Raw genomic sequence first — 56,647 nt, forward strand, 5'->3', positions numbered from 1 at the left:
GCGTAAAAATGGCAAAAAACGTCATAGTATAGTATAGCAAAAAATGGCAAAAAAGGTCATGATATATTATGGCATGAAATTGTCAAAATACGTCATACTATAGTATGGCATAAAGCATCAAAAAACGACATAGTATAGTATATGAAATTGTCAAAAGACGTCATAGTATAGTATGGCATAAAACATAAAAAAACGTGATAGTATAGAATGGCATAAAGCATCAAAAAACATCATAGTATAGTATATGAAATTGTCAAAAGACGTCATAATATAGTATGGCATAGAACGTCAAATAATGTCATAGTATAGTATGGCATAAAATCGTCTAAAATGTCATGGTATAGTAAGGCATAAAACGTCATAGTATAGTAAGGCATAAAATTTTCTGAAATGTCATAGTATAGTACGAGAAAATATGTCATAGTATAGTAAGGCATAAAATTCTCAAAAAAAGTCATAATATATTATGGCATGAAATTGTCAAAAAACGTCATAGTATAGTATGGCAACATATGTCATAATATAGTAAGGCATAAAACCTCAAAAAACATCACATTACAGTAAGGCATAGAACGTCATAGTATAGTAAGGCATGAAATTTTCTGAAATGTCATAGTATAGTACGAGAAAATATGTCATATTATGGTAAGGCATAAAATTCTCAAAAAAACCTCATAGTATATTATGGCATAAAATTGTCAAAAAAGGTCATGGTATAGTATGGCAAAAAATTCATAGTATAGTAAGGCATAAAATTCTCAAAAAAACATCATAATATATTATGGCATGAAATTGTCAAAAAACGTCATAGTATAGTATGACAATGAATGTCATAGTATAGCAAGGCATAAAACCTCAAAAAATGTCATAGTATAGTAAGGCAAAAAATTGTCAAAAAAGGTCATAGTATAGTATGGCATAAAAATTGTCAAATAATGTCCTAGTATAGTATGGCAAAAAAAATTCCTATTATAGTAAGGCATAAAACCTCAAACAATCATATTACAGTAAAGCATAAAAATTGTCAAGAAACGTCATAATTTAGTATGGCATGAAATTTTCAAAAAACGTCATAGTATAGTATGGCACAAAATTGTCAAAAAGCGTCATAGTATAGTATTGCATGAAATTGTCAAAAAACGTCGTAGTGTAGTATGGCAACATATGTCATAGTATAGTAAGGCATAAAATTGTCAAAAAATGTCATAATGTAGTATGGCATGAAATTTTCAAAAAAACGTCATAGTATAGTATGGCATGAAATTGTCACAAAACGGCATAGTATAGTAAGGCATAAAATTGTCAAAAAACGTCATAGTATAGTATGGCATGAAATTGTCAAAAAATGTCATAGTATTGTATGGCATAAAACCTCAAAAAATGTCATAGTATAGTATGGCAAAAAATGTCATAATATAGTATGGCATAAAATTCTCAAAAAGATTTCATAGTATAGTATGGTATATAATTGTCAAACAACGTCATAGTATAGTATGGCATAAAAATTGTCAAATAATGTCATAGTATAGTATGGCAAAAAATTTCATAGTATAGTAAGGCATAAAACTTCAAAAAACATCATATTATAGTAAGGCATAAAACCTCAAAAAACGTCACATTACAGTAAGGCATAAAAATTGTCAAAAAACGTCATAGTATAGTATAGCAAAAAATGGCAAAAAAGGTCATGATATATTATGGCATGAAATTGTCAAAATACGTCATACTATAGTATGGCATAAAGCATCAAAAAACGACATAGTATAGTATATGAAATTGTCAAAAGACGTCATAGTATAGTATGGCATAAAACATAAAAAAACGTGATAGTATAGAATGGCATAAAGCATCAAAAAACATCATAGTATAGTATATGAAATTGTCAAAAGACGTCATAATATAGTATGGCATAAAACATCAAATAATGTCATAGTATAGTATGGCATAAAATCGTCTAAAATGTCATGGTATAGTAAGGCATAAAACGTCATAGTATAGTAAGGCATAAAATTCTCAAAAAAAGTCATAATATATTATGGCATGAAATTGTCAAAAAACGTCATAGTATAGTATGGCAACATATGTCATAATATAGTAAGGCATAAAACCTCAAAAAAACATCACATTACAGTAAGGCATAAAACGTCATAGTATAGTAAGGCATGAAATTTTCTGAAATGTCATAGTATAGTACGAGAAAATATGTCATATTATAGTAAGGCATAAAATTCTCAAAAAAACCTCATAGTATATTATGGCATAAAATTGTCAAAAAAGGTCATGGTATAGTATGGCAAAAAATTTCATAGTATAGTAAGGCATAAAATTCTCAAAAAAACATCATAATATATTATGGCATGAAATTGTCAAAAAACGTCATAGTATAGTATGGCATAAAAATTGTCAAATAATGTCCTAGTATAGTATGGCAAAAAAAATTCCTATTATAGTAAGGCATAAAACCTCAAACAATCATATTACAGTAAAGCATAAAAATTGTCAAGAAACGTCATAATTTAGTATGGCACAAAATTGTCAAAAAGCGTCATAGTATAGTATTGCATGAAATTGTCAAAAAACGTCGTAGTGTAGTATGGCAACATATGTCATAGTATAGTAAGGCATAAAATTGTCAAAAAATGTCATAATGTAGTATGGCATGAAATTTTCAAAAAACGTCATAGTATAGTATGGCAAAAAATGTCATAATATAGTATGGCATAAAATTCTCAAAAAGATTTCATAGTATAGTATGGTATATAATTGTCAAACAACGTCATAGTATAGTATGGCATAAAAATTGTCAAATAATGTCATAGTATAGTATGGCAAAAAATTTCATAGTATAGTAAGGCATAAAACCTCAAACAATCATATTACAGTAAAGCATAAAAATTGTCAAAAAACGTCATAATATGGTATGGCATAAAATTGTCAAAAAACGTCATAGTATAGTATGGCATAAAATTGTCACAAAACGGCATAGTATAGTAAGGCATAAGATTGTCAAATAATGTCATAGTATGGTATGGCAAAAAATTTCCTATTATAGTAAGGCATAAAACCTCAAAAAACGTCATATTACAATAAGGCATAAAATTGTTAAAAATCGTCACAGTATAGTATGGAATAAAAATTGTCAAATAATGTTATAGTATAGTATGGCATAAAAATTGCAAAAAATGTCATAGTATAGTATGGCAAAAAATGTCATAATATAGTATGGCATGAAATTTTCAAAAAACGTCATAGTATAGTATGGCATGAAATTGTCAAAAAACGTCGTAGTGTTGTATGGCATAAAAATTGCAAAAAATGTCATAGTATAGTATGGCAACATATGTCATAGTATAGTAAGGCATAAAATTGTCAAAAAACGACATAGTATAGTATGGCATCATATGTCATAGTATAGTAAGGAATGAAATTGTCAAATAATGTCATAGTATAGTATGGCATGAAATTGTCAAAAAACGTCATAGTATAGTATGGCATAAAATTGTCAAAAAACGTCATAGTATAGTATGTCATGAAATTGTCAAAAAACGTCATAGTATAGTATGGCATAAAACCTCAAAAAATGTCATAGTATAGTATGGCAAAAAATATCATAATATAGTATGGCATAAAATTCTCAAAAAGATTTCATAGTATAGTATGGTATATAATTGTCAAACAACGTCATAGTATAGTATGGCATAAAAATTGTCAAATAATGTCATAGTATAGTATGGCAAAAAATTTCATAGTATAGTAAGGCATAAAACCTCAAACAATCATATTACAGTAAAGCATAAAAATTGTCAAAAAACGTCATAATATGGTATGGCATGAAATTTTCAAAAAACGTCATAGTATAGTATGGCATGAAATTTTCAAAAAACGTCATGGTATAGTATGGCATGAAATTGTCAAAAAACGTTGTAGTGTTGTATGGCAACATATGTCATAGTATAGTAAGGCATAAAATTGTCAAAAAACGTCATAGTATAGTATGGCATGAAATTGTCAAAAAACGTCATAGTATAGTATGGCATAAAATTGTCACAAAACGGCATAGTATAGTAAGGCATAAGATTGTCAAATAATGTCATAGTATGGTATGGCAAAAAATTTCCTATTATAGTAAGGCATAAAATTGTCAAAAAACGTCATAGTATAGTATGACAAAAAATGGCATAGTATAGTAAAGCATAAAACCTCAAAAAACGTCATATTACAATAAGGCATAAAATTGTTAAAAATCGTCACAGTATAGTATGACAAAAAATGTCATAGTATTGTATGGCATAAAACCTCAAAAAATGTCATAGTATAGTATGGCAAAAAATATCATAATATAGTATGGCATAAAATTCTCAAAAAGATTTCATAGTATAGTATGGTATATAATTGTCAAACAACGTCATAGTATAGTATGGCATAAAAATTGTCAAATAATGTCATAGTATAGTATGGCAAAAAATTTCATAGTATAGTAAGGCATAAAACCTCAAACAATCATATTACAGTAAAGCATAAAAATTGTCAAAAAACATCATAATATGGTATGGCATGAAATTTTCAAAAAACGTCATAGTATAGTATGGCATGAAATTTTCAAAAAACGTCATGGTATAGTATGGCATGAAATTGTCAAAAAACGTTGTAGTGTTGTATGGCAACATATGTCATAGTATAGTAAGGCATAAAATTGTCAAAAAACGTCATAGTATAGTATGGCATGAAATTGTCAAAAAACGTCATAGTATAGTATGGCATAAAATTGTCACAAAACGGCATAGTATAGTAAGGCATAAGATTGTCAAATAATGTCATAGTATGGTATGGCAAAAAATTTCCTATTATAGTAAGGCATAAAATTGTCAAAAAACGTCATAGTATAGTATGACAAAAAATGGCATAGTATAGTAAAGCATAAAACCTCAAAAAACGTCATATTACAATAAGGCATAAAATTGTTAAAAATCGTCACAGTATAGTATGGAATAAAAATTGTCAAATAATGTTATAGTATAGTATGGCATAAAAATTGCAAAAAATGTCATAGTATAGTATGGCAACATATGTCATAGTATAGTAAGGCATAAAATTGTCAAAAAACGACATAGTATAGTATGGCATCATATGTCATAGTATAGTAAGGCATAAAATTGTCAAAAAACGTCATAGTATAGTATGGCATCATATGTCCTAATGTAGTAAGGTATAAAATTGTCAAAAACCGTTATAGTATAGTATGACAAAAATTGTCATAGTATAGTAAGGCATAAAACCTCAAAAAACGTCATATTACCGTAAGGCACAAAATTGTAAAAAAAACGTCACAGTATAGTATGGCAAAATATGTCATATTATAGTAAAGCATTAAATTCTCAAAAAATGTCATAGTATAGTAAGGCAAAAAATTGTCAAAAAAGGTCATAGTATAGTATGGCATAAAACGTCAAAAAATGTCATAGTATAGTAAGGAAAAAAATTGTCAAAAAAGGTCATAGTATAGTATGGCATAAAAATTGTCAAATAATGTCATAGTATAGTATGGAAAAAAATTTCATAGTATAGTAAGGCATAAAACCTCAAAAAACGTCAAAGTATAGTATTGCATAAAAATGTTGAAAAATGTCACAGTATAGTAAGGCATAAAATTGTCAAAAAACGTCATAATATAGTATGGCATGAAATTGTCAAAAAACGTCATAGTATAATATGGTATAAAATTGTCACAAAACGGCATAGTATAGTATTGTCAAAAAACGTCATAGTATAGTATGACAAAAAATGTCATAGTATTGTAAGGCATAAAACCTCAAAAAATGTCATAGTATAGTAAGGCATAAAACCTCAAAAAATGTCATATTACAGTAAGGCACAAAATTGTAAAAAAACGTCACAGTATAGTATGGCAAAATATGTCATATTATAGTAAGGCATAAAATTCTCAAAAAATGTCATAGTATAGTAAGGCAAAAAATTGTCAAAAAAGGTCATAGTATAGTAAGGCATAAAATTGTCAAAAAACGTCATAGTATAGTAAGGCATAAAATTGTCAAAAAACATCATGGTATAGTATGGCATAAACATTTTGAAAAATGTCACAGTATAGTATGGCTTAAAACGTCAGAAAAACATCATAGTATAGCATGGCATTAGATGTAAAAAAATATCATAGTATTGTAAGGCATAAAATTGTAAAAAAAAAAAAAACATCATTGTATAGTAAATCATAAAACGTCATACTAAAGTAAGGCATTACAGTCGGCAATAAACCTAACATGCATGTTAAAAGACTGTGAGAGGAAGCCAGATTGCCCTAAGAGTATCCATGCAGACACAAGAAGAACATGCAAAACCCTAACAGAATGGCCTGAGACTGGGCTTGAACTTTTAACCTTCTCATTGGTATAAAAAATTCAAAGAATAGTAAGGCATAAAATTGTCTAAAAATGTCATAGTAGGGTATGGTATAAAATTGTCAACAAAAGTCATGGTACAGTTTAGCATAAAATTGTCAAAAAAAAATCATAGTATAGTAAGGCATAAAACGTCATACTATAGTAAGGCATAAAACATCTTAGAATAGTAAGGCATAAAAATGTCAAAAAAACGTGATAGTATAGTAAGGCATAAATCGTCATAGTATAGTATGGATTAAAACCTCATAGTATAGTATGGATTAAAACCTCATAGTATAGTATGGATTAAAACCTCATAGTATAGTATAGTAAGGTACAAAACCTCAATAAACGTCATATTACAATAAGGCATAAAATTGTTAAAAAACGTCACAGTATAGTATGGCAACATATGTCACAGTATAGTAAGGCATAAAATTGTCAAAAAACGTCATAATATAGTATGGCATGAAATTTTCAAAAAACGTCATAGTATGGTATGGCATGAAATTTTCAAAAAACGTCATAGTATAGTATGGCATGAAATTTTCAAAAAACGTCATGGTATAGTAAGGCATAAAATTGTCAAAAAACGTCATAGTATAGTATGGCATAAAATTATCAAAAAACGTCATAGTGTAGTATGGCATAAAACATCATAGTATAGTAGGGCATAGAGATGTCAACAAACATCTATGGGTCCATGGCTCTATCTATCTATGGCCCTACACATGGCCTATGGGTCCTAGAATGCTGGTGTTCCTAAGTAATATCACACAAGAGGGAGTGAAGTTGTACTGATTCGATCATGAAGACAATCACAGCCGATTGTTGTTGACAAGTAAACCTTTTCCTGACATTTTCCTGTGCACACTAGCTATATATACATAAGCAGCTGCTTAGTTCGCTTATGCCTTGGGCCGGTCTTGAGGAGAGCTCCAGATAGCCCCTGCCACTCTTTTTAATAGATAAACTGTTATCTCCTGTAACCACATGGATTCCCTTCATGTCAACTGCACCATAACTGTGCAGTGTTATTGGTGCGCTCCTCACACTGATGCGTTTTTCTATTGGGTGTACTGGGAGTTTAGTAACACGACAGTTACAAAACAGGGACACCGTGAGGTCAGGAGAGAACATATGCTTAAGCTCTAAAGCAACATTGGACAAGAGCAGTGAATACATAATGACATTTTGAAGATGACTGGCAGCACAAGTCAAAACATCCAAGTTGGCTTCACTCTAAAAGGTTCGGGCTTCTTTTTGTTTTCTGTCTGTTGTTGATTTCACTTCCACTTTGTCATTTGTCCAACAACATTTCATTCAGGTCTCATTCCATGGACCATTTCTGTTTATTGCTTAATGTTAATCTTGTCCTTATATACAGCTTAATGTACAAGTGCAATATAACAATTTGCTGAGTGTTGCACTGTAAGCATTCTCTGAAGCATCCTCACTGTTTTGTAATAATTTCCCATTATTATGCAAACTGGAAATTACAATACAAATAATGAATAACATTTTCCTGATCCTGCAGGATGCTCCCTGGTTTGAGCTTAGCTGTCTTCCTCCTCTTGGCCACAGCAAGTGCACATACTTTTGGTCAACCGCGCCTATGTTCACTCCTGCTGTCTACTGGTCTGAAAATGAACTGCAGCTCCTTAAGCCTCATGGAGCTGCCCTTAAACACCATAGAGCTTCATGTAGAGGACAGTCAGCTCACCTCAGTGTCTCCAGGCCTGTTTGACAGACTGGTTGGTCTGAAAAAGGTCTCACTATATGGGAACCCCTTCCACTGTGACTGCAGGATCCAATACCTGAGGAACTGGTTGCTGAAGAACAGAGATATTGTTTTAAAGAAGCCCATGTGTGCCAGTCCGAGCTCCGTGGCTCAGAGAGCCATCACTGAACTCAGCGATGACTACTTCTCTTCCTGTGTCCTGACAAGGTGCACTGGTGGGACTTACAACACATTGGTGGGACTGATACTATGCTGCATCATCGCTCTGCTTCTGTGGAGCCTGACACTAGCAAAAACGTCCACCTACACTCTGTCAATAGATAAGAGACACACAGGATTCGAGGCCAACTCTTTACGCTCGCTGAAGCCCAAACACAGGAGGAGGCTGAACACTAATCTGTCACTGCACAGTTCCACAGAGGATCTAGAAAGGCCACTTATAAACATGGAGTTACTGCCGCAAGTTCTGGATGTGTTGAACAAGAAGCACAATATAAAGATAAAGGCTACCTGAGGGACCTCTTTAGCTTAAAAAAGCACTACAAGTGACAACAAGAGGTGAGAGCTGTAACAAGACAGCACAATGGATTTTCTGTTTTCTTTATTTCTAATAAAGTTGATTTACTGTTAAACCTCCAGGGCTCTGTCTCCTAACACTTCCTCCAGGTAACTTTTTCCCTAAAATTTAACCTGATTTTGTTCATTTAGGCATGAAATGCTCTAGATGATATCCATTTATAAAATATTTTGGCTTCTTATTGTGTTGAAAATGGATGAGACCTAATTGGAAATGTCTAGATAGTATGGATCAGTCTATGCATTACATTTGTCCTACATATGATCTATCAGACCTTTAATTGTGCTCTTATGAAAAGAATGAGCTAATTGAACATTTATGTTGAATTTCACATAGACACTGCATATCATGTCCATTTTCAATAAGCTGTTGATATTTTCTGTTTGAAAAAAAACACACACACACACACACAAACGATTTACAACAGTTGTGCAACTGTTCTTTATATTTTCTTAAGTTAAAGTATTTACAATGTGTGAATTACTACAAATGATCAAACATGGGTCAGTAAAAGCTTTTGATTGGCATTGAACTTTTATCTAAATAAATTCTTAGTTCGCTTTTACTTCATTATAATGAACAGGTTACGGCAGGAAGATAATGAGAACATTTAACAAAGATGAAAATCTCTGATTTGTGCAAATACTGGTCAAGGCGCTCACAACTAGACATAATGCAGACAGACAGTACTATTAGAGGACAATATTGCACATCAGTTGTTTTTTTACAGTACAAGTATTACTCATATATTCATGCATAGATTTTCCAGGATAAATGGTAAGGTAAACAAATGACTAAAAATGCAATAATAAAAAGTCACCTTGAGAATAAAGGTCAAATGTTATTTGAATATGCTTCTTAAAAACACTGGTAAAATCTTGTAATAAATATAGGATGATTTCAGGATTTGTAATAATCTAAAACATTACTATCATCTACAAAAATACTTAGTAGGGTCAAATAAGGCAGATCTTACACTTTTCCTTAATGAAAGACAGGAAAGTAAAGACTATCACAAAAACAATATAAAAGAGCAGTTGACTGTTACATGATTAATTTTCTCGAACGTTTGTCTCAGTGTTGAAAGTTAAGAAGATGACCCATATTCTGTCAATGCCCTGTCAGGTGATTAAACAATGTCCACAGTGTTAGGCTCCCACAGGTTTATGCATTAAATGTTATTACCCGGTTTAACACCCCACACCTCCTTCACTGGTGCCTCCATCATCACATAAAACCTGTAACCTCAAAAACTCTACTGAGGCACAAACTTCTCCTGCTCAAAGATCAGGTCGACAGCTTCAGCCACATCCTGCACGATGTGGCCCGGCTCCACTAGCGCGGGGTCAAATCTGAAGTCCCGGTGCCCGTGAAACACAGTCTCTTTGATGCAGTGGTTTGCATCACACGGCACCTCTGCTTTGGGGTTGTAGACGCCTGTGCAGACCAGGACAGACTTACAGGATGTTGCAGAGGGCAGCGCTAGCTCGCTCTCCCACAGGTTGTCGACCTCCTCCTCCTGGGGCACTGCAGTGGTGGATCCTGTGGCAGCCACCATCTTGGCAATGGCTTTGGGGTTCTTCCTAGCAACTCTCTCGTCCAGGTAGCGGTTGTACAGATTGGCGCCGTAGATGTCAGTCATAAGGTTATCCCTGAGAGCGAAGAAGGGAAGACACTACTCAGATATTGATACAGCATGTGTAAGAATGCTTTTATTCAATTGTTCAATTAGAACAATAACACACAAAGCCAACACACAAACATAGAGCACAACTGGGATAAAAACTTGAAGTGAAACATGCAACTTCTGACACGCTTCTGTTTTTCACATATATTTTCTCACCAAATTATTGAGTAACATTTCAATAAGGTTACCTCCATGTTAGTCTGCAGCACTCGTTCCTGCTCTCTGCCTCTTTACATTACTTACACGCATTGTAATTGCACTGCATAAAAGTGGATTGTGATCATGGTGCAAGACTTATCGTTTCCTTAGTGTTTCCCATAAGCTGTTAAGTACATTTATGAGACAGAGAGAAACTTTGCTGTCTTACCCTATGGCATAAAGGGAAGTGATGGGAAGTTTCCATTGCCGCTGCATGGCCTGGCTTCTGATGAGGTATTCTGCAAAATGGTAGGTCAGCTCACTGGGTTTTCCCATGAGCGCCTCGTACTTCAGGTCTTTGCCTGTTATCTTCTTATAGATGTTCTCTAGGCACACAAGAAAGGTCCCGTGGCCAAACCTGAGACAAAATGAGATGGTCGAAGACGGAAAAATACATTGACTCCTTCATTTGGCAGCTTTCAAGACTGTGCTTTAGTTGCTAATGTTAATAAATGAAATTCTTTAAAAATTTTCTGTGACACTGCTTGTTTTTAAAGGTTACCGTGGAGAATGTGCCTCAGCCATCCACATGAGGTCCATGTTGCAGGCAAGCAGGGGGAGGTGAGGCATCTTTTGGGTTTGGTGAACACTGCTGAGGTTACCATTGGTCAACAAGACATCAACTATTAGCTGCAGGTTGGTCTCCCATCGAATCGGCTCCCCGAACAGTACCACAGCTGTGTGTTGAATTATGCAGGGAAGAGTTGAATCAATGACATATTAACATAACTTAATAACTTATTGCCTCACAGTTGTATGAAATATGGTCACAATATCCTCCTCCTCAGTTACAGTGTTGAATAATGACGTTGCAGAACGTTATGATGTCACAGTGAATTTAACCATTGACCATTTGGATATAAAATGTCATCACTTCATCATTTTATCCTATCAGACATTGAGTAAAATTGTGTTATAATTAGAATATGAATTCATTAGTTATGCCCAAAACTGTGTTTTTTGAGGCCACAGTGACCTTTGACCACCAAAATCTAATCAGTTTATCCTTGAGTCCAAGTGACTGTTTGTACCTAATTTGAAGAAATTCCCTTAAGGTTTTACTGAGATATTGTGTTGACAAGAATGGGATGGACATATGGACGGGTGGACAACCCTGAAAACATAATGCCTCTGGCCCTGGCTGCCATGGGTGCAGAGACATAAAACTCTGACAAAGCAGATGTCGGTGAGTAACTAAGAGACCGACAGCTATAAAACCTGTGAGATGAAATAAGAGGTACATGTTCTTACCTTCAACCTTTGGGAGGTTGCCAACAGGATTGGACTGAAATAACAGAAGGAAAACTGAACATGTGCTGCTGAATATGACTAAACACTTGATTAAGTTAATATTTCTACAATCAACACCTAAATTGACATGTAAATATCTCACCGGCAGTTTGGGTCTCCTGTTGTGATCCACCATGTCCAGCAATGGGTACGATTCCCTCAGTATATCAATACTGACAACATTCTTGAAGCCCACACTAGAGACAGAGTGTTAAGGAGAAATGTAGAGTATTATTCAAGTACAGCTTGAAATAAATCATGCATAGAAAACATAACAAATCAGGATTCCAGGATACTTTTTAGCAATTTCCAGGACTGGTCCTTGTCCTGACACCAGCACACACTTATCATGGAACTTCTTGAACATCCTCAGGGGACTATGGGACATGATGACTTGATCTTGTGTGATCTGCAAACAGATCAAGTGTTAGGAGCAGTTCGAAGCAGAGGTGACAGGGTACACCAGATTAATCCAAAAACAGAGGTGCATGTTTTATTCAAGCTGCATTCAGCAATCATAAATCCTCTATAGTGCTCTCAACAGTTTGACAACTCACAGGTACACCCAGGATGTGAGAGAGCTGGTCTGCTTTAGTTTGTCGGAGGCAATTCCCTGCATTTGTGACAAAAACAAGTGGCACCACAAACTGTCCCTGAGAGTCGACCAACTTCTCAAATGCCTTTTTTGCTGCAGGGATTGGCATCCTTCCCCGGACAAGTACGCCATCAATGTCAAACAACAGCCCAAAGCTTGGCTGTTGCTGTGCCTGTGGCTGTGGCTGTAGAAGGGAAGGGCAGGACACCAGTTAGTCAGCTAAACTGCAAACAAGAAAATGAAAGAGCACAGCTTTCTTTTTACATGGAGAAACATATTCAGAAAGGATGAAAACTGATTTGAAACATGCCTGGGTAAAATGACCAAAATTAGTGTGAAATGATGAATCATTAAATAACTAATGGGCTTTTATGTGGCACATTATGAAAGGGGAGCAAATAGAACTTGTGACCATGCACAGTATCAAAGGCTCCATTTTTACACTGGAGGAATTACAATGACAATGCAAAGGATCAATTGTCATGTGAATTGACTTAAGTTCATTTTACAGTATGTGTGTAGTCTGTTTATATTGTTTCCATACATGACAGTGTATTTCTAATAACATTAATGACTGGGTTGACTCTACAGTATAAAATAATATGGGCCCTTCTTTATATTTGCAACATAAAGAGTAGCTAAAGAGAATCAATAGTGGGAGTCCTGTGGTGACACAGCAGTACAGAGGGGTATTTGGTTACATTGTTGGTATAATACAAATAATCTGACAGCTATCCAAACAGATATGTACAAGATCTTCTTTGTGCTTTTTCCTCAATGTTTTCCTATAACTGGGGCTGAGAAAAAAAACTGGGAACACATTGTATCAGAGACTGTTTTTCTCATCAGGGAAAACACAGTAGCCTATAAGCTACATCTGGTGCTGTCCCTGATGTCAGATCCCCTGCAGTTTCATCCCCGCCAGCGCATCGACATCTGACAAAGTTGCATGCAACATTGTATGCAACGTCGATCTGATACAGTCTAACAAAAAATCTGGACAAAGTATCGCCGTGCCAACAACGTAGTGTTCGCCTGAGCCGAGGCACAGCAACAGCTCCAACCGTACCTTGCTATTAGACTGAGTTCCGCAAAACCCGCACCGAGAACCGACAGTCCCAGCTTTTCGTCTGGCTTGACGGTTACTCAGGATGTACAAGCCCCGGTAAAACGGCACGAGTCCCCTCATCTCCTCTAGTTATCACCGGGTTAAAAAGGTTTTAAAAAATACGGATCACAATGAACCCCCCGCATAAAGCATGAGCCGGCTCACTCCGGCCGCGCTGGCTGCTGTGCTCGGCTTGTTTTTTCCGATATTTTCTCGCCTACAATTTGACTGGGCTAGACCCGATGACGACATATGAGGAGTAGGAGGGTCTCTTTCTGCATCTCAGCTGGGAGGAGCCGCAAAGCTGCATCTGCACCGCAACCCCCGCTGCCATTTTAGACACCGAGGTGGAGCTTACCCTTGTCTTGCAGGCACAAGCACCTCTGCGGACCACAGGCCGCCGCTGCGTGAAATACACCAGCTCGGTGATCCCCGTTACCCTGATCCACACCGCAGGTTTCTATGAATATATACATATATATATATGTATATATTCCATGGTGGGTCACTTATTTGCTGTATGAGTCACAACATGGATACTGATGGACCTTGAGACTTTGTTCTCCATTTTATTCCTCGGCTTTCATCTTTGGGACGCTGAACTAATTTGGTCCACCCTCATATCCTGGACTGGCCTCAGTGTGGCTAAATTTTGCTGCAAGAAACCAGAAGGAATGTGACAAGGAAATCTGATCCTTCCTGTTAAAAGACTGCACAGTCCCCCTTCCAGTTTTACCAGACATACTTTGTATATGAAAGCACCCACTTTTAAAGCTTGCACAGAAAAGTGTGGCTGCACAAAGATGCACATTTCAGGTCAAATGTGGCTGCATTGTATAGATGTATTGAAACAAAGCATAGACATCAGAAAACAAAACTTATGTGAACCAAAGAAAGCAAGAATCACTGTGTATGCTGTTAAGCTGCAGCTCACTTTAGGTGTATAGCTGTCAGATTTATCTTGGATTTGGGCTTCTTTGAAGCTTTTTCATTCAGTAAAGATGGATCACACACCTGCAAAGGAAAGGCATTTTTAAACAAATCAGACACAAGCTCTTCCCCGTGCTCCTCCAGCTTTATTGATAGTTTAAAATTACATTTCTATTTTCTAGGACTTCAGTTGCACTTTCCTTCCGACTTAAAAACTGAGTACAAGCAAATGGTATTTATACAGTAGTCTAAGTGATATTGTACAAAAATAACATTTTGATTTCTGTGAAAACATTTTTCATTCCCAAATAACTCCTAATTCTGCTGTTCTGACAACTGTTCTTGATGTTAAATTTTGCCAAGGTAAAAAAAAAAAATTCCAAAGCCATTTTAAAAGGAAAAGTCTACCTTGGACTACCAAGTGATATTTAAATTGTAAACAGATTTCTATAAAAGAACATGTTTCTTTTAATACCTCCAAAATTTTTATATCTTAGCAATATAACATGTAGTTAGTTATCGCCCTCATTGCTGCTTGTAGGGCTGAAATGCATCATGTTATGAACTTTTTCCATGTCATACTCTCTTGGCCAACTCAGATCCCACTAAAACAAACCAAAATAACCATACATGGAAGTTCGGTTTCTATTTACTCCCTTCTTCTATCTCATTTTACTGAGACTCACTTCCACAAGCTCAGAGGTCCTATAGATTCCCATATGTTTAGTCCCATTTATTCATCTCTGATCACCAGTGGCTTGGAAAGGGGGGTTCTTTAACAAAGCATTATACATAACACCGCTACCAAACTAAAACATTTTTGTATTGAATGCAGAAAGATATTTTTTTCACCCCTTTCATTGTATTACATGTCGAGAGGCTCACTGGCCTGGGACTAGCCTCTGTTAGCCAACCTTTGGCCAGTGAAGAGGATTCAGAGAAAATAATACAACCAACCATCAATCTGAAAAAAGGAGGGGCAACAGAGGGCACTGATTATGCGGTGGCTTCAATGGTGCACTCTTTTGCCAGGTGGCCTGCCTTTCCGCAGTTGTAGCAGTTAGTCTCGCTGGCTTTACTGCAGTGCACAGCAACGTGACCAATCTCACCACACCTAGGGGAGACACAAGATTAAGACCGACTTACTCAAAAGTGAGAGTTAAATTAAGCAACACAAACCTACGTTAGGATTATGAACAATTGTCTAATATAATTTTGTACACAATTTAAGACATTTTCAATAATTACAACACTGAGGTGGCAAAGCAGGAATCCAAGTCAACACTCACCTGTAACATTTCACCTTGTCGCAAAGTTTCTGGATGTGTCCAAACCCACCGCAGGAGTAGCACTTCTGCTCGTTGGCATGATCACAGTCACGGGCCATGTGACCAGCTTTGCCGCAGGTGTAGCAGAGCTGCTCCCTCTCCTTTTTGGGCTCCTTGCAGTCCCGGGAAATATGGCCACTCCTGTGGCAGTTGTAGCACGCTACAAAGTAAAAACAAAATGTTGTTGTAATTACTTCTGTAACTGTGCTGTAATCAAATATCACTTCACAGCAACTAAGCAAGAATGAACTGGAATGCGCACCATCCTCAGTTTGGTCACAGTCCCTGGCCATGTGTCCTTGATCTCCACAACGATAGCAGAACAGCTCTGTAATGACAAAGACAGATTGGTGTTAAAAGATGAAAAAAAAAAAGACATGGTTTTAATTCATGGCTTTAACTCCCAAGTGATTCTCCTCAAAATGACTATGTTCCACCAGGGATGATGTGCTGAGACCCATCTACAGTCCCAAAACTCCAGCTACAAGTGAACATCATATGTAAAGTGCAGTTAAAATAGAACACTGTGCACCCTAGGTATTTTGTAATAATTATCTTGTACTGGTGCAGCCTGCATAGTATATAGTACCCTTGCCTCGTCCCCGACCCCTGCCGCGTCCACGTGCACCACTGGCATTAGGGCAATGCTTGATCCAATGGCCAGAGCGGCCACATCCAAAACACTCACTGTTGCTGCTCATCTCCATTACCTAAACAAAAAAATAACATATCAGTAAACAGAATTCAATGTAAAATAAACTCTTTCCAAGTTGGTATGAACACAGCGTGTACACTGGACACATTTCAGCTGCCCATCTTACCGGGATTTCACACCAAGCACACAAAGGAAGTCAATTCTTTTCAAATAAAAGGTGGGTATTAATTTGCCATGTACCATCTTCATTTCTCAAAATTTAGCTTTGACCCTCTTCGAGGCATGAGGTGTGTTCATGGGCATTGTTGCAGACAAAAAAATGATATTTTATTGATGGCAAATTTAACTGCACAATCATACCTGTCACAAGGAATCGCAGAGGGATACCATTTAACCTTGTTTTCATATTCTACATTTTGGTTCAAATGAAGCTTAGCAAGTGGCCTCTCAAACAATTAAGCTGCTTACAATGACATTAAAACCTGAAAACATTAACATAGCACATTACTCTTGTCACTGGCAGCCAAATCTGTTTAAACTACTTACACACTTATTGACATAATGCGCTTTGGCTCTGCCACAGACATATTATACCAATTGTCATATTTGGTGTGAAAGCCTGTTGATCAACTCATCTGGGACTTAAAGAGATGCAGCTTTTTACACCAGTGCTAACTGGTAGGTGAACAACTGATGCCCTGATGATCTGAGGTTTTTTTTTTTTTTCTTAATGGTGCAGCCAGTGTACACAAGGTGTCATGTCTACTGTGTCATCAGGTATGATTTGATCATGAATATAATCAAATAACCATGTCTGTGCAGGGCTACCAAATGGTCTTAAAAACCATTTTAGAAAATATTCTATTAAGGATTTTAACAGTTTCTCCATGTCTGAGCCAACTTACAGCGCACAACTCACATCAGAACTGCAGGAGTCAGTCTAGCATAATGACTACCAAGGGGATCTAATCTACAACCAAACAAAGGGGTAAATTTGCAGCTGTGGAGTCTATCATAATCGGCCATCGGACTACAACTAACTACTAAACTAACTTACACGATTTCCTCAATGGAATCATGTTGTGATCGGCCAAACTTCAGTTTGCTGACTGCTGCTAAAGACATCAAGTCAGGAAGAATGTGAGTTAATGAGTAATCAAGGTCCTCGCTATGAATGCCCAAAAGACGTGTGGGATGACAAAAAGAGGCAGCTATTACAATTAGCTAACTTGTTGCTTATAATTCTTGTAATGGTCATCCTAATGTCCGCCGGGCCTCAAATTGTATCTTATATAATTGTATTTCGCTAATTACAAAAATAACGTTTCTATTGTAGCCACACAAACGCTCGTTTCAACCGGAGTCTTAGTTTATCTTCCGTAACTCAGTCTAATATAATGCTACACGTTGTTAACTACTACAGAAACGGCTATGAAAGCATGCCGTGGATTGTATGCTAACTTGGAAAGCTAACTCCAAAGGGCAGTCACACATCGCGTCGTGTTATGTTGATATTAACATCTGCTAAAACAGCACGCCCGAAGTCTAACCAAGATTAAGATAACTCGACGCGATTTAAGAAGGGCCTATGAGCCATCTAAGCTAAGTAAATAACGAAACGACGTGATTCCGACCCGTTTTTGGACTTGCAAACAGAATCAAATGCCAAAGGTTGAAGCTACGCTAACGTTGGCCTAGTCACGTTGATTTTACTGCGTGCTCGCGAGACACTGGTGCTGCTGGCTAGCACATGCTAGCACAGCACCACACGATCACGACCAAGAAGCACGGTTCAGTCGACGATCATTTTTCTTTCTCTATTAAGAAAGTGAGGATCGAACACTTTTAGCGATAAAGGTTTGCCGTAGATTATTCTTGACGGGTATTCACGCGAATATACCATAAAAACATAATTTCCCGCGCAGGGCGCACATACCAAAGTCGTTGTGACGAGCTAACGTTAGCAGGCCAGACTGAGAACCCGATGCTCCATCAGTGAGACCAAACCAAACCAGCGCGTTTTCACAAAAGAAAACCGACTAAACGTCCAATTTTCCGCTGTAATAAATTTTAACACTTCATAGTTTCAAAGTTTACAGATACACAATATCTACTGACCAAATACATTTTAGTGCCGTTTTATTGCTTACCTTTCTGGCTACCTAGCTATGTCAGTGTTTACGCCTCCTTCTTTGCGCTACATGCGGTGTGAGCAGGAGTTCCTGAATTGTCATTCAGTAAAAACCTGCACAGTCATTGGCCACATACTCTGCAAACAGCCAATCAGACACGTGAATGTCTGGACACCGCCTCTATGAATTAGCCAATCATAGTCATGGAATGACCCTTTTCCCTAAATCGACTAACCTTATTTTACCTCCTTACTTTTGAACAGGAAACAATTCGAAAAATTGCAAATATGGGGAAATGTTATTGCCTCATTATTAGCAATATACTTACATTACAACTAGTGACATTTCTACCTCTACAAACATTAAACGTTACACAATACTATTAATAATAGCAATTCATACAATGCTTTCCAAAAACTATGAAAATGGGATAGCCATTTATAACGAGCTGCAAGATAAAGTAAATAAAATGCTATTGCTCACATTTTTATCATGAAATATGGAATGTTTTAATGTGATCATTGTTGTTGGCTAGTCACAATTTAGCAATGGAAACTGCTTCAGATACAGTAAATCTAAAGGTAAAGGTTTTTATGAGTAATATGATGTGTGTAGTAACCCCTCTGATCTCTCCAATAACTACTGTCAGATAGTTTAATTAATTTTAATTCATTGAATTAATAACAGTGCCTGAGATGTATCAGAAGCACCTTTCGAATCATGACCTGTATAGAGATCTCGGTAACTGCTTCTCAGTAAATGGTAATTAAACACACCTTAAGTGTCATATTATAAGCTATGCACTTTGTTTGTGAACCCCCCCCCCCCCCCCCCCCCCCCCCCACGAAGCTAAACTAATACAATAAACCTTCAGAAATGTTTCTGCAAACTTTATGCTAAATTTTGAAGACCATTTGGAATGAGAATGAGAATGTAAAGAGGTCTAAAACAATTTGTGGTCAAAACAATCAAACAGTGGTGTGTTTGTGGTTCAAAATGATGATTTTATAAACATATTATTGTATAACCCTGATGCAGACTCTTCTTGTTTAATGAGCCCTGACTGCATCATATTTTGAATACAAGAAGACTGATGAGGAAACAATCCATGGGAGCTGCAAGCATCTCAGCTAACTGGCCTGAGTGCTCAGTCAGATCAATAAGTGGGAAAGAAGCATTCATTTCAGTCTTAAGGTGGCTTTGGTTATAGAGCTCTGGGATAGCAATTTCTGTTTCCCATGGTCTCCATTTTGCATCTCACAACCTTTAACACAAAGCAGGGAAAAATATAACAACCTGTGGTACATGATTTTGAATTGATTATGAGATTTATTATCATAATATTCCAAGCTCACTGAAATACAGTGGTACTGTTGCATGTAGGGTGGAGTACCTTAAAACGCTCCACAATGACAAAGCCCTGCCCTCATCTTCACAGAAACAGTATTTGGTGTTTCTGCTATTTGTTAGATAGGATATCTGTTAGAAAATGCCATTTTCAGAAAAGCAGACTAAATTGTAAAGTTACACGGCTAGATTGAAAGTAGACCTACAGTATTTTGTTAAATAGGGAAAGAACATGGCTTTATGAACCAGATTTCTGCTGCTTTTTTTTAATGGAAACAATGTGTGCTGAACCAATCAAGACATATTGACCGGGGTGTTTATGAGGCTGTTTTATTCTCAAATGGTGTCAACTCCAGCTTGTTGAGAGGACCTATGAGCCATCTGTGATTAGGGGGACCTCAGGGGACCCAGGCTGGGATGCTACAGAAATGGTGAACACATGGTGAGTGTAAGAGGCTACCGTTTCACAATGGCAGTGTTTCAGGGCCAATTTGGAAAACAAGAAGCTTATGTTTAAGCCTGTTTGACGTTTGGAAACATTTCAAACACATGTAAATTTAACAATGATGCAATTCTGTCAATTTTAAAAATCGTGATTTTTATATGAAACTTTTTTTCTGACTGTTGCGTACTGTCATAGCCTTCCTCAAGCTGAATCTTTATTCTCTTGTTGACTAGATGTGTTAAATGTAAAATTGCTGTCATGAATATCGGGAAGTCTTCAAAATGATTCCAAGGTTTCAGTGTTGCACTGTCCCGATGTCTCCAGATGATGGTGCACTTGGAGTTAATACTGGGTTACTCCTTTACTCCAAACCGGTAGTGGGCCTATTTTTGCTTTTCAAAAGATACTGTTGCAATTTAATACTTTAACGAATGCGCATTAAAAACATATATGAATGTTTCATATGCATCAGCCTTTGCGAAAAGATAAATCTCGGCAGTATGAACTCCTCGGTCTGCAGTCGTTAAGGTGACATAGATAACAGAAATAGACCTTATATGTCGTATACATGGAAGATGTTAGCATATATTAAGAGCCTAACATTTAAAAAAATCTACCGTAGATTTTTTTATGAGCAAAAACAACAGTAACACCGGAGTGGGAGGGCTTAAGTTTGTGCTATAGTTGCGCAGTGTGAGTGATGCTTGCAACTCTTGTTATGACTGCAAGGTCCTGTTTCAATCACTGGCGTCAGACGGACGCACGACACCAACTCAAACCTTTTCACCTTCTCCTGAACAAAGTAAATATTGATTTGAAAAGCGAGGCATTGCCGAACAATTTATGGGAGTTTTAATTTGAAAGTGCTCCACGGGACTTAAAGAATATCCCTCGTCGTGTCACTTTGAGGGTCCGACGGATTTTTTCCTATTTACCGCGACTGGGAGATAAAACTTTTCCTCTATTATTTTAGGTGGCTCGTAAAAGAGACCCGCCTATGACCTCGACGTTTGTGCAGTGTTGCTACATTTACCGGATACAAGTTTATTTGATACGGTTTCAGGGTTTTTAGCAACTTCGACTTTTTCCTCTTTTCTTTGAATGCGTTGCAAATATGATGATGTCACCGACGCCACTTTTTCCTGAAGTTATGGCGGAGCACAACTTTTCTAACTTCTCTTGGTAAGCATATAGGCTACAGGCTCCTAGCATTGCTACTCTTTGAGTTATGTTTGAAATGCTAACTACAACTGTTAAATCGCGTCTCCTTAAGGCAAACGACCAAGAAAATGTACCGTTTGAATTAGTGAAATTTGAATGGAAGGTGAAGAGAGCTATGCATTGAAGTTTAACGATATAGTTGGCCTCTGAGGGGCCTACAGGCAATTTCACAGTTATATCTGGATCTACCAGGCCTTAATAAAACATACGTGGTTAGTAGTAGCTTCTATAATTGTGCAGATTGTGCACACGTTTCAGTTGTAGTCGTGTCGTGTTGTCATTTTAGTAAGAACTTTGATTTAATTGCGAAGGCGTTCAGTCAGTCCAGTGAGCCTCTCAACCTAACTCTGCCAAAATATGCTAACCTGCTGACATTGATCTCACCTACATTTCTGACTTTGAAGACTTCAGTCAAGTCACAGAAACTCTTATGTGGATGCAGCACTTGCCGTGGGTTTGTAAAACTGAGTGTGGTATGTAGACTGACTACTAACAGATCTAAGCTGACGAAGTCTAATTATTCTGGACTTCACATTCTTTCTGTTGATACCCTTTCCTGGATGGATCATAGCTCTTGTTTTGAACACAATTCCTGCAGCATGGTGGGAAGGGTGGAAGACCCACAGTCCTCTAAGTTCCTGCTTTTCTGTACTAGTGACATACCGGTATGTCTGCCGTGACAGCTAACCACTAACTGCAGTAATGGTCAGTGTTAGCAGCTCTTTGTATGAGACACGCCAGAGATAATTAAAGAGTTTTGCAGGGTGAGAGTATACACACCGAATATGAAGACCAAGAATTAGAGAAACTTTTCTCTCTCTGTATGTGTGTGTGTGTGTGTGTGTGTATATAATATATATATATATATATATATATATATATATAGCCCTACAGTTTGTATTGAAAACAAAGCAGAAGAGGGAAGGTACAACTTGAATTGCAACAACTGAAGTGTTTTTCTTCAGGCCACTGACAAATGTCAAATGTCCTCTCAAGCAGATCATTTTTTTGTTTACCAGTATTTTTTTTTCCAAAGTCATTCTTTTCCATTTCTGTATTTAATTAGACCTTGTTTGTGAATTTTGTGATCCTCTGCTGTATGTACAGGTGAGTTTTAGTTGTCTTTTGTCTGACCATGCAGAAGAAAGAGTCTGCTGAAAGCATATACTGTAAATAACACGACTGACCTCTATGTTGGCCTGAGATTCTCTTTGTCTGAGTGGATTAGTTTGTCTACATTGCTCTGCTGCTGACTCTCAATGGAAAAGAAAGTTGCCACAGATGCCACTTTTATTTCAAAAACCCTTTATCAAAAAAAACCCCTCACATGTGGTATTTCATTTAATAAGCACATGAGACCACTAAATAGGTTGCAACGTACATGTCGTCTTTAGTGGAAATGGCCCTAATCACACCATCATCCAAGAGGGTTGTAGCTGGTGAGATTATGTTTGGAGATTACATCCAATAAATCCTCAATGCCTTAAACCAGTTCTGTCTTTGTTTTGTTACTTTTTCCCTGCTGTGAGAACTTGACACTATTAAAATCTGTTGTATCTGATAGGAACGTGAAAAGGTTTTAAAGCCACTTTTCAAAACTACAGGGCATAGTGTTTAATACTCCAGACAATCCACTTAAATCTGAATACCATCTAAAAGATTAATGGTGGAGTGGACTTGAAAAGATTTACATACTGTCTCATTTACACTTGCTGAGTCTGCACACCACCAATATCCTTACAAAGAGAGCTTATGTAATATTAATTAAGAAGTCAATTGGTGATGAGTGCCATCAAACATTCTAAGTACTAATACTGTTTGTGTATGTGTGTGTTTTGCTTTTCTTTTTTTCCAGACCATTGAGAGCACTTGGCTTTACTAATGGAGCACCTCCAGGGAGCGTGGAAGACTCTGAGCAACGGCTTCGGAATGAAGGACTCTGCGTTCGAGGGCCCATGCCTTTCACCAACCATGGTGCAGGGCTTTCCCTGCCAGCGTCGCTCCTCAGATGACAGCAAGATGCCCGACTCCAAGACTAGCAGCACTATCCGAGTCTACCTCCCAAACCAGCAACGCACTGTGGTCAGTTCAGTTGCACTGCAGTTAGGAGATTTTCGTACTTTCAATAAGGCCTCAGAAATACTGCATTGGTACACAGTTGTGTAAAGGCATATGAAGCAGCTTACATCCTGGAAGGTTATTGATGAATTGATTTTTGTTTTTGTTCCTCAGGTGAACGTGCGACCAGGTATGACTCTGCACAATTGCCTGATCAAAGCATTAAAGGTGCGAGGTCTGCAGCCTCAGTGCTGTGCTGTGTTCAGGCTGCATCCAGGACAGAGGAGGTGAGCTGTGGACTGTTGTGGGTTTGAAACCAGGGAAATAAGATCAGAGTTTGTGCAGATCACGTTCTCACTTGCTTTAATTATTTTGTCTGCTTTGACATCCCTCCATGGAAATCTTTTGTCTGTTTTTCTAACAGCAAAAAATTACGGATGGATTGGAATACTGACTCCACCTCTCTGATTGGGCAAGAGCTGCTGGTGGAGGTTTTAGATCATGTTCCTTTGACAACACATAATTTTGTGAGTACCTGAAGCATTTACAATGTCCTCAACACTCAGTGTGACTTTTAAATAAAAAAATGCAATTCTTTTTTTTTTCTGTCATTTTCAGGTTCGCAAAACATATCTGAAGCTGGCATTCTGTGATATTTGCCAGAAGTTTCTTTTGAATGGTTTCCGTTGCCAAACATGCGGCTACAAATTCCATGAGCATTGTAGCACCAAAGTGCCCACGATGTGTGTGGACTGGAGCAATATCAGACAACTCCTGTAAGTGTCTTCAGGTTGAAATGAAAGCATTATGTAAAAGGGACCTCTATAACTTGAGTGTACTTCTTGATCATTACATAAAGAATAATTAATTATAGGAATATAACTTACAGACAAGTTTGCCATCCTAAACCCATTCACTGTGTAGAAGCTTTTTTTAAAATTACATTTTAATCTGATTAAATCTGAAATAGGATTCGTAGTGCATCAGAAATTGTGTTGACAAGATAAAAAAAGGGAAAGCAAATTCTGTGATGATTCTATGATAGTACAGGTCTCCTGACTAGATCTAAGCTCATACATATGTGGCTTTGCATACTTGCACTGAGAATAGAAGCTTGTTCATGTTATTTTGCATGTAGCCTGTAGGACTGTAATCATTTGCAGATCCATATCACTGACAGTGAAACCCTTTTTACATGACAACCACTGCAGTCTTTAGCAGTCAGCTGTTATTTGGTTAAACATTCACACACTCTGGCGCACTGTATACTATGAGCTTTTCTCTCTTTATTCAGGTTGTGTCCAACACCTGGTGAGAGCGGTGCCCCATCACTGCCACCGCTGACGTCCCGGCGAATGAGAGAATCCTTAACACGGTTTCCAAGGTGAGGCAAAGTTTTTATCCTTGATCTGTAGATACATACAGTAGATACATGTTGCCCTCAAGAGGAAAGTTTTCCCACACTCAGGTGTAGATGATACATACATGCACAAATAAAACAATATTGTGACAACATAAGATATACATACCACAAAATATAAATTACACAAACCATGGTTGGGTATTGGGACCTCATGATCAGTGTGTTCCTTGGACCAAAACCCCTTGGCAAAAGCAGGAAGTACAAGAAAATCTTTTGGTTGAATCCACCTTTTTTATGTTGCTAGTTTGTTAGATTACTAGATAATGAATTTGAGGTGTTGAATCAGTCTATTGTATTTAGGCACCATTCTCATTTTCTGTTATTTGTCATACTTGACTGCAACACAGTTACATTTATGTTTACTCATTTGGCAGAGGCTTTTATCCAAAGCGACTTACAAGTGAGGGACAACACACAAGCTTTAGTACAGTAGGAGACGGTGGAGTAATCACTAAGTACTAAATCTATTCAACAAGACAAAGTACAAGGAGATCAGGTAAATAAGTGCAAGTTAGGGTGTTAGAGGTCTCAGGAGAGAAGGTGTTTTTGGAAGAGATGAGTCTAAAAGAGATTCTTGAATCTAGAGAGGGACGCCGCTGCTCTGATAGAGCCTAGTAGCTTGTTCCACCATCAGGGAACCACAAACAAGAACAGTCTGAACCGAGGTTGCCTTGTGTGAAGAGATGGCAATGCCAGATGATTCTTTGGAGGAACACAGGGGCTGAGGAGAATAAGCCTTTATGATTGATTTGAGTTATGTTCTCATTTCTAAAGTACCTTAATCTTTATTGAAATAAATCCTGTTTTTAATGACGTTCTTAGCTTTATGGAGGCTTACCAGTCCAAGGGCTGATGTAACGAGAGGCGTGAAAAGAGCCTGTTGTTTCAGGAGCCCTTAAAATGGTTAAAAAGCACTCTGAGCTGCCAAAGTATCAAGTTGTTCCATGCAGAGCAATCTCAAACACTCTTTTGAAACATAGTTTTGTGTTGCCAAAAGGGGGATTGTTCTGAAGGAGCACACTCCGTGGTCATAAGCGTGATGTAATATGATCTCTGTTTACATACCTCATTCAGCTGGAGTTCCACTGTCCCCATTTTAACCAGCCGCTACAGCACAGTGCAGGTACTAATTCACTAAAAGTAGGTGTACCAAGGCCTGTGACAAAATTCAAAGCTGAAAGTTTTATTTGCAGACATCAGGCACAGATCTTGTTCTTATCATTTTGGATATTTTAACTTGTTAAAATTAGATGTTGTGCTTCTAAAAGTGAACATCTCAAGTCAGACCGACATTTGATTGTTTGGAGATTAACATATTTGGCTGGTGAGCTTTGTACTCTTCAACTGAGCCAATACTGGTCTTGGCATACATCAAGGGCAAAATACCTCTGCAGTGTCAAGATAGCCAAAAATGGGGTAAGGGGAAGGCCATAATAAAATGAACCAATAACTACTTCCTCTTAGTGCAATATTTCAGTTTTACTTTGTTTTTTTAGCCGTATAATATGCTTCTAATTGGTTTTGCATTTGTGTTACCAGTTTGTTGATGGCTTAACATAAACAGATGATTCTTGAATGGGGAAAGTGAGAGAAAATGACAGAAATGAAACCAGAAAGCCCCTGCACCAACCACCACCACCACACCCACGGTGGCCCAATTTTAAAGAAGTTACAGAATTCAGGATCTGTTTTTCTGTTAAATGTCAGTGGTGTGTCCCATTTTGAAGCAGCGATACAAGATCTAATCAAACAACAGCTGCTCAATGTTACTATTTCATCCTTGTTCACCTCGTTACAGCTCAGCCCACCGATATTCCACCCCCCATGCCTTCAACTACACCACGCCCTACCCACCCACAGGTGGCGGTCTCTCCCAGAGGCAGCGCTCCACTTCCACGCCCAACGTCCACATGGTTAGCACTACCCTGCCTGTAGACAGCAGCGTGATTGAGGTAACTACACACCACACCGGCCCCTTGGGTACTCCTGTAGGTTCAGGCAGCCACTCCTAAAATATCCCCTGCCTGAGAGTGATCTTGCCCTCCTACGTACATCTCAGGCATTCCAACTATCCTACCCTTGCTCTTTTCTATCTCTTATCTAACTCGGTGTTAAGTAATCCACCTGGACAGGGTTGAGCCTGTTTTGTGTAATTCCCCTGATGGCTTCTTATTTTAGCGATTTTAAAATGTGTGACACTTGACTTCCCCCTGTTCAGTTCTAGTTTCTGCTTTTTCACTGCCAGTGTACTTGCATAATCAGTTCGCTAGTATTGCATGTTCTATAGAATATTTCCCATATATTCTGTCCAGGTAGAAACCTGAGCATCACTCACTCTTGTCATTGTTCCTTCCTCACTTTACTTTACTCTGTCCCTTTCCCTCCTGTCCTCACTGGCCTGTTGTATTGTACCCTGTTGGGGAGTAGCTAGACTGCCTGAATACCTCCCCCAGCTCCTGGTGCCATAGATTCTGGCTGAAGAGGAAAGTAGGTATTGTGCACTTCTCCCAGTCTTTTGTTGAGGCCTCACCTGAGAGTCCAGAAAAGGTTAGAAAGCAGTGTCTGTGTGCAGTCTGAATGGCATGCCTTGCTAACAGGCTATCTGCATTCACTTCTTAGTATTGAAGTCAAACCATGAGTGACAGCACAGCATGTGGCTTTTTTACTTTTTGACCAAGCTGACTGAACCTTATTTGTGTTTTTATCTCTCTAGGATGCAATGCGTGATCATGACTCAGGTAAGTGCCCACTCTGCATTTTCGTTAGCTTCATGTCATGCAATTTTCTTTGCTGCATCATACCTCCTCCCTTCACCCTCACCACAAATGTCCCCCTTCAGTCATGAGTTGAAACTTCTCTTTATGAATTTACGGTATAACTAACCCCCCCAACCCGCCCTGCCCTCAACCACCACCAACACCAAAATGGACATTTCTCATCAGAGCATTTGGCACTGAGGTCCACCCACTACATTTAGTAATCATTACAAATAGCTAAGCAGTAGAGAGTAATAATGTGAGATTAATCTAGATGTGATAGGCCATTAAACTAGAAAAAAGGCTCTGTACAGACTTTTATCATCAATCTTCATACACTTTTTCCATTACAATGGTTGGTTCTGTACTTGTGCATTATCAAATGTGACGTCCCTGTTGGAGATTTAGTTTACTGTTGCCAATCGTAGCTCTCTTTTCTTAGCGTGTGAGACTGATACAAAAGAAAGCTTCAAACAGGAGTCCAGTACATAATAGGTTTGCCTTTTTGTAGAGCATACCTGAATGTCTAGAGTGAATTATTATATCCCACTTCGTTGCATTCTAAAAAGTAGGGTATAATTGATGGTCACTAACCGGACACTAAGAACCATTGTGCATTGCACAGACTGGCAAATTTAGGTGGCCTGGGTAATGTCAGAAGAGATGTCAGACAGACTATATAGTCTTCTGCATACAATTCCCTGTACAGTGTGTAGTAAATGACAGTTTTAGACACAAAGTCTTCCATCCTGAATGCTCTTCCTCTTTGTATTCCTGAAGCCGGGAGTTCCCCCAGTCAGAGCCCTACAGGCTGGTCCCAGTCCAAAGCCCCTGCACCTGCCCAGCGAGAGAGGGCCCCATCCTTCAACACGCATGAGAAAAATAAAATTGTAAGTCCTATGTTCTTGTCTATGTGTATGTAGAGAAAATACTTTCAGAGCAATTTGTGCAATCTACCCTACAGAATGCTGGCTTGTGATAACCGCTTATGTTTCATTTCTGTCTCTCACATCAGTTGCGCCTTTTTGATTTCTGTTCATACAGAGGCCTCGGGACAAGAGGGACTCTAGTTACTACTGGGAGATTGAAGCCAGCGAGGTGTATCTGAACTCCCGCATTGGTTCGGGCTCCTTTGGAACTGTATACAAAGGGAAATGGCATGGTAGGAATGCATTTCAGGTTGGGCGGGGCACTTTCAGGTGTAACCATGAACACTTTCACATTCTCAAACTACACGTAACTGTTTGAAATAAGTTAATTGATGCATAAAAAGTTTGTAAAATGATAAGTGTGCATGTAGCATTGCTTTTCGTTTGAGATTTTATGCATCAGGGTTAGTAGCTGATCGGAGTATTTTTGTTGCAGGTGACGTAGCAGTGAAGATTTTAAAGGTGACTGACCCCACACCAGAGCAGTTCCAGGCATTCAGGAATGAGGTGGCTGTCTTGAGGTAAGAGTTACAGTATAGCATGGATACAGTGTTTGTTTTAGTTGTCTTAACAGCGGGAGTTTTCAGCTGTTTTGACAGTAGCGAAGTGTTGAATTCTGTGGGTGAATCATCTTCATCGTGAACTTACATCTTATCTTTTGTTTTGGTGATTTCCTCTTCCCCTTTGCCTCTGTTGCAGGAAAACACGACATGTCAACATCCTGTTGTTCATGGGCTACATGACGAAGGACAACCTGGCCATTGTGACCCAGTGGTGTGAGGGCAGCAGCCTTTACAAACATATTCACGTCCTGGAGACAAACTTCAAGATGATCCAGCTCATAGACATTGCCAGGCAGACAGCTCAGGGCATGGAGTAAGTCCTGAAGAGTGACATTTTTTTCATTGAACGAATAAAAAAAAACAATATCTCATCTCATTTCTCTCTCATTTACAGCTATCTGCATGCAAAGAACATCATCCACCGTGACATGAAATCCAACAGTATCTTTTTTATCAGCTATGTTAAAGCCTGTACTTGTACTGCATAAAAGATGCAGATAAAATGACTTAAGGTGCTGTAAAACGAGTTTCTTAAGTGTGTTTTTAGCTGTAAATTCCTTGACAGTGGTGTAGACATCTTCTTGCATGAAGGGCTAACAGTGAAAATTGGGGACTTTGGCCTTGCTACAGTGAAGGCCAGGTGGAGCGGCTCACATCAGGTGGAGCAGCCTTCTGGATCCATTCTCTGGATGGTCAATATCACAGCTTTCATTTCACTACAGCAATACGACCACTGCATTGAGAGACTTAAGTTGTAAAACACAAAAAAGGAACAAAATAAACAAACAAACTTGTGCTTATGTTTTTTCTGTTATGTCCACAGGCTCCTGAAGTTATCCGGATGCAGGATAACAATCCCTACAGCTTCCAGTCTGATGTCTATTCCTATGGAATTGTTCTCTTTGAGCTCATGACGGGAGAGCTCCCATACTCCCAGATAGCAAATAGAGATCAGGTAAAGTTTCATTATTTAAAAAACAGGCAGTTTAGTGGTAATGCGGCTCATGCATTAAGAGGGTCTAATGAGACTGACCCATTTTGTCCTCCTGCAATTATTTTTATCTTGCAAAATCTATTTGCAAAAGATTGGACGCGTTTTTGCCACATTGTTAGATTTGGTCATGTCAGAAAAAGCTGTACCACCACAATCAGACATATATCTAGCTCTGGTCCTCGCCTCGGTCCCAGTGTCAGGCTGCAAACCTAGGCCAGAAGGTGGTGGAAAGACACTGGGCCGCTGTCTGAAGGGGGTTGTTGAGCTGGCCTAAGGCCAATCATGGAACAGAGGCGGGCGCCCTGGAGCCACTGGCCTAATTTTAGACCCCGTAACACAACCCTGTACGTGTGTGAGAAAAGGGGTGCTTGGGTACGCATATGTGGTCTGTGGTTTTTCGTCCTTTTACAGGCCACAAGACCTGGTCTATATCGTGTCTGGCTCTTTGTTCAGTTCAGTTTACTGCCTGTATCGGAATCAGGCTAAAGTTGCTGTACAAAGTGTGCCCATAAGTGCTGTTATGATCCACTGTTGTACTCCTAGTCTCCTTGATACTGTAGAATGACTTTGTACTCAGCTGACCTGGCAAGCACATAGAGTACTCCTATCATCCTTTATCTCTGCAGCATCATGCACTCATGCCTTTACAATAGCTCCAGTGTTTTAGATGCCTGTCACCTTAGACTCACTGGTCATATTTATAAAGTATCTCTGAGGTGGACTGCTGATTTAGTATTGATCAGGTGTCTCTGACTATCACACTGACTTGGCTCAATAGTTCAACTCTGAAATATTTTATACACATTTTTTAGTCTAATCTGTTTCCTTGTGACTCCCCCTCTCAGATTATTTTCATGGTGGGAAGAGGCTATTTGTCCCCAGACCTCAGTAAGCTCTACAAGAACTGCCCCAAAGCCATGAAAAGGCTGGTGGCTGACTGCATCAAGAAGTCCAAGGACGAGAGGCCGCTCTTCCCACAGGTGAACTGCTTCTCTTGGTAGTTGTAGACATCAAGCTGAACCAAGAGTGCTTTATTTAACTAATATTTTATTTTTCTTCTCATTTATGATTTTTTTTTTTTTTTCCAGATCTTGTCCTCCATCGAACTTCTCCAGCATGCCCTCCCTAAGATAAACCGCAGTGCCTCAGAACCGTCCCTGCACAGAGCCTCTCACACTGAGGATATCAATGCCTGTACTCTGACCTCCACCAGACTGCCTGTTTTCTAGAGGCTCAGACAGCACTGCCCCTCCTCCTCCTCTCGTTCCACTTCCCCTCCTCTTCGAAATAGTCCAAATGCTCAGTACAACCAAATTCTCTACATACAGATGCCAATATAGACATAAAAATGTACATGCAACCATACATAAACCCATGCTAATCAATACATTATGTAAGGAAAAAGAGTCAGAAAAAGTACATCTGTGATTAACTACGGAAGGGAGTGAGTGATGATGGATTGCAGTGGGATGTACACATGAAGAGGTTGGCATAAGATACATGGAGGTGGTGCCTTGCTTTTCACTGCACGTATTAAGAAGTATGCAGGGGCTCCACGGTGGCAATGCATTTGGTAAAAGTTGTAAATACATGCACGCACACCTACCTAAGACAGCGATTAATGGACATTGAAGGAAGCTCAAGACAGACAGATGTCTCTCTTGATTCGGGTTCTGTGATGTGAAGCACACCCTTCTATCTGGTCGCGCTGGTTTCTGATGAAGAGGACCTTTAAAGCTTACCTGCCTTAAGAGGAAACAAAGCCTGGACTAAGATCCTGCACAACTTCATTTTCCTCTTGTTATCACAAACAAAGCCGTTGGATGTAGTCCATTTAGTTGCACAGTAGTAGTTGATTTTGCATTGTCTTAAATGATAATGGAGTAGATATGGGAAATTGATGTCTTTTTTTGTTGTCTTTGTCGTCTTTGACTTCTTTCTATCGTCTTTGTTTTTTTTGGGGGGGGGGGTCTTTTTTTTTTTGGGAGGAATTATAGCCTGTCAGACAGCGAGCAGAAGTGATGATGGAAAATTTTGCACATTTTAGCAAAAGCAATGGTTATGTTCCAACAGTAAACACAATGGTTTCCTAGCTCTGAGTAAAATGATCTGTAGATACCAACACATTCTCATCGGTCCTGTCATGGGTAGGTTATCATGAGCTGGACATTTGGCAGTTGTCTTAAATATTTAAAATGATTTGGAAACTAATTTGTATTTGTTTATCATGTCTCTTTCAGGAGGTTAAACGTTTTATTGTGAACTTGGTGAGAAAGTTGTCTGTTCAATATTTTAATAAAATTAAGTTAAATTTCTTTGCCAATTGGTCATCTTTTGTTACTTCTTGCTAAAGACAAACATTGTTAAGTCAATATATGTTGTATTGAGACTATATATCATTTGACCTTCATTTTAAATGCAGCAGGTGAGATGGGCAGTTGACATCAGATATTCTGCCTCGGTAAAATCCCACACATGTGCAAGACTTTGTGGCAGGGTGTAATGTTTGCTGTAGCAGTGGCAACGTGGTGTAACCTCACAGGGGATCCAGTCCAGACACGCAACCAGGGGATTCCACCATTGGCTGATGCCACAGCGAGCTGCACAGCCACTGGCAAGCACAGTGGAACAACAATCATTCAGCAAGGGAGGGACGTGGTGGAAAGAGAGAGGACAGTTATATTTTGTTTTAGTATAAACATCCAACGTGTAGCTCCTGCTGGACAGGACCACTTGACTTGGTTCAGTCCTAAGTGCAGATTTATAAATATGGGGATATTTGCTGTGTTCTAAATATAAGTGAAGGAATTAGTGTTTATTTTTTATGTTTTGTGGCTCTTTGAGTTGAGCTCAAGGCAAAAAAAAAAACATGATGGAAGCTTTTTAAGTGCTTTATCTCATTTGAATCACATGTCTCAAAAAGCCCCATCACAGGGTAAAATAGGCCTGATGTCATCAGAAGTGGAGCAACACAATAAGAGCAAAAGCCATCGGCTGACCACTAGTCGTCTATTTTTACAACACTTTTGCCTTATGTGTTTATCTGTTCTATTTCTGCGTTGTGACAAGCCACACAGGCCAGCCAAGATGAAATCAACAGAGCTCAAACGTCTCTGGCGTACAATAGCTCCATCTAGTGGGTGTTCCTCCATGACGTGAGTCTGCATGCTCCACATGAGCCCTGCATGATAATCAGTGGTGTGAAAAAAACTCAGATACTAAAAGTAGCAATACAGCAATGTAAATGCTGTTGCAGGTCGGTCAAGGTTGAGTTAGTTTATTCTTCTTGTTTGATATACAATTTGGGAGTTTAGTCCAGTGGTTCCCAACCTCAGGATCAGACCCTCCATAGGACCAAAAGATAAATCTGAGGGGTTGTGAGATTATTCATGGAGTACAAACGAAAAAAATAAGTTCTGCAACCCAACACAAACGATTTAAAATTATTTTAATTTAATCTTTTTTTGTGATGGATGTGGAACTGCTAACAACTCATAGACATCTGAAATGTGACGAGGGCTGAACAACTAGCAAATTATTTTTTGTTAATGGGTTGAAAAGGAACCACCGGTTTAATCTTTAACAATTCCCTGCATTTCATGAACATATCAAATATTTCTTGTGTAAAATTTCCGTCTTGGAAGGAGAAATGTAGTGGAGTATAAAGTACAAAATTGGTCAAAAAATGCAGACAAAATGCAGTTTAGCAGAAGTAACAAGAAATGGAAATGGTAACATCAAGTGCAGTGCAGTAAATGTCCATAGTTACTGTCCACCACTGATAATAATGAATCGTAAAGTAATTTCATTACCAGCATAAGTATATAAGTGAACTGTTGAGCACAGACAGAGAGAACTGTCTGTGCTCAAAGGGAGGACAGAAGGACATTTTCCTTAAACATTAAGCTAATGTGATTTGACTTCCAGACACAGTGGACCAATCTTTAATAGGAGCTCTTCAATCAATTTAACAGGGTTTGCCAAGATAGCTTCTTGCCTCTGTCCGTTATGGCCTCCAACTCTATCTGAGAATAAAAAGCTTTTACTTTCATCTTCATGTGAGAGTTGTTCTCTAATACTCCTGCAATATAAGGCCACACCTTTATCCATGAGCAACCTACACTCTAACAGCTACTGCACACAGGCCTCTTCTGTCTCAACTTTACCACCAGATGGCAACAAGAACATACACGTGCATGCCCACTGAGGGATCCACAGTATTCACTTATTAAAGCAGCAATGTCGATGGTGTTATTGGCTGAAACACTTAATCGATGAGTCAATCAACAGAAAAAATAATCCTTTAGCTATTCTGATTGATCTTTTCAGTCATTTCTCAAGCAAAAATAGTGAAAAAAATGCCAAACATGCTCTGATGAGATGATTTGCTGTTTTTCTCATCAACTGAAAATTTTGGGACTTTTGGTAGAACAAAACCAGACACTTGAAGATGTCCCCTTTGGCTCTGGGAAACTGATCAATAATGAAAATAATCATTAGTTGCAGCCCTATTTCATTCTGTTCCATTTTAAACCAGCGAAAGCTATGAGTATTAAAACATTATGTATTAAATGATATTGAAAAATCCCCATGTTTACCTCACATCACTTTTACATTCTCCTTCATCATGAGATGGAAGTACATCACTTACGCTGTGTTCTTCAGCAGATGGTCAGAGCAGCGTGCCCCCCTACAAACACACTCACACACACACACACACACACACACAGCACAAGTTGTTCATATTGTGCAGCAGCTTGGCAGACAGCTGGGGGGAGTCTAGACGGAAGCTCCTCAGCTGGAGCTTCAGGGCCCACAGTGTCACTCCTCTGGGTTCCTCAGTGGCTTTGACTCTCACCAGGCCAGGTCAGTGTGCGCTTGTTGTGAGGGGAAAACATGAGCGGCATCTGGAAGCCTGACAATACGGTATGTTGAGCATATTATATCTGTGGGAGATGTTTGCTGATATTTGTTAAAGCTAACAGTGTGAGTCTGTTTAATGAATCACAGCCTCTTCTAAGACAAATCACAGATGTGAAAGTCTGCTATGCAGTCATCGAGCTCCCCTATGTCAGACTTCTCAGCTCTGCAGCCATGTCAGTTACCCATGATTCACCTGTATACAGAAAGTGTGCCAGGTGTGACAGAGTTCTTTCCGGCCCCTCGTAACATGAATAACAAGAGGGTCAGAACGCCAAGGCATCATATCAGTTCAACGAAGAATTCTGAACATATTCTCGGTTGAACATCATCTGGATGTTTGATCTTCACTGTACAGACGTACAGCATGTGCCGAGTTTGTAACTAGACGGCTGTTTTCACATTCTTCTGTTGAAGGCGGAAAGTTTCTCTGTGCTCTCTAATCTAAATTTTACACTATACCGTTTGTATGAGAATGACTTTGTGACAGTGCAGCTCATTTGTTAGCCAATCGTAGTCGAGAATGCACAGAAAATGTGGAAACATGAAGCCTCCAGAGCACGTAATGGACTTTTCAGTGAAGCCGGACCATTCTTTTTCCTGTAGTTAATCTTTTGAAATGAGCAATATTTGCATATTTATGAATTGTGGATTTTTCAATGAGGGAGAAAGTGTAGCTGATAGAAGTTTATCGCAGAAAATCCATATCAGACACAAAGTTTTATTAAGGAGTGTTAAAGCAAAACGTATGATAACTTGATAATAAATGCATATGCTTCCTTATTGTGCATCCTTGTGCTTTCTCAGATGAAGTAGCTCATAGGCAGAAAGAAGTGTTTGTTTTTTTTTTGTTGCTACAGAAAGTCTCTGAGGTGGCAAAATGAAAATCTGGTGGGACATTGCATTGCTGTCACCAGCGGGCTGATACAATATAACTACAGAGGCAGGAAATAAAAAGTAATAAAATTGAACACACAATGTCATAATGCAGTCTCCAGGCACCATCACTAATTTTCAGAGATACCCATCAATGTGGCAGAAGCGTGAAGCAGAGAATAATAAACATTAAATCCAAATGATTAGTAATGCGCCTAATACCGTCAATAACTCGTCTGTGTCAGAAAGTACACGATGCAATATAAAATGTGTGAGTTCTTCACTGTATTTCAGTGAAAAATTAATCAAATTTTATTCCCTGCACTTAATGACCCAGGATATAATTTTCCTGCCTCCTCTCATCTTATAACTTTGGGACTTTGAATCCCAGAAGGAAGTGATCACCTTGAACAGCTCACAGAGGAATCTGCTGCTTTTTGGTTTAATTAATCTAGATCCAGTAATTCATGACTATGTGGGTCTGAATAAAAGTCATTAGAAATACATACAAATAACCACTGCAACCTAACAGACTATACAGTACACAGTAGTTACTGATGATAATCCCTATAACTAATAGTTAGCAAACACGGCAATGTATTTTTACCTGTTCTGAAGAAAAGTGTCATACCTGCCACATGTTCATGACTGTGTTACTGATCATTACCAGCAATGCCATGGAAAGTTTTATATGGATCAAAAGGTAAACAACTAAAAAACATATTTCTAGTGAAGTAATACAAGCTTCATTATCATAAGCAGAACACTTAATATACCGAACAGTGACTGTTTTTCATGTGTAGCCGATAATAGCTAACTAATGGCTCGATGAAGCTTCTTTTATTCAGAGAACAGATTTGCAAAGGACTTCCTCAAGTTGCGTATGGTCTCAGCATTTGCCGTGTCTTCACTGGCAGTGCGGAAAACGGATGTGTCTTTCAGACCAAAGGCACTGATCAGAGATTGTGATTTGCTGGAAGACAAGAGGATCATGAGTTTGTATGAGACAATCAGTATTTATATTCAGTGATAGATACAATCTGATGCAAACCAGCACAGCAGCTCTGCCATAAATTCTACTTTTTGACACTGTCATAGATTTTTTAATTCAATTAAATATTTTAGCATTGATGTCATAGTTAGTGGTGTTGTACTGAACTGCATTATATTCAGAGGTGTTTCTAACATTCTGCCCCCCTCATGTTTGTAAATGGGAACGTATAATGTAGTCCAGCACAACACCAATTTTAACTATGACCCCTGTAACAAACATATAATTGAATTTACACATTTCAGACATTGTCACAACTGAACAGTATAAATTTTGCAAAGTTAGAATTTATGGCTGAGCTGTTGTTCTGAATTAGCATGAGATCACAAAGGGGTGTAATCTAATAAAGTGTGTATGTGAATTCACGAGTGGCTTAAATATACTCTGCTTGAACAATTTAAATAGCTAGGGTCCTTATTTTGAGCACTGACAAATGAAGGTATTCATACTTACTTCAGCTGTGGGTGTCCCTGTGGTTTTTCCTCAGCAGCTTGATCTTCCAGCAGAGTCTGCTGTTGCTCATGATGAGCCACAGTCGCCTGTGGGTGCGGAGGTGTGTTTTCTCGGAGAGGCCCGGCTGCCTGCTCCTTCTGGTTCTGAGACTGATGCTGGTACTCATCTTGGACAGAAGCATTTGAGTTACACTGGACCTGCTGCAGTCCTCCTGATGTTAGAGTATCATGGTTCACAGACTGAGATAGTTGCGCTGCAGGGCTCAACTTTGCAGGAGATGTGAGGATCAACTTTGGTGCAGGCCTTTTTGAAAGTAATCCTTGGGGTTCCACTGGGCCCCCTAATTTCATCACAAAAGATATTTATAATATTCAGGCATCTTAGCTATAGAGACAGAAAGATTCATGATGGTTTAAATTTGATAGTTAGTATATGTATGTCATATGTAGTCTAGCATGTTCTCACATCTCACTGGTTTATTCATTCATTTATCTGACAAAAACACAGTCTCCCACACCGTCAACATAGAATGGAGACAGACGCCACCAAGTACCTGCACAAGGGAAGCAGAGGGGATACATTATCACAATACAATCATCTTTTCATGCATTGGAAGTAAATCATTGTGTGCAGTGCAGTGTGTATGCCCAGCAGCTGAACAGATGGAGCGGTATGGCCTCCCCACTTGAAGGTGTAATTGAAAAAGTCTGTGACATTGTCAAGCAGAAGTATCACAACATAACATATACAGGATGAGGATACAGACCGAACATATATTGCAAATGAAGCTTTATTGCCAGTGACAAGAGGGGAAATATCCAGAACGGACTTTTTTCCACAATATATTATATTCTGATCTTGATTTAAACAGTCCAACACCGGTTTTAAAAGTACACATATTTTGTAAGTTACCATCGCCCTTAAAGTCCTGCAGGTCTGACGACATAAGTTTCACCTCAACACAACAGCCAAATAAACACACCCAATTATAATTTATCAATCACCGAACCAAGGCCTAACCATGCAGCTTTTAAGACTGGAGAACCCCAGCACGATCCTCCCTTGGAAATCAATGTCATGGCATATTTCCTAGTAAACAGAACAACACATCCATAAAGCCTCAGGCATGGCTTTTACAAGGATACGCTCACAGATACAATGGCACTTTATACAACTTGGAAAAGAATTGCACACAGAGCTTGCTGAACATACTTTATATCAGAGTAACAAACAAATTGTTGGAAAATGGTCCAGATTTCTTTTTACAGTTGTTTTAGTTGCTATTTAGCTGTTTCACCATTCATATGAGCGACCTCCACCATAGCCACTGGACAACAACTGAGTGATTGTGACATTTGTGTGAAAATGTTTTCAAAACAATTCAATGAGTGGATGAATATAGTTTTTTTTTTTTTTAATCAATTCGATGGAAGATCTGATTTCAAAATAAATACATTATTTAGTAAAAAAAACGACTTATATTGCACTTTCCATCAACTCACTGGAAGAGTGTGTGATAAGGGTAAACGTGCTAGATCTTTGAATGACTGTAACACGGGCACAAATCCACACTAAACCTCTGAGCACTTGCATTGTTGTCATGGAAACACCACGATAGCCGATATCCAGTGTGAGGGCCATAGGGTGGACTTTATATCAGGCATCTCACAGCAGATCTGACATTAAACACTTTTTTCATGATCAATTACAATGTCTGCTTCCATGCAACCGAATGCAAAAGACAGCAATTTGAACACAGCATCAGTTCGCTGGTGTGTGATTTGCAACATGTTATTTGTGCTGTCTTGGAGTGCTGTTCTCTGATGAAATTACACACTCCATGTGACACTACAGCATTAACAGTCCCCTTGCTGATATTTACATTGTGGGTTCCTGGAGTGCAAATACTGTTATTGAAAGTAAATAATTTATTCTTTGGTTCAAAATTATACAAATATATTGAAGTTGTGTGTGCATACACCTGCACAACATCCTACATAATACAATCTGTAATAAATCTTATACTAATTTTAATATTTATTATGTGTCCATCTATAAGTATTCTAAAATCATCCTAAATAATCTCTTCTCTTCTGACATTGTGACATTATGGATGAAAAAAAATAACTTTATGAAAGGCAACATACTGCATGTCTCTATTGTGTGTGTGTATGCAGGAGTGCACACAGTAACTCTCAATGTGTTAATGCATGTTTGGGAATTAATATATGTATCCTCTAGAGCTATATAATATTCCTTTCTTATGACACATTCACAATGCATGAACCACAGGGTAAAACAGCGATGTTACATGAACATCCCACTTGTTCAGACATTTATAACTGACTTACACCTGCCTTTGTGTCAATCATGCAAAACAAAAATAAATATCTATTAGTATAAACATGAAAATAATCACCACTACAGCCATACACACCCACGTACTGTATACATATTGAGATATACACAAACGTCAAACTGCACAATAGTCCACAGTTTGAACAATATCTAAAGATACACACCAAAATAGAAAACAGAAAGGGGGTAGGGGGCAAATGAAAGACTCATAGCTGGGTCAAACAAGTAGCACAGAGCAGCACTGAACTCAGTGTAGGCACAATCTGCTTTTTACATCATCAACAACAGCCCCAAAGAAAATCCACAGCTACTGAAACATAGGTGACCTATACAAGCACACAAATCAACAGGTCAACAAGTAGACAGTACATTTTGACACTGCATAGAGTTAAAAACACAGTCCAGGCCAGCACTCAGCTGTACCAAGCTCACGGCGCCAAGATCTGATTCTAGCTATCAGCGTCCACACACACACGTCTGCGCTTGCGATTAGCTATGGTACGTCATTGTTATCTAGACTCTGAGACTTTCCCCCGTTCTCCTGGGTGACTCAGTTGGCCTGGACTGGTTTTGGACCCACTGCAACGCCATTACAGTCGAGAATGTACTGCAGACAACCTTGAGGTGGGCGCCCGGCACCGTTCTTAGTGGGTTCGCCAGTGATCTCTCCCTTCTGGCCGGCTCCCTAAAAAGAGAAAGAAATAATTTACTCATCCACCAGCAGCTATGATCATTTTCTTGTAGTGAGATCTAAACAGATAGCTAGAATATTGTAATCTTGCAATATAAATAAGTGACAATATAGCACATTGTAATTATATCTACAATGATAATAAATCAACACAAGAGTCTTGTCTCTAAACTCTGAGACAGTGTGTGCACTGTGCCTTTGTGTTACTATACCTGGGATGGCTGTATAGTGGTGGGTCTCTGGGGAGCATTAGCCTCATTCTCTGCTAACAGCTTCATTCTTGTCAGCACCATGTCGGCAATGAGCTGTCTGTCCTCAGCCTGGTGCTCCCCTACCAGAGGCATGGAGGAGCCTGCCACCTGCACCACATGGAGGATAGGTTCAGCAGAGAATGATGGGATACTGACATCACTTTATGTAAAGCTTGTCCTCATATAAATTCTGGCTGGTATACTGAAATTGTTGAAATGAAGGAATAGGCAACATTTGTACTTTTTTGGATTGATACAGCTCAGTAAGTTCCTGAAGTTTCATTACAAGTTTTCCACTTTCACTCCTGAGCTGTAGCTGTCAAAGCTGATAATCGTACACTCCTACCTCTGTGATATAATCTCTGCCATCTTTTCCATGGATGGCTTTGACTGCACAGATATCCAGACCCCCAAAAATCTCTGAGCACGTGTCAACCCAGAGCTTGTACCTAAGCATACCAATCAACACAAGACTCAAAACCGTGGTCTGATTATCACTTATTTCTACTTCAATATAATAAATATTATAAAACACAACAGGTTATCACACCAATAGTAACTTGCTAATAACATGTAACAGAATTAATGAACTTCTTTTTTTTTTTCTTTTCTTTTCTTTTTTTTTTAAACTGAGAATATTTGCTATGTCAAAATAAAATTGTTCTTGTCTTGCAGTGTGGGATGCTGATTGAACGCTTACCGGTCAGTCATGGCCACTTGTTCAAGCATAGCTGAGCCTGTGTTGGTCTTCCAGTTTCCAGAAATAGATGTTCTCCTGAGAAGTGTGTAAATTACATGAAATTAAAACAAGTTCAGGTTGTTTTCTCGTTCGCTTCTTAAGTTCATAAATACATACAATCTTACTTACATGTAGGCTTTGTAGTCACTGCCAATCTTCTGGATTCGGATGTCATACTTGGAGTCAATGAGAGGCTCTGTGGTTGTGTACGTCTGGGTGAGAGCTACGACACTGGCTATGTCCTGGAACTTACTGTGATTGTCCACCTTCACCTGTGCACAAAAACAGACACATGAGACAGAGAAGAGCAAAAATACCCAGGATTTAAAAGGCATCTGGCACTAAATTGACTCTTGTAGACAGCATGATGCAGACGAATTCTGATTATATTCAAACTGTATACATTTCAATATATATTCATCACGACTAAAGTTAGGAACATAGAGAAACAAAATTAAGCATTATTTCATTTTGCAACAGGAAACATCTCTATACCTTTCCAATACCAGAGTGGGCGTGTCCAATCTTCACAACAACAGGGAATGATGGCATGCTTACCTAAAATAAGAAAATATACTTTGAGCTGTTGCCTTATAATTCCCTCCATGCTTTCATCTTGCAATTTCAAACATTTGAGAAATATTTTATTTTATTCAAAAACATTTTTCTTCAATGCAGTAAAAAGTGGGGGGTGATGGTTTTCTCACCATCTCCTTATAGTTTGGGTAAAAGGTCTGCTCAATCAGAGGGAACTTCTCAGCCCCAAGTTTCCTGTAGGTGTTTATAAGTTGAGCAAACTGGAAACACAAAAAGATAAATAAATCAGATATAAAGTATATTTAACATAGTTAATTACTGTTACTTGATAGATAAAAGACAGTGAAGCTCTCCCTGGCTGCTGAGTGCTTACCGCCCAGGGCTTGTCACACAGGTTGTAGATTGACTCAAGGGAGTTGATGCTTGGGACACCTCCATATTGCAGACCAATGATCAGGTTGCGAAAATCTTCGTTCTGGGTCATACTGAAGGCATGTTGACGAATGAGGACAAAGTCTGGCTTGAATGACCTAGAAGATAAAATTATAGCCGAGATGTGACAAAAATCTCACCAACCTGGGGCAAATCCTGAGAGCAGTGGGTATGAGTCAGCACTGTGGGTGGATTACATAGCATTCGCACTGATTAAAACAGTGAGTACCAACTTGTGTGAGGTTGTGTGCGTCTCACCTGACAACCTTGGTGCCACTCCTCAAAACCTGCATGTTAACGTTGCAGGTCCCGTTGGCATGAGCCACAACATTGATCTCATTGAATTCAGCCTGAGGTTACAGAGGTTACAGAGGCATATGAGGATAGAGTACTTAAATCTCTCTATTCTGTTTTACATAAGTACTTAAAATGGATATCGGTGGCTTGGTGAAACTTACCTGCTCCACTTTGATGTCATAATCCCCATATACTTTCTTTCCTTTGAATAATTTTGCCCTGTTCAAAACAGAAACACAGAGAATTCATAAACTGTTAATGTAACAATAAATTCTATAGATTCCTTACAAAGAGATTTCAAATTGATATCCAACCCAAGTGCAAATCTAGCCCTGACTAATAATCACTTTACAACAACATGGAATATGAATTAATGTTGAATGTATGCCACTAGAGTTGAGTGCATGAACAGTACAGGGCAGACAAATGCTTCCTTTCATGCTCTTCCAACTGCTGATACAAAGCCTCTCTAACAATTCCTCGCTTAAATCAAGCAGCAAGGAGAGATATAAAGATTTACAACATTTTTAAAGGCTGTATAATTCTTACAGGCAAACCTTCCACAGCGTAGACACATGCAATTCAGTATAATCTACTGCTTGGTCCATTTGCAGTGCCACCCAGTAGGGTCAAGAAAGGATGCAGTGACATTCCTATTGAGCACACTGAATTCACTTTTTCAGAAAATGGCTGCATCTTTCATCACTTGTGATTCATCACTTTTTAAAACAGAGTAACTGGCTTTTCTTGCTTGAATAAAAAACTACACTTCCATGTCCTGAAACACCTTTTCTCCTGAACCACTGCTGGAGAGGAAATCTTTTCCCATGCGACTTCAGATTAAGATGGATCAGTGTCCGTCTACTGACACCGCACCGAGATGAAAACTGCAGAACTCACACAGTGACTGCTGCTGTTAACAGTGTGTTCGATTTCTTTGGCTTTTCTTTTTTTTTATGACACTGATGTGTAGGTGCTGGGCCTGACAACATAAGCTTTGAAGGTAGAAACATCCGGGGTCATCTACAGTAAATCATTATTAATGGACTCTATCTCTTCCAGTTGCCACAGAGGAGGTTTAATTCCCAGTTTCCACTTCCACAGTTTCAAGTTCGCACTTCAATTAACAGCCATCAGCTGCAGTGCAACAGTGGTAAACTGGTGTGGTGCTAAACATTAATGAGAGAATGAAAGAATTTGTAGACCGTCTATGTTTCAGAATGTGCAGATCATTTCTGGCAGACGTGTTTCGGAGTTCTCCCTTCCTCTTCTTCTTAGTGTGTATCACCTTGCTGTCATGTACCCTTTACTTCGTACTCATTTAGTGAGGAGGTAAAGCTGAATAATTCATTCTCAATCTAATTACAGCATGGGGATGTATTTGGCTGTGGAGGAAAACAAACATTAAAATATGAATCATTGCTCCTATATCTGGGAAAATGAAAAGCCTACTTCGCACTGTGATGAATGCTCTTAACCAATACACACTGTATGAACGACAGTGTTTCCAAAACATCACCCCTTGAAACAGACAATACAAGGTACGAAAAAGACAAGCCTAGCAATATTATTAAAAGTATAGCATTGTTTAATTGATCTATTTATTATCACTCTGCAGACCACATGCCAGCTCAGCCTATACTGAGCACAGAAGTCATATATTCAAAGAGGAAATGATCCTATAGTACATTTAACATGATTTTTTAGTATTTGAGTTTTAGTATTTGGCAGTCACTTCAAAGCAACCGTATTACCTTGTTAAAATTTACAGCCATTCTGTGTTAAGTTTAGTTGCTTTCCTCATGGCAGCTGTCATCCAAAAACCAAGGACATTCTGGTTATGTGTTAGTAATACTTCTGCGTTTGCCCTTGATGAACGCGCTGACCTTAAAAACCGGAGTTAGTCACTGGGCACTGCACTTATGGCGGCTCACTGAGAGAGAGACAGGAGCGTGATAGTAGCTGTTTACCCCGATCATTCATTTGTAAGAATCAATATGGGTGCTCTTGACTTGAATTAAAGATGAGGTGAGAAATAAAATGAGATAAAAAATATGTATATAAATCTTTCTCTTTTGTCATGTCAAGAGTAAGTAAGACAATTTAGAGGATGAAAAATGAAGCGACTTCATCAATGGCTGCTGTGTGAAGGTATTCCCAAATTTCATATTGAAAGAATTTTTCATTCAGATGATTCACCCGAGAGCTCGGAAAGCAGGAGCCCTTGCTGAATTTTAATGTCATCACTTAGCCTGTTTAACATTCACTCTCACATGTTGGTAATGTTTCAATAAGGTTAAGCTCACAATACTAATCACTCTTTTCCTGATAACAGTTAAAACAGTATCCTATGTATTTATGTATTTCAATTTTGAACACTGAGTGACTGAGAATACAGAAGCAGCACAGCTCAGTCATTAGACTGATAAGTAAGACAGTGTACCATCTGCTCCTCCTGTCAAAAGAGCAATTTATAGCAAAGCATTCCCGGAACAAAACAAACCTCTCTGTATGTCTGGCAGCCTCATCTAACAAGTAAAAATGACAGAATGTGTCTGTCTCTATATGTGATGTGACCCAGGCAGTCGCCATGGTTCTATCAGCACACGTTTTATTCTGCACAGTTTTATTAGGTTTGACAAAACCATTTACATGGCACCTACTCAAATACACATCCATACTAATGTCTTCTATTTTCTCTAGATGCCAATTTACAAATTTGTCAATATTTTACAGAATCTATGTAACTATAGCTAGACTCAATTGTAATTTATTTGATAAAATATACAACATACTTAACTTGAACAAATTATGATTACTCAGAATATATAATAATAATGATAATAATAATAATAATAATAATGAGACAGTAATGGTAATTTGAACTTGAGTGGTGCCATAAAATGCAGTACTTTTACACAAAATCCTCTTATGAGGACGAAAATTGCTAACATATGCCATACTACACACTATATATATATCTACTGTATCTGTATCTACATATATATTCAGTGTGGTCCAAAGGTCAAAGACCACTTGAATAGGAAAATGGTCTCAGACCTTTGGACCCCAGTATGTATATATACTGTATATATATACAGATCATCTGAGATTTACCTGATTTGATAGGATAAATACAAGCTGATGCCTGAGCCCTCTCCTTAATGCAATTAGTCTGGAGGACTCTTTCCTGATTTCATTCTACGTGTCCTGGGGCCACCAGGACTCATCACTAGAATTTTCTGTTTTGGCAGTGGGCAGAAAACAGTCTCGAAACAGACCGTTGTGCAATGAGATACAGCACATAAACAAGCCCTCAGACTCAAGGTGGGCCAACATTACAGAGAATATTAGGCACTCAGCGAAACCAACATTATTATAAAGAGAAATTTCATGCTCTTACAGCTTGCCAAAAGCTATATTTTTTTTTATGGTTTTCACCCTGCCACCGTGAGAGCTGAATACAAAGCATGTAGTATTACAAACACGTAAGTACTTTTTCTGAAGCTTTGCCCTCCAAGTCATTTTCAACATTACATTTTTTTTCCTTATTTTAAATTTGATAAATGAAACGTCAGTGTAGCGCTAACACCTACGAGCTACAGGAGACGAGCAGACCTACATTACACTGAATAAACCAAGACTGATTTGTACTACTGTAGCTACTTACAACCATTGGGTGAAAGATAATCATAAAAGAAACCAAAGCTATTGAGCAAACATGTACAGCTTCCCTCTCAGTGATATTGAGCAGCCATGAAAAATAGATGCAGCACTCAGACAGAGGAAACCTATTGAATCAAGTATTTTAGCTAATCTCCCAGGGGGATGTGTACTAGATACACAGTATGATGCAAGAAACTGGTAGTCTGTGGAGCTCATGGACACAGTCAACTAACATTATATTGATTAACTGCATCAGGTACCAGTAATAAAGTCAGAGCTGGAGATGAACTGACATTTTTCTCAAATACATAGGAGCTACTACATATCAGATCTTGTTAGACAGTCTCAGCCCAACCTACTCCCTATTCTCAGTTAGAATCACCTTTGATGAATGACGTGGTTTTAGTTTAATGTATTAAATTGTGTTCGTCTGCCAGAAAACTGAAAAGCAGCGTCAGTGTATTGGCACACCACACTGTAATCCTTATTCTCCAACAACTGAACTCATACGGCTGGCATCCATCCTGCTGACAGAGTCTCAGCTTACTAACATTGATCAAGGTTTCTATTATATAAATGGGCAGTCCTACACAGGGTAAGAGGACACTGCCAGGCCACCTGAATTAAGCAAGGCAATGCACTTAAATCTGTGTGATTTGGTGTGTTTTGAGGCCGTGTTCCTCATAAGATTCAATTAAATTCAGCACTATATGCATCTTAATCAGTGTGAAAATAAAATCCTGTCACAGTGGCCATCTTGTTGTGGTCTCCACACAATGTAAAACATAAACAACATATTACCCTTGATATGACTCTCAATATTCAACATGACAGCCTGCACAGATTGATGCTAAATGTGACGGATTTTTGCAATAGGGGCATTACACAAATCTGTCTGAGAATAGTCAGTTGAAGTCTGGCCATTTTGTTCAATGTTGAAAAAAACTGTACATAGATTTAATATTGATTTTATTTCCATGCCTCAGAGCCCAGCGTCCACAAAGTCAACCAGTGAGAAGGTAGTCCCTATGTGCTTTCCATTAGAAAGGCATCACAGGATTGAGTTTCAGTTCCCTGCTCTCTATCTCTAGGCAGCAACTAGTAATGTCCATACATAATAAACAAAAGGAGGCAATAGAAATCACAGATGGGTTGTGCAAATGTATGAGGTCCCCACTGCACTATCCAGCTGCACAGCTCTAGCACACATATTGCTGTGGAAAACATGTCAGCTGTGTAAACAATTTTTGATCATGAGGAGATAGAACTGGCATATTTTTTACTGTTCGACAAGATATCAGTCTCTATGCAAAATAAGTTTCCACTGAATCCATCAGCATAATCATTTAAAGCACTTTAATTCTTTGCCACACTAGACTGACAAAGATGCTTGCTTCAATTCACCTCTAAAAAAGAGCTCTGACTGTCAGTGTAACGGCTCAAATGACTTATTGTAAACCCACTCTTAACATTAATACTACAATGGCCCTTTCTCTCCTCAGGCTGTGAAATATTTCTTTATTTGCCCAGCTACTGCACACCCCATATGCATAACTGACTAATGGCAACCTGTGCACCATGCTCTGCAGTAAGTTACATTAACCGTTCCCTATGTACACTATGTGCAGGGCATGTCATGTGATCTGCTATCAGTGGGAAGGGGGGAAACCCCATTGATGGAAGGAAAGCACTGCAGTATTTAGACTACTTCCAGACAAATAACATGCATTTCCCAATTCTGCACAACCTGTGGAACATCCATTTTTAAGAATGGTAAAATGACACATTACAGGATAACACTATCACGATTTTAGTTAATTCACTGTATTTTTATACAGGCAGTTGTTATAAACCCTAGATTCTATTGTTTCATTATGTTAACAAAAAAGTAAGACTAAAGACGAATATTTACTACAACAGAGACAGAACAGAGGACAATACAAAATCCTCCATTTTGGTGTTATGTCATTACTGCTGAGAATCAATGGACCATATTTCCCTAAGTATTGGCTGCCTCCACGTATTACTGTAAAAGAGACATGCTGTACCATCAAACCACAGCAGAAGTGCCCATTCACATCTGCAGGGTGCTTCATACAGATGTCGTTTCAGTGGGTCTTTAAACGTTACCTAACTACTACATACAAAGGAACCATGAAGGGAAAATCAGCATTAAGGAGCAAACTAACAACACATAGCGTATAAATGATTTGTATTGAAATACATGACTTCGTAAAGCAGTATATTGTCTTACCACTCCTGTTGTGGTTCGTCGATGACCAGGAGAATCTTAAACTTCTTAGGTGTCGTGACTTGGGTCTGCTCCACTAGCCCTGCTGAGGCAGCTGTCTGCTTAACAACGTTGGTGATGGAACTAAAGAAACCTGCTCCGGTGGACTGAGCCGGCTGGGATTTCCTCTCTGGAGCAGGGGAAGTGGCTGGGGGTGTAGGCCCAGCTGTAGGAGACTTGGCAGGGGTGGTGGTGGTGGTGGCAGGTGGAGGAGGCTGAGCAGGGTCAGGCCTTTGGAGGTCTGTCATGTAGCCATTGGGCAGGTTGGAGATGAACGTGCTGTCCGAGAGGCGCCGGCGCAAATAATTCATGGCTGGAGCTGAGAGAGGAGTAGAGTCAACAAGCACTGGGTGTGGAAAATAATTCTGCAGCGGAGTCCCTTTTCTTAGTGTACAGCTGATAATGGCTGAGCTCTCAATGCAAACTCCCAGCGACTGAATTCCCTCCCAGCTCAGCGGAGCATCCTCAGAGCTCCCCCTCACTGGCAGTGACGCTACAGTCCAGCTCAGCCAATCCCCTTACACTATGCTTTCCTCAGCCACTGCAAATGATGCTCTAGCTGTGCCTCTCCTTCCTCTTCTCGTCCTCTCTCCTCTACACTCTCACTCACTGGCGTGCCTGCCTTCCCTACCCCTCCCCCATTTTCTACTGCCTTACAGGCGTCATGCTTTTTTGAACCACAGCATGGAAAATAGAGGGGTTTCCAGTGCAAGTGCAAGAGGGTATACTGAGTGCTACATCATAATTGCCTCATTCCTGCTCCCTCTGTCCCTCATGTTTTCTCTGCCCTGTATCTATGCACAGCATCACTCTGTGTGTAAAATGAAGCCATGAAATCTAAAATGGCTGTTAAGACTAGTGGGCAATGTTGAATGAGAGGAAAAGCGTCAGCAGCAGTCTCTTGAGACACAAATGCATGCAGTAAACACTCTCTCTTAATTGATTTATCAATCCCTATATAGCCACCTATTTAGTATATTAAAATTTCCTACAAGACATGCTTTACCTCACTATTTTAGTAGACTTTATTTGACAGCACTTTTCATATACAAATTCACTTCTGCAGATGTAAAATTGAAACGTTAAAACAAAGACACATCTTAGAAAAGTTCTCTCTACTAAATTATCTGTTCATTACAAAATTATGATAAAAAGCATATATCTTCCCAAAGCACATATTAATAAATTCATCACTAATTCTGGAGGAAAATGTTGACAAACAATTGCCACTGCTACTAGTCCCTGTGCAGTACATTAATTGGCTGCTCTATCATGTTTTAACTGGTTTATATACAAGGAGTATACTGTAGAAAACAACTAAAGCCGTGTGGTGAAACTATCACAGATCACCATGTGTCCAACACAGGTAACAAATGGATATTCTGAAAAGGGTCAGGAAACACATCAATAAATCAATAATTGGCAAAGCTCAGAAGTCACCATAAATCTAATCAAACCTCTACACGTTTTGAGTCTGATGCACACAAATATGGGGCCTTAAGTGAAAATAATTTAAAGATTTATATATATATATATATATATATATATATATATATATATAGTTATTTCTCAGCATGAATATTTTTCTCCCAAATAACCATAAGACAAAATTACTAGTTGACTGGTGTCATCATTAAGCACTGATCTTTGAGGACATTTAGCCATCAGAGATTTAAACAGCAGTGAAGGTCAAAGAAAGGCCACAATGCTGCACTTAATATGATGAAAATGATAATAGGTAATCAAATAAAATACTGTAAATATCAGGCTACTTGCACAAAATGGGTAAAACCTATGCATATACTACATAACATTCTTGTTAAAGGTAGCTTTAGTATCAATTGGCAAAAAATGTCCAAATAGATTTTTGGTCCATAACTATAGTTAGGATGCAGGATGTTATGCATGATAAAACAATTTATTTCATCCTTTTCAGTGTGGAGCAACCAAAGACCAAGTGAATCTTTTGCTTAAATGACCAAATTAACTTCGCATTGTTCTACTGTTCTATACTACTGTACTGGGCCAAGCTTCTCTATTTCTAGCAAATGGTAATTGCTAATAAATGATTAAGTACTCCTAAGAAATAATAACATTTGTCAGAGCATAGCTTTACAGGAATAGTGGAGTTTTGTTGAATCCATGACAGTGACAACTACAGCTCTAATTATAGCCTTTATGTTTGCACTTTGTTTAATATTGTCATTCTGTTTCTCAATATTGTAATTTTACTGTCACTCTGTCTGACTTTTTATTTATAACATCTGTTGCAAAACTATTGTGTTTTTCTTCCTGTAATGGAATTGGGGATGTAATGACAGAGGGTGTCATTTGTTGTGCAGATCGCAATTTTGATATATAGGATTTTGGGCTATGTAAACAAAGGCTATGCATAGTTTCTTGAGTATTGTATAGGTTGAAAGTGGGGTGCAAGCATTCCTGACTGAATATACATAGACTGGAAGTCTCACCTTATTTTTGTATATTGGTCAGAGATACAATGATGAGAACAGTCTTCATTTATATTTATATATTGGCTTAATAGAAGCTTTAGCTTGCACTGAAACTTATGCATAGATGCTAGGGTGACACCGGCTGGTAGTAGTGGTGCAGTGAACGACAAAACTGACCTCCGCTTTGCTGAAATACTTAGCCCAGCATTTCCCCACAGATGTTCGCGGATGAGAAGATCTAACAGCACCGCATGCCCCCGCTGGTCCCTGTGTTGCAGTCAGGAGGTTGATCAGCTGCTTGCGGCGTGCTGTTTGCATCAACACTATCATGATATAATCGTTGCAAATTATGCAATTGTACATAAGTTACATACAATTGGTGATGCCTTAATGTTTGCCCGGTCTGGCTATGAGTGCCACTGGCTTTATGTTGAGTGTGCTTGAAGTTACAAAAGAGACAATGCAAAAACGTATTGAACAGTAGGTCCACAGAAAACTTAAACATTATGATTCACAGTGTAGTGTAATGTCATATTTACCATCCCCAAACTTTGCTACCATTCGCCTCGTCTCCACTAGGGCCGCTCTCCACTCTTTTGTCTGTGGACTGGTCCGGTGGGAAAGTGCGTGAAGGCACTGAAGCTGGGCTAGCCATGGTGTTGTTGTGGCTGTAAAGCTAAATTTTGTCGATGAAGTGAGTAACATTGACTGTTAATGTTAAACTACCGTTGGAGCTTTGTTGTTGGACATAAAGTCATTGAACGTAACTGAACTGTAAGTTGTAACTGAGGTTTAGGTTAGTTCAGCGTTTATTCGGCTTTACTAATTGAATCGAAAACACTACTTACTTACTCCAAAGTTGGTGACAAGCTATTAATGGCTAACGTTAGCTTGTGCCATAGACAAAGTAGCTAAAGTTAGCTAGCTAGTGTGCAAACTCCTGCAAATAAGTTAGCTAAAATAACAACTGTAACACTATTTTAATTACCGTTTATTGTAATAATAACTTTTATTTCAATGTATCTATATCGAATATAACTTTCTTAACCAACTTGTGCCAGTAAAATTTAGCTGGTTAAAGCTAGCCTAGCGGTTAGCTGAGCCTACGTGTTTTACTAGCGTAAATGCTATGCTTTGAATCGTTAACGTCAGCGCCAGGCATCGTTAGCCAGCCAACCGTTCAAGTAAAGAGAACACTATCCATGTCCATTAAATTTCTCCAGAAGTAAGTTACATTTAAATTGTCGTTTACTATCTGATTTTTCCAATTTTTCTTCTTTAGGATAGACGCTTCATTCTCTTCGCTGGTATATCTTGCTAACATCGATGTTAGCAATTAGCCTGTTCGTGTAAATGCTATTCACTAGAATGGACCTGTTGAACTCTCAGTTCCTGGACAAAATGAACAATAACATTGGGAGACTGCACTACGAAGGTTAGTTTGCTAGTGTGTATTTGTTTTAATGTGTCGTAACACTGTGTATTTAACTTTTTGTGTAAATAATATTTGGCATGTTCTCTAATTGCCAACACGCCAATTTCGCCAAACGAAGTGTTTTGATTTGCAAATTATGTTAACTTTTATTAAATACCTCACGGCTAGAGCCAAGCTCACAAGTAAAATAAGTCGGCAAGGTTTTTTTAAAACTCATTCTGTGTGTGTGTGTGTGTGTGTGTGTGTGTGTGTGTGTGTGTGTGTGTGTGTGTGTGTGTGTGTGGTTGTTTCATCCCTCAGTGTAGGATACTATAAGTCTTGTAAGCCACAATAAATGACATTAGCTGTTCTTTCTTTGTAACAGGATTCTAAACCCTCATATTTATCATGGTAGTAATCTCCACACAGACCTTACCCTGACCAAGAACTCACTAAAGACTTGTAAAAAAAAAAAAAACGGTTTACATTACATTTGTTGTGCCTATAGAGTGCCATATATACAAAGAAATATTAAGAATAGTGAGCAAGTTTTTGCCAGGGAAATGTCTTGATAGTAACAGTGTATGTAGCTGTATCTTTACATTTGATTTCTACTTAAAAGAAAGCAACTTTACTCCAGAAATCTCCTGTCCATTGCTCAATCGACCTTCCCAATCAAAGATGCGCTAAGAAATTAATTCCATCTCCGATGACTAAAAAAAGTAATCTTTCCATATTGGAGATGTCACAGTTTTCTCTTTAATTTTAGGATGACATGACTTCTTATCACCTGGCAATTCTTGCACGAAATTGCAGTGAAAATAATACATTTGGACTAGTACAATAGAAAATGTTTTAGATATTCGTGATCAATTCTGGAAATATCTATTTATAATTAGATTTAATCTAACTTTAATTAGATTATTTGCACTGTTGGTTCCTTTCCCACAGATGAGTCCAGGACACCCTCCCTGCCCACTGCTATGTCCAACATAACTGGGCCTCCTCCACACTGTCCAAGCAAACGGAAGTATGGGGAAGAACAAATGGATGACCGAATCAACTGTGATGATGACCACATGACCAAAATGAGCAGATTGTTTGCCACTCAGCTGTAAGTGCCTTTCAGAAGTTTAAAACATTAATTTTTATTGTGTCCAAGCCTAATTATACTAATATTGTAAGGGATAGTATGTGTTTTGTTATTGAAGTGAACTACTATGTGAGCACGTGTTTGATTTCCCCAAACCCAAACATTTTCACTGATAGCTTTTGAGTGTTTTGCTTCTTTAACATAAGTGTAAATTATACATGTAGAATAGCAGTTTTTATTTTATTTAAATTCATCACTCCTCTCCTGAATGGAGGGTGTCTGAATGTGGGTGTCTTTATCCTGTTGTGAAATTTGGCATGGATGACCCATGGTAGTCACAATCACAACTTTGTTTGTTATAAAAGATGGAAATATTTATGACAAAGTTCTTGCACACCAAAAAGTCTTATTGACAGGTGCATAGAATCAAAACTTTTGACTATGAAGAAACAAAAAAAATCCCTGCACATAATTGTTCACCTACTGCAGTTACTTAAGTAATTATGTTTCAGTCCTCAGGCTTCATTAGGTACAATTCATATAAGCAAACCGCACCAGATATTGATTGATACTGATACAAATTGATATATAGATAGAAAATAGGGGAAATCCTCAACAAACTTAATTTATTGAACAAGCCCAAGAAGAGTCAAACCATTCAGCCTGAAAAAATCCCAGTTTGAGATTATGAAACAAAAGTCTGAACATGACCTTGCATGCAGACGCCACCTCCAGGCTGTAAATCATTGCAACTTTAAGGTACAAATTGGATTGATTACCAGGACAACATAGTCTACAAGTGAGAAATCATATATATAATATTTAACTAACTCTGACAGATGCCCACAATCATGAAAATGCTGCACTCTAAAAAGGACAAACAAGACTAAAATCCCAGTCTAAGCTGTGTGCTAGAGTGTTTCATAGACACGAGATGTGATCCCTGATATATGCATTGTTTATGAGAAGTTGAAGCTGTGGTATATGTTTAATTTGTCCCTTTTTTAAAATCAAGGGCCCGTCCCTCTGCTGGAGACAACCGTAATGAGCACTGGAGTCACAGTCCTGTGGAGCACATTACCTCCTCTTCTAATGGTCTCCATGGAACCCACCTTTATGCTTCCATTTCTGGCTATGCTGTAGACCAGCCTCTGCCTCTGACCAAAAGCAGCCACGACATTGGAGTCAGCGGCAGAGAGAGGTCTGTCATGGGTGGGACTGTAGAACGGCAGCAGGTATGTCAACTTGTAACACATATGGAGGGTACATCTGGTGTTCATAGTGACAAAATCCAAGCAACCAAGCATCCAACCTGAAATAGGGGATTGATGATAAAATAAATAAATACATGATTTTGAATCATTTGGTTAAATTAAAGCCTAATTCATGCCTGTTGCATCCACATGGCCATGAGAGCCTGTGTAACATAAATTTCATTATTTGCCCACATTTGTGAACATCTGGGACCCCAGTGCAGACACGCTTGCTGGCCAAAATGGTTTTGTTTTACAAGGGCTTCTTTAAAATAACAGCTTAGTGGGAAGAGGAAGGTGGCAAGAGCAATGATACCAAAGAAAAATTTGCCACGCTTGATAGCTAGCTCAGATTTAATGGCAACGTTAACCTCAGGGGACACAGGGGTATATATCATCACACACACAGTTAGAAAATAATTTAGTCTCTATTAAAAAAAAAAAAAAAAAAGATTTCCGTGAGGGTTACTTTCCTTGGTTGTTTGACTTCCACTATACAGATTAATGTAGATAGTTGTTGTCAGGAGAAAGTTCATAGATTGTGGCATTGTTAATTTGAGAGAAGTAATAGATGTGCTTTTGTGTATTTTGTATATATCAAGTCTGTGGAGGAGATCTGTGAGGGGTGTACAAACCCTTGCATAGTAGTGTGTCTGTGTTAGCTGATTCTATGTATTTTTTTCCACCTATAGAATCGTCCCTCTGTCATTACCTGTGCCCCAGCGAGCAACCGCAATTGTAACCTCTCTCACTGCCACATGAATGGCTGCTCTCCCAGCCCATCTGCTGATCAGAGAAAGACCAATGGTAAGCCTGTCATTACAACTCACAATGTGCAGTCTCAAACTCTTAATATTTTCCTTTCTCTGTAATATTGTCAATGTAAAAAAACAAATGAAAGGGAATGTACTACATTCACTATGACACACTTGTGTGTGCATAACAAAGTTTAAATCTTTATGATTTTACACTCACAGAGCAGTCTATTATGGACACCATACTAATACTGTAATACATTGTAAGATCTACAATAGATTCTGCTCTCATTTATCCATCAGAAGACGGTAAATTATGGCTGTAAAGGGATGCACATCATCAACAACAATACACAGATTGAATGTGGCATTTAAGTAATGATTGATTGAAGGACCCAAAGTGCCAAGAAAACATTCTCCACACCATTACACCACCACCTCCATCCTGGACTATTGACACAAGGTACATTGGGTCCATGGATTCATGCTGTTCACAACAAATTCTGACCCTCAAATATTGAGCTGTCAAGATTTCTGTTCTTGGTTCACAAGAGAGCAATGTGACATGGTCCTCAGATGTTGAGATGAGTTTCTTCTCACCACAGTTGTAAAGAGTAGTTATCTGAGTAACCATAGCCTTTCTGTCCACTCCAACCAATCTGGCCATTCTCTTCTGACCTCTCTCATCAACGAGGTGTTTTCGTCCACAGAAGTGCTGCTCATTGAATTTTTTATTTCTTTTGCAG

The 56,647-nt window shown here is 38.5% G+C and overlaps 6 protein-coding genes across 14 annotated transcripts in view; 3 read left to right on the forward strand and 3 right to left on the reverse strand.

Annotated features, from left to right (window-relative positions):
• Positions 1-7,473: 7,473 nt before the first annotated feature.
• gp9 (glycoprotein IX (platelet)) lies at positions 7,474-8,768 on the forward strand. Its single transcript, XM_056385009.1, has 2 exons — positions 7,474-7,644; positions 7,933-8,768. Exon 2 carries the CDS (start codon positions 7,934-7,936, stop codon positions 8,648-8,650), a length of 717 nt encoding a protein of 238 aa, XP_056240984.1. The 5' UTR covers positions 7,474-7,644; position 7,933; the 3' UTR covers positions 8,651-8,768.
• Positions 8,769-9,125: 357 nt separating this feature from the next.
• On the reverse strand, positions 9,126-13,810 carry LOC130174803 (haloacid dehalogenase-like hydrolase domain-containing 5). Its single transcript, XM_056385008.1, has 8 exons — positions 13,553-13,810; positions 12,446-12,667; positions 12,185-12,297; positions 11,992-12,085; positions 11,850-11,883; positions 11,101-11,275; positions 10,768-10,956; positions 9,126-10,365 (listed from the first exon to the last, which is right to left on the reverse strand). The coding sequence occupies exons 1-8, from the start codon at positions 13,670-13,672 to the stop codon at positions 9,969-9,971; spliced, it is 1,344 nt and encodes a 447-aa protein (XP_056240983.1). The 5' UTR covers positions 13,673-13,810; the 3' UTR covers positions 9,126-9,968.
• Positions 13,811-14,647: 837 nt separating this feature from the next.
• On the reverse strand, positions 14,648-18,747 carry cnbpa (CCHC-type zinc finger, nucleic acid binding protein a). Of its 2 annotated transcripts, none has more exons than XM_056385011.1 (5): positions 18,655-18,747; positions 16,445-16,559; positions 16,112-16,177; positions 15,811-16,009; positions 14,648-15,635 (listed from the first exon to the last, which is right to left on the reverse strand). In XM_056385011.1, the coding sequence occupies exons 2-5, from the start codon at positions 16,554-16,556 to the stop codon at positions 15,518-15,520; spliced, it is 495 nt and encodes a 164-aa protein (XP_056240986.1). In that variant the 5' UTR covers positions 16,557-16,559; positions 18,655-18,747; the 3' UTR covers positions 14,648-15,517. The 2 variants fall into 2 exon arrangements, with proteins under 2 accessions (XP_056240986.1, XP_056240985.1); XM_056385010.1 differs by having other exon boundaries at positions 16,439-16,559.
• A 1,420-nt stretch (positions 18,748-20,167) lies between these two features.
• raf1a (Raf-1 proto-oncogene, serine/threonine kinase a) lies at positions 20,168-32,687 on the forward strand. 6 transcript variants are annotated; one of them, XM_056385333.1, is made up of 18 exons: positions 20,168-20,425; positions 23,505-23,731; positions 23,882-23,994; positions 24,132-24,234; positions 24,326-24,483; positions 25,002-25,091; positions 26,929-27,082; positions 27,558-27,677; positions 27,844-27,868; positions 28,667-28,776; positions 28,931-29,048; positions 29,252-29,336; positions 29,515-29,691; positions 29,773-29,819; positions 29,952-30,070; positions 30,202-30,333; positions 31,218-31,352; positions 31,461-32,687. In XM_056385333.1, the coding sequence occupies exons 2-18, from the start codon at positions 23,531-23,533 to the stop codon at positions 31,599-31,601; spliced, it is 2,028 nt and encodes a 675-aa protein (XP_056241308.1). In that variant the 5' UTR covers positions 20,168-20,425; positions 23,505-23,530; the 3' UTR covers positions 31,602-32,687. The 6 variants fall into 6 exon arrangements, with proteins under 6 accessions (XP_056241308.1, XP_056241307.1, XP_056241310.1 ...); XM_056385332.1 differs by lacking the exon at positions 20,168-20,425 and adding an exon at positions 21,138-21,610; XM_056385335.1 differs by lacking the exon at positions 20,168-20,425 and adding an exon at positions 21,138-21,610 and having other exon boundaries at positions 29,952-30,037.
• A 5,443-nt stretch (positions 32,688-38,130) lies between these two features.
• Positions 38,131-49,485, reverse strand: syn2a (synapsin IIa). 2 transcript variants are annotated; one of them, XM_056384563.1, is made up of 12 exons: positions 48,898-49,485; positions 43,139-43,196; positions 42,939-43,030; positions 42,622-42,778; positions 42,419-42,508; positions 42,207-42,269; positions 41,841-41,983; positions 41,673-41,747; positions 41,319-41,421; positions 40,934-41,080; positions 40,649-40,715; positions 38,131-38,225 (listed from the first exon to the last, which is right to left on the reverse strand). In XM_056384563.1, exons 1-12 carry the CDS (start codon positions 49,242-49,244, stop codon positions 38,161-38,163), a joined length of 1,407 nt encoding a protein of 468 aa, XP_056240538.1. In that variant the 5' UTR covers positions 49,245-49,485; the 3' UTR covers positions 38,131-38,160. The 2 variants fall into 2 exon arrangements, with proteins under 2 accessions (XP_056240538.1, XP_056240537.1); XM_056384562.1 differs by lacking the exon at positions 38,131-38,225 and having other exon boundaries at positions 38,445-40,715; positions 48,898-49,455.
• Positions 49,486-51,948: 2,463 nt separating this feature from the next.
• vgll4a (vestigial-like family member 4a) overlaps positions 51,949-56,647 on the forward strand; it is a 7,354-nt gene continuing 2,655 nt past the window's right edge. Inside the window, exons 1-5 of one of the 2 annotated variants that reach the window (XM_056384565.1) lie at positions 51,949-52,080; positions 52,669-52,821; positions 53,752-53,914; positions 54,909-55,128; positions 55,839-55,953. In XM_056384565.1, coding sequence (XP_056240540.1) covers positions 52,740-52,821; positions 53,752-53,914; positions 54,909-55,128; positions 55,839-55,953 — 580 coding nt within the window. In that variant the 5' untranslated portion in view covers positions 51,949-52,080; positions 52,669-52,739. Of the gene's footprint in view, positions 52,161-52,668; positions 52,822-53,751; positions 53,915-54,908; positions 55,129-55,838; positions 55,954-56,647 lie in introns of both variants that reach the window. The other variant, XM_056384566.1, reaches the window with a different exon arrangement.

The sequence above is a fragment of the Seriola aureovittata genome, chromosome 9, assembly GCF_021018895.1.
Source record: "Seriola aureovittata isolate HTS-2021-v1 ecotype China chromosome 9, ASM2101889v1, whole genome shotgun sequence".
NCBI classification, from domain to species: domain Eukaryota; kingdom Metazoa; phylum Chordata; class Actinopteri; order Carangiformes; family Carangidae; genus Seriola; species Seriola aureovittata.

Excerpts from the sequence above, each read along its gene's own strand:
- cnbpa (XM_056385010.1), bottom strand. The coding sequence starts at position 16,556 with ATGGAGATGAGCAGCAACAGTGAGTGTTTTGGATGTGGCCGCTCTGGC. Across the intron at positions 16,178-16,438 it reads GGGTCGGGGACGAGGCAAGG|AGCTGTTCTGCTATCGTTGT; the intron begins GTACTATATACT and ends TTGTCATTACAG. Across the intron at positions 16,010-16,111 it reads CTGTGACCAAACTGAGGATG|CGTGCTACAACTGCCACAGG; the intron begins GTGCGCATTCCA and ends TTTACTTTGTAG.
- raf1a (XM_056385333.1), top strand. The coding sequence starts at position 23,531 with ATGGAGCACCTCCAGGGAGCGTGGAAGACTCTGAGCAACGGCTTCGGA. Across the intron at positions 23,995-24,131 it reads CTGCATCCAGGACAGAGGAG|CAAAAAATTACGGATGGATT; the intron begins GTGAGCTGTGGA and ends TTTTTCTAACAG. Across the intron at positions 27,083-27,557 it reads TAGACAGCAGCGTGATTGAG|CTAGACTGCCTGAATACCTC; the intron begins GTAACTACACAC and ends GTTGGGGAGTAG.
- gp9 (XM_056385009.1), top strand. The coding sequence starts at position 7,934 with ATGCTCCCTGGTTTGAGCTTAGCTGTCTTCCTCCTCTTGGCCACAGCA.
- syn2a (XM_056384562.1), bottom strand. The coding sequence starts at position 49,244 with ATGAATTATTTGCGCCGGCGCCTCTCGGACAGCACGTTCATCTCCAAC. Across the intron at positions 41,748-41,840 it reads AGTGACTACAAAGCCTACAT|GAGAACATCTATTTCTGGAA; the intron begins GTAAGTAAGATT and ends CACACTTCTCAG. Across the intron at positions 40,716-40,933 it reads CCACTATACAGCCATCCCAG|GGAGCCGGCCAGAAGGGAGA; the intron begins GTATAGTAACAC and ends TTCTCTTTTTAG.
- LOC130174803 (XM_056385008.1), bottom strand. The coding sequence starts at position 13,672 with ATGAGGGGACTCGTGCCGTTTTACCGGGGCTTGTACATCCTGAGTAAC. Across the intron at positions 12,298-12,445 it reads CTCACATCCTGGGTGTACCT|ATCACACAAGATCAAGTCAT; the intron begins GTGAGTTGTCAA and ends ATCTGTTTGCAG. Across the intron at positions 12,086-12,184 it reads GTCCTGGAAATTGCTAAAAA|TGTGGGCTTCAAGAATGTTG; the intron begins GTATCCTGGAAT and ends CTCTGTCTCTAG.